We start from the raw sequence: 68,317 nt of genomic DNA, 5'->3' as shown, positions 1-68,317 counted from the left end.
TAAGTTGAGATTGAGAATTTAGCCTCTTCTTTCTCCTTTTCTTTCTCCATCTTCCCTCCTTGAATTAGTCTTGTCAACCTGTTGTCCAAATCCCTATAAAAGTGTGAAGGAATGAATCTCTGGCCCATCAACTCTTCATCTCGAACTTGATGCCTATTGGAATTAAGAGTTCTTTGAGGCATTCTTATTGTAGTGGAAGCTTGTGAGACATTCAAACTCTCCATAGTTTCAGTCAACCTCTCAAGAGTCTTAGAAATCCTTGTAAACTCACCACAAACTGACTTTTTGAAGAGCTTATAATCACTAGCCATGTCCCATTCACTTTCATCATCACTATCCACCATATTTTTGTGTTAGAAAAGAAAGCACTCGAGTGTTTGCACTCTTACCACTCTTTTACTGATTCTTCAATTACACTTCAAAAACTAAGGTCAACCAACCAACCACAAGGTGCGTTTAATGAAACAAAGAAGAAAACCTAAAGAAAGAAGGAAGCACGCAAAACTAGAAAGAAGACGCTAACAATTTGGAAAGTAACACAAGAACTAGGTTTTGTGCTACTTGAAAAATATCACTTAGAGTATAGACGCAAGCAAACAATACTCCAGCAATGTCAAGGAAGCAAAACCAAGCTTAAACCAAAAAAGTAAACTTAGAATTCATATAAAAACGAACCTGGACAAAAGTTTGAATTTAATTCACTTCTAAGTAAATTAAATATGGACCTATTTAAATCTACCCAAAAAGGCAAGTATCAAGACCTACAAAAAGAAACAGAAAAAAAAAAAATTCAATAGGCAGATTTCTTTTGTCTCCTATTCTGGATTCAACCCAATTCAAAATTCAAAACTCAAAATTGATTTCCATAATCTACAGCAATCAATTGAGATATGTAAGGCAATATTGATGTAAAAGGAAGCATATCACAATTTCTGCCAGATCAAGATAAGTAATGCAAAGGCGATTTTTTTTTGGATTTTTTTATGGATTTCTATTTTTTTTTTGTGATGATTAATAATCAAGAAGGTGCAGCCATGGACACAAAAGCTTTCACCAAAATCAATAACGAAGAAAAGAAAACTAAAAAAAAACTCTAGATCCTGAGATAAATAAGAATTTAACTCACTTTGGCTCTGATACCAACTGATGCGGAACCCTATGGCATAAGTCTCAAATCCACACGCACAAGTAGATATGGAATCCAAAGATTTGATAATCCCACCTCCTATAGCACCCCATACTTAGAGAAGCTGAAACACCAATGATCGAAGGATTTCGATGAGAATCTGACAAACGCCACAATGAATAGTTGATAAGTAAGCCAAGATTCCTAGTGCAATTGATGAAAGCAAATCCTCACTCTCACTCAAAGCATTACACGCCAAAGGCATGAAAAGAATTCTGAAATTTTGATTAAAAGCTGCCTCTTTTAATTGTTTCTTATCCTGATATAGTAAGGAGAAAAACAAATAAAACCTTAAGAGACTCTTCTTAGGCCTGACATAAACACATAAGGCCCAAGCCCAATCACACACTAAAATAGCACATAAGTATTAAAACATAAGCCCAAAACATGGCCCAACGCTCTAAAACTTAAAAGATAAAATATGGCCAGAATACAAGCCCAAACAAAACTAAAATAAAACAAGTGTTTAAATAATAAAAGTATAGCAAGCCCATCATAACAATGCTGAATAAATTAGACAGCGCTATCTCCATTACACACCTTAAGCAAGGTGAGTAGCTTAGGTGTGTCTTCAAGCTTCACGAGACATTTGACAAAGGCAAGCTCAGTAAATTCTTGTCTTACTTGTTCTTGAATGTGTAAGTTCATAGCTGCTTCAAGCTTCTTAGCTTTGCTCCTTGTCACTGGTCCACTAGGGAGCACCAATAGATCCTTGCTTTCTTGATTCTCATGTGATTGTGCTTGCTGGTTCGTATCATTCCCTCCTTCCTCGAAATGATTTGTCCTCAAATCTGGAACATGGTCAAAAGGAGACAAGTCAGACATATTAAAGGTAGCACTAACCCTATACTCACTTGGCAAGTCTATTTTATAAGCATTGTCATTGATTCGCTCTAAGACTTGAAATGGACCATCACCACGAGCATCCAGCTTATTTTTCCTCTGATTTGCAAACCGTCGCCTATTTGCCCTGTCAGCATACTCCTTGTTCCTCTTCTCTATGTTAGACCGAGCTTTCTGCCTTTTTAGCACCATCTAAACTAGCAAGCTCATGTAAAGGTAAAGGAACAAGATCAAGTACAGTTAGTAGGTTAAAACCATAAACAAGCTCAAATGGAGAAAACCCCGTAGAAGAATGTATGCTACGGTTATATGTAAACTCAATGAAAGGCAAGCAATCTTCCCAAGTGTTCAAATTCTTACCCACTATAGCTCTGAGTAAGGTACCAAGAGTTATATTCACCACCTCTGTTTGGCCATCTGTCTGTGGATGACAAGTAGTAGAATATAAGAGTTTAGTACCCAACTTACCCCACAATACTTTCCAAAAATGCGAAAGGTACTTTGCATCTCTATCTGACACAATTGTCCTTGGCACTCCATGAAGTCGAACCACTTCCCTGAAGAATAAGTCAGCTATATTGATGGCGTCATCAGTTTTATGGCAAGGAATGAAGTGAGCCATCTTGCTAAACCTGTCGACAACAACAAATATGCTATCTCTACTACGCCTAGTGATACGGATAAGGAAATAATACGATACTTCAAAGATTTAAAAAGGGAAACTCCAAATCATGACAAATCAAGTTACTATCGCTTAATTCAAGGCTTACGAGATGAGAACTATATTTGGGAAGCATGGGAGAATAAGGAAACAAATCAGACTCTCTTCAACACATGTGGACGCACAACACAATTTCAAATCGCGTAATGCATGTATGGCCAAATTGCATTTAGGCCTGTTTTATTGTTTTGGTATTTTAGTATTTTGTGGGATTTGTTTTAAATTAATTTGGTCTATATTAGAAGCCAAATTCGTGCAGCCCATTTAGGAAGGAGATTTCTCCAAGATAATTTAGGAAAATGATCTTTAATTGAATCCAGATTTGACTATTTGACTAGATACCCTTCCTATATTGTAATTACACCTTCCTACAATAGAATTAGGGTTTGAAGGCTATAAAAACACCCTTAAGGTGGCAGGCAGTGAATAAAAATGATTTTTTGAACAATATTTGGTTCTTCTCCATTATTTGGTAACTTATCAAGGTTTAACCTTGTGGCGTTCTGATATGGATTTCCTCCATGCTTAGTTAACTTATCAAGAATTTCTTGTGGCGTTCTCGAAGCTGGAATCGCTTGATTATCTATGTTTCTAATCACATGGTTGGTTAGGGGTGTGGTAGAGCAACCTTCGCTTGATTATCCATGTTTCTAATCACATTCGTTGGTTAGGGGTGTGGTAGAGCAACCTTCTGGAAGATATCTTTGTCTTGTTCTTTATCAAGTTGTGTGACGGGGTTTTTGATCACAAGTTGGTCCTGGGTTCCGCATTACCTAGTCCTAGGTAAGCCAAGCACAAAGTCCATAGAAATCTCCATCCAAGGTGAGCTAGGAACAGGTAAAGGCATATAAAGACCATGAGGCATAGACTTAGACTTTGCCTGTCTACATGCAATACAAGAAACACACACTTTCTCAACGTCTTTGCGTATAGAAGGCCAATAAAAATGCTCAAATAAGGTGTCATAAGTCTTATGTACTCGAAAATACCCTATCAAACCCCTGCAATGAGATTCAAGTACAATCAAATCACGCATAGAGCATCTAGGCACACACAATTTCTTACCCTTAAACAAGTAACCATCATGCCTATAAAAAGAGTTAAAAGCTCCATGCTCACAAGCCACAAACACATTGCCGAAATCAACATCATTAATGTACAAATCATCTGCAACCACATTGTCTTTCCCATGCTTATACTTAATCACATATGGAAATTGTTCAATAAACTCAACCCACTTACCATGCCTCTTATTCAACTTACCTTGTCCCTTCAAGTGTTTTAAGGACTCATGATTTGTATGTATCACAAACTCTTTGGGCAAGAGATAGTGTTGCCACACGTGCAGTGCTCTCACCAAGGCATACAACTCCTTTTCATAGGTTGAATAATCGAGATGTGCTCCGTTCAACTTCTCGCTGAAATAGGCGTTTCTTCTCTTGCATCAACACAGCCCCAATACCTACACCAGAAGCATCACACTCAATTTCAAAAGTTTTATCAAAGTTAGGTAAAGATAATATAGGAGCGGATGTTAACTTCCCTTTTAAGCAGTCAAAAGCTTTCTGTTGCTCCTCTCCCCACTTGAACTGATGCGGAACCCCAGCCTATTAGATACTGAAACGACACATACCCTAGTAAAAAGAACTTAATTCAGAAAATAATTCCCCAATCTAAAGCACCCTTAATTAACATGCAATTAAGAACACTTATAATGGATTGATTTTAAGAGCAGCAAGAATAAGAAACATACAAGTTAGTATCAAACCTTATTCGTGATGCAATGTCAAGAACCAAGATCTCTTTTAAGCTCTCAAAGAAGAATCGCATAAAGCAATTGTATTGAATAATTGATAATCTGTGTCTACAATAGAAAAAGAGATGCTTTATATAGCCTAAATTAAGACCCATGATCTTTGCCACTTTCCACTACTATACATGGACCCATGATCTTTGCCACTTCCCACAACTATGCATGGACCCATGATCTATGCCCCTATCCACTATAAATACAAAATTTGAATTGTCAATAAGGACACATTTGGCCTAATTGACTTGGAATGGCCAGATTGTTCTTCAACTTCAAAATGAACTTGCAAAGCTTCAACATATTCCTTCATGAATCCTTGAAGTGCTTCCTTCAACCTCTTGGATCTCAGCCTTGTAATTGGTCCTTGAGGCAATACTAGCTCATCATTTTTGGTGTTGTTGGTCGTGCTTACATCATGAACCCAACTTCCTTCTTAATGATTCATGTGAGTGGTGCTGCAATCGTAGAGAAATCACGCACAAACCTCCTGTAAAAGCTTGCAAGGCCATGAAAGCTCCTCACATCTGAAATAGATGTAGGAATAGACCACTCCTTTAGAGCTTTCACCTTCTCTTCATCTACCTCAATTCCCTGTGTACTCACAACAAAACCAAGGAAAACAAGTCTATCTATAGAAAATGTGCACTTCTTAAGTTAAGCATACAAGCTCTCTTGCCTCAAAACCTGCAGAACCAACCTAACATGCTCAATATGTTCGTCGAGAGACCTGCTATAGATCAAGATATCATCAAAGCAAACAACTACACATTTTCCTAAGTATGCACGCAACACATGATTCATTAGCCTCATAAATGTACTAGGTGCATTTGACAAACCAAAAGGCATAACTAACCATTCATACAAACCATACTTTGTCCTAAATGCAGTTTTCCATTCATCACTGGGTTTCATCCTAATCTGGTGATATCCACTCATAAGATCAATTTTTGTAAAGTACCTAGCACCATGAAGCTCATCCAACATGTCATCTAGCCGAGGTATAGGATGCCTGTACTTCACTGTGATCTTGTTAACTGCTCTCTCTCACCAATCCCTTCTCCATAAGCTTGTCAATTTGCCTTTGCATTTCCTTTGTTTCCGTTGGATTGCTTCGGTAAGCTGGTCTATTTGGAATGCTAGAATAAGGTATGAAATCTATCTGATGCTCAATCCCCCTCATCGGTGGCAATCCACCAGGTAAAGACATCAGTGAATTCCTGTATCATAGACTTAAAACTAGAAGGCAAAGAAGAAAGGTTAATATCGGTGTCAGCAAATAAAATCTCCTTATATCTTATAAGCAACACGGGCTGCCCTAAAGAGATAGCACTCTTAACCTCTCTCGCTCTCACCAATGGACCATTTATTGGTCTTGATCCTTTTCCAGCCTCTTTACCCTCAGACTCACTCTTTTCTCTCATTTTTCCCGCAGAACTCAAACTCTCACTCCCGTTTGTAGCCAAGGCCAAAGCCTCCCTCTCCCTCTCCAGTATCTTTATTTGATCAACATATACCTCTTGAGGTGATAAAGGAGCGAGTATAACCTTCTGTTCTTTAATTGCACTTCAGAAACTAAGGTCAACCAACCAACCACAAGGTGCGTTTAATGAAAACAAAGAAGAAAACCTAAAGAAAGAAGGAAGCACAAAAAACTACAAAGAAGACGCTGACAATTTGGAAAGTAACACAAGAACTAGGTTTTGTGCTACTAGAAAAATATCACCTTGAGTATAGACGGAAGCAAACAATACTCCAGCAATGTCAAGGAAGTAAAAGCAAGCTTAAACCAAAAAGAAAACTTAGAATTCAAATAAAAAAGAACCAGGACAAAAGTTTGAATTTAATTCACTTCAAAGTAAATTAAATATGGATCTATTTAAATCTACCCAAAAAGGCAAGTATCAAGACTCACAAGTAGAAACGGAAAAGAAAAAAAAAAATCAATAGGCAGATTTCTTTTGTCTCCTAATCTGGAATCAACCCAATTCGAAATTTAAAATTCAAAATTGATTCCCATAAACTATAGCAATCAATTGAGATAGGTAAGGTAATATAGACGTAAAAGGAAGCATATCACAATTTCTTCCAGATGAAGATAAGTAAGGCAAAGGCGATTTTTTTTTATGGATTTCTATTTTTTTTTTGTGATGATTAATGATCAAGAAGGCGCAGCCATGGGCACAAAAGCTTTCACCGAAATCAATAACGAAGAAAAGAAAACTAAAAAAAAACTCTAGATCCTGAGATAAATAAGAATTTACCTCACTTTGGCTCTGATACTGACGCGGAACCCTATGGCACAAGCCTCAAACCACACGCACAAGTAGATATGGAATCTAAAGATTTGATAAACCCACCTCCTATTGCACCCCAAACTTAGAAAAGCTGAAACACCAATGATCGAAGGATTTAGATGAGAATCTGACAAACGCCACAACGAATAGTTGATAAGTAAGCCAAGATTCCTGGTGCAATTGATGAAAGCAAATCCTCACTCTCACTCAAATCAATACACGCCAAAGGCATGAGAAGAATTCTGAAATATTTGATTAAAAGCTACCTCTTACAATTGTTTCTTATCCTTATATAGTAAGGAGAAAAACAAATAAAACCCTAAACACTCTTCTTGGACCTGACTTAAACAAATAAGGCCCAAGCCCAATCACACAATAAAATAATACATAAGTATTAAAACATAAGCCCAAAACATGGCCCAACACTCTAAAACTTAAAAGATAAAGTATGGCCAGAATACAAGCCCAAACAAAACTAAAATAAAACAAGTATTAAATAATAAAATATAGCAAGCCCATCATAACAAAACTGAATCTTCACGAAAGCCTTACTTGATCTTCACTTTAGGCTTCCCTTTGTGTAGTTTTAGCCCATAGGTTTGATTAGGCTCCCTAAGCCTATGATTGCAAGTGTTGCACCAAATCTGTCCCATATGAGTTGAAGCACGCCCCAAATATATATGGATCATATGAATATGATTTTGAACTCCTTTTAGATCCATTTGAATGACATAAGTTTGCTCCATACCATTGTTAGAAATTTGCCCGATTGGATCCGTATCATTCTCTCCTTCTTTAGAAAAGATTCGTCCTCGAATCTTGCTGATATTTATGTCAAAAAGGGAAGCTTTAGGAACCCATGTATCTTCAAAGACCTCCTTTTGAATAGGTGGAAATAGGATAAAACTTTCGTCATGAATGTTTTCATCAACAACCTGCACATCAAGAACAAATGAACTAGGTATAAAAATATTAGTCATAGAAAGATCCTGTGGATGTGACCCATTCTCCTCTACAACTTTCAAAATAGTCTCATTCACCTCCTCCACCTCATCAATCACGTGCTCCCCATGTCCCTCATCATTCACAACCTCTTCTATAAGTTCATTGATGGAATTCTCAACAACAACTACATTAGATTCATGTATTACAACTTCCTCTTTAATTTCAATCTCTATGGAAGTTGAGATTGGAACTTTAGCCTCTTCTTTCTCCTTTTCTTTCTCCACCTTCCCTCCTTGAACTAGTCTTGATTCTTTTCTAGCCTATTTACCCTCAAACTCACTCTTTTCTCTCATCTTTTCCGCAGAATTCAAGCTCTCACTCCCCTTTGTGGCCAAGGCTGAAGCCTCACTCTCCCTCTCCTGCATAGGTACCACATCACACAATATCTCATCCTAGTACCTACCAATAGAAAATGGTATAACCACCTGGCGTGTAAACCTAACCTCACCACAATCATTCAACCATTGCAATCTGCATGGCTTAGGGTGTTCAATAGAAGCCAAGCCCAATTTCTCCACCATATACACACTAGCCACATTTGTGCAACTACCTCCATCAATAATGAGAGTACACACTTTTCCATTAACCAAACACCTAGTGTGAAATATGTTTTCCCGTTGTTCTAGGCTTTCTTTCTTAACCTGCATATTCAGAGCACGCCTAGCAACAAGCATCTTACAATGTGCAGCAAGCAACACATTATTAACCAACACATCCGAATCATCACAGTCATTATTGCAATTAAGAGTCCTTTGAGGTATTCTTGTAGAAGTGGAAGCTCTTGAGACATTCAAACTCTCCATAGTTTCAGTTAACCTCTCAAGAGTCTTATTGAGCCTTTGTAACTCACCACTGACTGACTTCTTAAAGAGCTTATAATCGTTACCCATATTCGATTCACTTCCATGAGTACGATCCACCACATTCTTGTCTTTACTCATCCTACCTTAAATCAACAAAGAACAAAAAGAACTAGCAAATATTGTGTTAAAAAAGAAAGTACTCAAGTGTTTGCACTCTTACCATTCTTTTGCTGATTCTTCAATTGCACTTCAGAAACTAAGGTCAACCAACTAACCACAAGGTGTGTTTAATGAAACAAAGAAGAAATCCTAAAGAAAGAAGGAAGCGCGCAAAAACTAGAAAGAAGACACATGAACTAGGTTTTGTGCTACTTGAAAAATATCACCTAGAGTATAGACACAAGCAAACAATACTCCAGCAATGTCAAGGAAGCAAAAGCAAGCTTAAACCAAAAAAAGAAACTTAGAAATCAAATAAAAACGAACCTGGACAAAAAATATTGCATTTAATTCACTTCAACGCAGATTAAATATGGATGTATTAAATCTACCCAAAAAGGAAAGTATCAAAACCCCACAAATAGAATCAGAAAAGAAAAATGTAAATTTCTCTCAGATCAGAAACATGGACGAAAATTCTATTGTAAAAAGAAGGATTTGACATCAAATCCTAGGTAAGCCAAGCACAAAGTCCATAGAAATATCCATCCAGGGTGAACTAGGAACAGGTAAAGGCATATAAAGACCATGAGGCATAGACTTAGACTTTGCCTGTCTACATGCAATACAAGAAGCACACACTTTCTCAACGTCTTTGCGCATAGAAGGCCAATAAAAATGCTCAAATAAGGTGTCATAAGTCTTATGCACTCCAAAATGCCCCATCAAACCCCCGCAATGAGATTCAAGCACAAGCAAATCACGCAAAGAGCATCTAGGCACACACAATTTCTTACCCTTAAACAAATAACCATCATGCCTATAAAAAGAGTTAAAAGCTCCATGCTCACAAGCCACAAACACATTTCCGAAATCAGTATCATTAATGTACAAGTTCTTAACATGCTCAAAACCAAGCAATTTAGAACTCACAGCATTAATTAAAGCATACCTCCTAGACAAAGCATCTGCAACCACATTGTCTTTCCCATGCTTATACTTAATCACATATGGAAATTGTTCAATAAACTCAACCCACTTACCATGCCTCTTATTCAACTTGCCTTGTCCCTTCAAGTGTTTTAAGGACTCATGATCCGTATGTATCACAAACTCCTTGGGCAGGAGATAGTGTTGCCACACGTCCAGTGCTCTCACCAAGGCATACAACTCCTATTCATAGGTTGAATAATTGAGATGTGCTCCGTTCAACTTCTCGCTGAAATAGGCTATTGGTTTCTTCTCTTGCATCAACACAGCCCCAATACCTACGCCAGAAGCATCACACTCAATTTCAAAAGTTTTATCAAAGTTAGGTAAAGATAATATAGGAGCGGATGTTAACTTCCCTTTTAAGCAGTCAAAAGCTTTCTGTTGCTCCTCTCCCCACTTGAACCCAACTTCCTTCTTAATAATTCCTGTGAGTGGTGCTGCAATCGTAGAGAAATCGCGCACAAACCTCCTGTAAAAGCTTGCAAGGCCATGAAAGCTCCTCACATCTGAAATAGATTTAGGAATAGGCCACTCCTTTATAGCTTTCACCTTCTCTTCAACTACCTCAATTCCCTGTGCACTCACAACAAAACCAAGGAAAACAAGTCTATCTATACAAAATGTGCACTTTTTAAGTTTAGCATACAAGCTCTCTTGCCTCAAAACCTGCAGAACCAACCTAACATGCTCAATATGTTCGTCGAGAGACCTGCTATAGATCAAGATATCATCAAAGTAAACAACTACAAATTTTCCTAAGTATGCATGCAACACATGATTCATTAGCCTCATAAACGTACTAGGTGCATTTGACAAACCAAAAGGCATAACTAACCATTCATACAAACCATACTTTGTCTTAAATGCAGTTTTCCATTCATCACCAGGTTTCATCCTAATCTGATGATATCCACTCATAAGATCAATTTTTGTAAAATACCTGGGACCATGAAGCTAATCCAACATGTCATCTAGCCGAGGTATAGGATGCCTGTACTTCACTGTGATCTTGTTAACTGCTCTACAATCAACACACATTCGCCAAGTGCCGTCCTTCTTTGGAACAAGCAGCACAGGATCAGCACATGGACTTAAACTCTCTCTCACCAATCCCTTCTCCATAAGCTCGTCAATTTGCCTTTGCATTTCCTTTGTTTCCATTGGATTGCTTCGGTAAGCTGGTCGATTTGGAATGCTAGAACCAGGTATGAAATCTATCTGATGCCCAATTCCCCTCAACGGTGGCAATCCATTAGGTAGCTCATCTGGAAAGACATCAGTGAATTCCTGCATCATAGATTTAAAACTAGAAGGCAAAGAAGAAAGGTTAATATCAGTGTCAGCAAATAAAATCTCCTTGTATCTTAGAAGCAACACGGGCTGCCCTAAAGAAATAGCACTCTTAATCTCTCTTGCTCTCACATAAAATGTTTGTTTTGCCCTCCCCTCTTGCATCTTTTCTCTCACCAATGGGCCATTTATTGGTCTTGATTCTTTTCCAGCCTCTTTACCCTCAGACTCACACTTTTCTCTCATTGTTTCCGCAGAACTCAAGCTCTCACTTCCCTTTACATCCAAGGCCGAAGCCTCCCTCTTCCTCTCCAGCATCTTTATTTGATCTGCATATACCTCTTGAGGTGATAAAGGAGCGAGTATGACCTTCTGTCCTTCATAAGTGAAGGAGTACTTGTTATTGAACCCATCATGTTGCACCTTTCTATCATATTGCCACGGCCTACCCAACAACATATGGCTTGCTTGCATAGGTACCACATCACACAAGATCTCATCCTTGTACCTACCAATAGAAAATGGTATAACTACTTGGCGTGTGACCCTAACCTCACCACAATCATTCAACCATTGCAATCTGTATGGCTTAGGGTGTTTAATAGAAGTCAAGCCCAATTTCTCCACCATATACACACTAGCTACATTTGTGCAACTACCTCCATCAATAATGAGTGCACACACTTTTCCATTAACCAAACACCTAGTGTGAAATATGTTTTCCCGTTGTTCTAGACTTTCTTCCTTAACCTGGATATTCAAAGCACGCCTAGCAACAAGCATCTCACCACGTTCAGCAAGAAACACATTATCAACAAACACATCCGAATCATCACAGTCATTATGAGCATCAATCAATTCAGTCATATTAGCATGTATCTCATCATCACTATGATCGGAATCAGACACTACACCCCCATCAGCAGTTGCTATCATAACTCTTTTATTAGGACATTGAGATGCAATATGTCCTTTTCCCAAACATTTAAAACATTTTATCTCTCTACTAGGGTTAGAAGAGTTAGAAGTACCTGACTGTTCCTTGCTATTCCTTTGGGAAGGTCCTTTGTTAGTGGGGACCGAATCCTTGCCCCCCTGGATTGGGCTTTTGTAATCTTTCTTTTCTCCACTTCTATAGCCTGGAAATCCACCACCACTAGTTGAGGACTTGTATGTGAGTTTAAGATTATTTCTGCCCTTGTGTCGCCTTTCTATTTTCATTGCTTTATCAACCATATCCTCCATGGTATTGTATTGGTACATGTCAAGTTCTTCAGCAATGTAGTGGTTAAGACCACCTAGAAACCTGGACATCAACATTTGCTCATCCTCCTCAATATGAGCCCTAGCCATCATCATCTCCATCTCCTTGCACCAGTCTTGCCAACCTATTGTACAAATCCCTATAATAGTGCGAAGGAATAAATTGTTGGCGCATCAACTCTTTCAAGTAGTCCCATGGTGGAACTGCCCTTAAACCCTTATTCCTCCTAGTGGATTTCAATTGATCCCACCAGAAAGAGGCATAACCTGTGAACTCAACGGCGGCGATATGAGACTTCTTCTCCTCGGTATAGTTATGACACTCAAAGATTTGCTCAGTTTTTCTCTCCCATTCAATATATTCTTCAGCATTGTTATTCCCTTTAAATTCAGGAACTTTCATCTTTATGGAGCGCAAGTCACCGTCAATTGTGTTGGTCTGGTATGTCTCGGTGTCATCGTCATTTCTGCCAAGTCTACCATCTCCACCTCCATTCCACCCTACGCCTGTTCTATTACCTCCATGAACTTCTCCTCTCCCCCTCCCTTGTCCGACATTATCTTCTGTATCATCAACTTCACCTCGAACTTGAGGTTCTCGGACTTGTGGTCTATCGGGGTTAAGAATTCGATGAGCCATTCTTGTAGAAGTAGAAGCCTGTGAGACTTTCAAACTCTCCATACTTACCGTCATCCTCTCAAGAGCCCTACTGAGCCTTTCTAACTCCCCACTGACTGACTTCTTAAAGATCTCATAATCGTTACCCATGTCCGATTCACTTTCACCAGTACTATCCACCACATTTTTGTCTTTACTCATCCTACCTTAAATCAACAAAGAACAAAGAGAACTAGCAAATATTGTGTTAGAAAAGAAAGCACTCAAGTGTCTGCACACTTACCACTCCTTTGCTGATTCTTCAATTGCACTTCAGAAACTAAGGCCAACCAACTAACCACAAGGTGCGTTTAATGAAACAAAGAAGAAAACCTAAAGAAAGAAGGAAGCGCGCAAAAACTCAAAAGAAGACACTGACAATTTGGAAAGTAACACAAGAACTAGGTGTTGTGCTACTTGAAAATATCACCTAGAGTATAGACACAAGCAAATAATACTCCAGCAATGTCAAGGAAATAAAAACAAGCTTAAACCAAAAAAGGAAACTTAAAATTCAAATAAAAACGAATCTGGAAAAAAATTGAATTTAATTCACCTCAAAGTAAATTAAATATGGATCTATTTAAATTTACCTAAAATTAAATATGGATCTATTCTCTCAGATCAGAGACATGGACGAAAATTTTGGTGTTAAAAGAAGGGATTGACATCAAATCAATGTAGATGCAATTGCCTTAAATGTGCACTTTAGGCAATAGGCAGAATTTCTTTTATCTCATAATCTGGATTCAACCCAATTCAAAATTCGAAATTCAAAATTAATTCCTATAATTTACTGCAATCAATTGAAATAGGTAAGGCAATATGGACGAAAAAAGAAGTATATCACAATTTCGGCCAGATCAAGATAAATAAGGCAAAGGCAATTTTTTTTTTTTTTTGGATTTCAATTTTTTTTTTTTAGATTAATAATCAAGAAGGTGCAGCCATGGATACAAAAGCTTTCACCGAAATCAACAAGAAAGACAAAGGAAAACTCAAAAAAATAACTCTAGATCCTGAGATAAATAAGAATTTACCTCATTTTGGCTCTGATACCAACTGATGCGGAACCCAGGACCAACTTGTGATCAAAAACCCCGTCACACAACTTGATAGAGAACAAGACAAAGATATCTTCCAGAAGGTTGCTCTACCACACCCCTAACCAACGAATGTGATTAGAAACATGGATAATCAACCGAAGGTTGCTCTACCACACCCTAACCAACCATGTGATTAGAAACATAGATAATCAAGCGATTCCAGCTTCGAGAACGCCACAAGAAATTCTTGATAAGTTAACTAAGCATGGAGGAAATCCATATCAGAACGCCACAAGGTTAAACCTTGATAAGTTACCAAATAATGGAGAAGAACCAAATATTGTTCAAAAAATCATTTTTATTCACTGTCTTCTCGTGGCTGCCACCTTAAGGGTGTTTTTATAGCCTTCAAACCCTAATTCTATTGTAGGATGGTGTAATTACAATATAGGAAGGGTATCTAGTCAAATAGTCAAATCTGGATTACATTAAAGATCATTTTCCTAAATTATCTTGGAGAAATCTCCTTCCTAAATGGGCTGTACGAATTTGGCTTCTAATATAGGCCAAATTAATTTAAAACAAATCCCACAAAATAATAAAACTGGCCTAAATGCAATTTGGCCATACATGCATTACGCGATCTGAAATTGTGTTGTGCGTCCACATGTGTTGAAGAGAGTCTGATTTGTTTCCTTATTCTCCCATGCTTCCCAAATATAGTTCTCATCTCGTAAGCCTTGAATTAAGCGATGGTAACTTGATTTGTCATGATTTGGAGTTTCCCTTTTTAAATCTTTGAAGTATCGTAATATTTCCTTATCCGTATCACATACAATGAGTGTGAAAGATGTTTTCACGCTGTTCAAGTCCCTCTTCTTTAATAGAAACATTTAAAGTACGCAATATCACTAAGGACTCTCCTTGAACAGGATACTCTTCTATCTCTACATCAGAACAATCTTCTAAAGGTGGTACTTCATCAGAATCAGAATCACTTTCGGAGACTATCTCATCTCCCCTCACTATCATAGCACGTTTATTAGCACACTCATTGGCATAATGCCCACGCCCTTTACATTTAAAGCACTGAATATCTCTAGTTCTATTTGATTTAGGGGCTGATTCATTTTTACCATGAGAGTTGGATGTTTCTTTGGAAGGTAAGATGCCTTTTTGAGTTGAAGACTTATCAAACCTTTTAGGATCAGGCTTGGTGTTCCATTTGGAACCCCATTTGCTGTTGGAGTTTTGAGCAGCCCTGTTGCTCCCCCATCTATTTCGACCTCTTTGTCTTTCTACTTTAATTGCAATGTTCACCAAGTCTTCCAAATCAACATATGGTTGCAAATCAACCACATCAGCAATCTCCTTGTTAAGACCACCAAAGAAACGAGCCATAGTCTGGTCTTCCTCCTCCACTATGTTTGCTTTGATCAGGAGCAACTCCATCTCCTTATAATACTCATCAACAGATTTTGATCCTTGGATTAGTCTTTGCAACTGATGATGGAGATCTCTATGGTAATAAATTGGCACATATTTCTTCCTCATTATTCGCTTCATCTCATCCCAACTAGCAATGGGTAACTCTCCATTCCTTCTCCTAGATTTCACAAGCTCATCCCACCATATTTGATACGGATAAGGAAATAATACGATACTTCAAAGATCTAAAAAGGGAAACTCCAAATCATGACAAATCAAGTTACCGTCGCTTAATTCAAGACTTACGAGATGAGAACTATATTTGGGAAGCATGGGAGAATAAGGAAACAAATCAGACTCTCTTCAACACATGTGGACGCACAACACAATTTCAGATCGCGTAATGCATGTATGGCCAAATTGCATTTAGGCCAGTTTTATTATTTTGGTATTTTAGTATTTTGTGGGATTTGTTTTAAATTAATTTGGCCTATATTAGAAGCCAAATTCGTGCAGCCCATTTAGGAAGGAGATTTCTCCAAGATAATTTAGGAAAATGATCTTTAACGTAATCCAGATTTAACTATTTCACTGGATACCCTTCCTATATGATGTGAACCAGCATGGGAAGCAAGGCAAGGATCCCTTGGAGCTACAACAAGGACCATTGACAAGGAATAAAGCAAGGAAGTACGGCGTTACTCTTGGATTGCATATTCAAGAATTTATTACAAGAGAGATGACTGAAATTGCTAGGGATAAGTGCGAGAAGGAACTTGAAGGTCATTCGAAGCTGATTACGTTGCTGGGTGTATGCATGGATGAAGCAGAAGCAAATTGAAGATTTGTAGCGCTCGCTACCATTATCAAAGTCGCGCTCGCGACATTCAGTTAGCCGAAGATACTTTTGTGTTTTGTGGAAGTTAATTTTGGAGCACATCATGGAGGAAGATAGTGGAGAATCAGCCCGAACCATAAGCAGGTTGTGGTTTCGTCCCTGAGGTTGTGGTTTCTGCTGGAACTATTGAGGCATACGAGAATGTGGTTGGTTTTTAAAGACTTGGCAGTTATTTTTGTTATTTTAGCTTGTTTCCCTGTTGGGATAGGAATTCTGACTTAGTATTTGTTTTCCTTTTCCAACTAGGTTTAGGTTTTTGCCTTACACTATAAATAAGGCCTTAAATTCTTATATCAGACACTTTTTTTGTTTTTTTGACAAATTTAATTCAGATTTGCTTTATGCAAATTTCGGCTTCTTTGAGAGAGTGAGAGTTTGCTTCTTTCATTGATTGCATCACGAATCAGACCAACTTATCAATTTCGATTGTGGCGTTCTTCTGATCCGTTCTACAAAATCCTTCCGTTATTAGTGTTCTAGCTTCGCTAAGCTTAGGGTGCTATAGAGGGTGGTTTATCCACGTTCTTGGAATCTATATCAGAGGTGCGACGGGGTTTGAGGATTAAGTGCCATAGGGTTCCGCGTCATTTGGTATCAGAGCCAACAACAGGTAAATCTTTATCTATCTGTCTTTCTAGGGCTGTGTTATATTTTCGTTTTTTTGGTATCTTAGTTTCGAATTTCGTTAGGGTTCATTGTCTTCAATTCGTTTCTGTTCAATTCGATTCCAATTGTTAGGTCCTGGATTGTCCATCCAAAATCATTGTGTTGCTTGCTATTTTGTTATTTGGCAATTCGGTTTCTTTTAGCAGCCATTATTTCCCTTCGAACTGAATCTGTTAGTGAATTTTTTTTGATACACACTCAAGAATTTCGTGTGGTGTTGTTTGAGACCCAAGCAAGGGGATAGTGAGAGCAAAAAAAAAAAAAAAAAAAAAAAAAAAAAAATTGCTCCAACAAAAAAAATTTCTTTTTAGTCTTGCTATTTAAGTATTAAGGATCAGTTCTAGGTGGGTTACAATTAAGTGAAAATTTTGCTTCAGATATTTTTTCCACCATTGAGGGGCTGCTGTTCTTTTATTTCAAATTGCATAGTATAGTAGCATTCTTGGGGTGTCTTCAAACCAGCGTTTGGGGTAGAAGATTTAGGTCCATAAATCAGCTTACCAAGAGCGAGTTGGTTTTGATACATTCTGACCAGAATTGTCTATTTTATTGCCCTCTTGTTTCTATTTTGTTTTTGAGCTAGCGTTGAAATTCCATTACATTGCTGAGTATCATTTGTTTGTTTCGATACTTAGTTTTCAATCGTGTAGTGCAAACGTTCTTGTGCTGCCTCCGGATACTTGTCAAGTTGTCTTCTAGGTGTCTAGGGATTAGGATCCTACCTTTTTGAACGTACTTGGCAGATTGGTGAGTGAACCTTGGTTCTGAAGTGCAATCGAAGAATCAGCAATAGTGAGGTAAGAGCGAAACACTTGTGAATTCTTTCTTTCAGTTACTAATTGTTTCTTGTGAGTTTCTCTGTTGTGGTCATGACTAGTGGGAATGGTAAAGATGTTGCTTCAATTTCTAGCAATTTTGAGACATATATGCAGCAAAGTAATGAGAAGATGGAAGAGATGGCAAGAATGATGGCCACCCTACAAGAGAACATGAATCTAATGATGAGGGAGAGGGTACAACAGCCCGCACCTCCAGTGAGATTACCACAACGAATCTTACCAAGGGGAGGCGAAGAGGAGGTCATTAGGAGAGCAGCAAGAGGAGGTCGAGGTGATCAGGAAGAGGTGGCTGAAAACTACCAAATTGTGACTGACAATGACCTTAGTTCCATCAAGATGAAGGTACCCGAATTTAAAGGGAATAACAATGCGGAAGAATACATTGAATGGGAGCGAAAGGTGGAACAAATTTTTGAGTGTCATAATTACTCAGAAGAAAAGAAGTCCCATATCGCAGCCGTGGAATTTAGGGGATATGCTACATTCTGGTGGGATCAACTCAAGTCTAGTAGAAGAGGAAAAGGATTGCGACCCGTGCCGGAGTGGGAGGCCTTGAAAGACTTAATGAGAATAAGGTTTGTTCCTTCTCATTACTATAGGGATTTGTATAATAGGTTGGCAAGACTGGTCCAAGGTGGTAAGAGTGTTGAAGAATACCACAAGGAGATGGAGATGACCATGGCCAGGGCTGACATTGAGGAGGATGAACACAGGCTAATGTCCAGATTTCTGGGAGGTCTAAATTCCAACATTGCAAGTGAGCTGGAAATGTATGATTACAATTCCATGGAAGAGTTAGTTGAGAAGGCCATGAAGATTGAAAGGAAAATCAAGAACAAGAGCTCCACCAAATATGGGAAGTTCCAGAATATGGGAGGAAGTAGTTCAACCTTTAAGGGGTCTTCAAATGATTTGCCCTCAAAAGGTGGAGATTTCAAGAATTCCTTCCAAAGGAGCAATCCTCCACCTACAAGTGGAAAAGGGATGAATGGAGGTTCAAATAAGCAGCAGTCAGGTATTCCTAATACTACTCCTAGTAGAAATATTAAGTGTTTCAAATGTTTAGGAAATGGGCATATTGCATCTCAATGTCCAAATAGGAGAGTTATGATTGCTACTGATGATGGGGGTTTAGTTTCTGATTCTGACCATAGTGATGGTGATAATAATGATATGAATGATATGCTTGATGATGTTGATGAGTGTGAAGAAGAAGTTGAGAATGCGTTGGTTGCTGAACGTGGTGATATGTTAGTTGCTAGGCGTGCTTTGAATATGCAAGTGAAAGAAGAAGGTCTAGAGCAACGAGATAACATATTTTATACTAGATGTTTAGTTGAGGGTAAAGTTTGTATGCTCATCATTGACAGTGGTAGTTGCACCAATGCTGCAAGTGAGACAATGGTGGAGAAGCTGAAATTGACTTGTTTAAAACATCCACATCCATATAGACTACAATGGTTTAATGATAGTGGAGAGGTGAAGGTTACTAAACAAGTGAAGATACCATTCTCTATAGGCTGGTATAAAGATGGAGTGTTGTGTGATGTAGTTCCTATGCAAGCTGGCCATATGTTGTTAGGAAGACCATGGCAATTTGATAGGAAGGCACAGCATGATGGGTATTCAAATAGGTACACATTTACCTATGAAGGAAAGCTGGTTACTCTTGTACCATTATCACCGTTGGAGGTGTATGAAGATCATCAGAAGATGCATGAAAAAGCAAAGCAAGATTCGACCAAAAGGGGTGCTACTTTAAAAATTAAGGGAAGTGCGAGAGAACATGATAAGGAGAGTGAATGTGAGAAGAAATTGGGAAAGGAGGCCAGAAAAGAAAATAATCAAATAAATGGCCCATTGGTGAGAGAAAACCAAGGAAAGGTGAAACAAACTTTTTATGCGAAACCAAGAGAGCTTAAATTTGCAATATCTAACGAGCAGCCGTTATTGCTCATTAGATATAAAGAAACTTTGTTTACTAATGTTGATGTTTCACTTGACCATTTGCCTTCTAGTTTTGTGTCTATGTTGCAGGGTTTTCAAGATGTGTTTCCAGAGGAGCTGCCTAGTGGTTTACCGCCATTAAGGGGAGTTGAACACCAAATCGACTTCATACCTGGTTCGACGATTCCAAATAGACCAGCATATCGAAGTAACCCAATGGAGACCAAGGAGATGCAACGACAAGTGGAGGAGCTGTTGGAGAAAGGCTTGATTAGAGAGAGCTTAAGCCCTTGTGCCGTTCCTGTTTTGCTGGTACCAAAGAAAGATGGCACGTGGAGGATGTGTGTCGATTGTAGGGCTGTAAATAAGATCACGGTGAAGTATCGACATCCCATTCCACGACTTGACGACATGTTGGACGAGTTACATGGTGCAAGGTATTTTACTAAAATTGATCTTATGAGTGGATATCATCAAATTCGTAAGAAACCTGGGGATGAGTGGAAAACAGCTTTTAAAACAAAATATGGCCTATATGAGTGGTTAGTAATGCCTTTTGGGTTGTCTAATGCACCGAGTACATTTATGAGATTAATGAACCATGTTTTGAGAGCTTATTTGGGCAGATTTGTTGTTGTTTATTTTGATGACATTCTGATCTATAGTAAGACATTAGATGAGCATTTAGAGCATGTTAGGATAGTGTTGGAAGCTTTGAGAACAGAAAACTTATATGCCAAGCTTAAGAAATGCACATTTTGCATGGATAGGCTTGTTTTTCTTGGCTTTGTTGTGAGTGCACAGGGATTAGTAGTTGATGAAGAGAAAGTGAAAGCTATAAAGGAATGGCCTGTTCCTAAGAATGTGACTGAAGTGAGGAGCTTCCATGGGCTAGCAAGTTTCTATAGAAGATTCGTGAAGGATTTTTCTACCATTGCAGCACCACTCACTAGCATTATCAAAAAGGAGGTTGGATTTCAGTGGGGAGAAGAGCAGCAAAAGGCGTTTGAGAATTTGAAAGGGAAGTTGACATCTGCACCTGTCTTAGCTTTGCCTAATTTTGATTCAATTTTTGAGATTGAATGTGATGCTTCTGGTGTAGGTATTGGGGCTGTGCTGATGCAAGAGAAGAAGCCAATAGCATATTTTAGTGAAAAACTCAATGGTGCACAACTGAGTTATTCTACATATGACAAGGAGTTACATGCTTTGGTGAGGGCGTTGGACGTGTGGGAGCATTACTTGCTGCCAAAGGAGTTCGTGATTTATACTGACCATGAATCCCTCAAGCATTTGAAGGGCCAAGGTAAGTTGAACAAACGGCATGGTAAGTGGATCGAACGAATTGAGAGATTTCCATATGTGATTAAGTACAAGCAAGGTAAAGATAACGTTGTTGCTGATGCGTTGTCTAGGAGATATACATTACTTTCTGTTTTGAGTTCTAAGTTGCTTGGATTTGAGTATATTAAGAACTTGTATGTTGGTGATGTTGATTTTGGCAATGTTTATGTTGCATGTGAACAAGGAGCTTTTAATTCATTTTATAGGCATGAGGGATATTTATTTAAGGGAAATAAATTATGTGTGCCCAGATGTTCCATGCGTGAATTGCTTGTTTTGGAATCTCATTGTGGTGGTTTAATGGGGCATTTTGGTGTGTCTAAGACTTATGATATTCTGTTTGAGCATTTTTATTGGCCATCTATGCGTAAGGATGTTGGGAAGTTATGTTCTGCTTGTATTGCATGTAGACAGGCGAAATCTAAGTCTATGCCTCATGGTCTTTATATGCCATTGCCTGTACCTAGTTCTCCTTGGATTGATATTAGCATGGATTTTGTGCTTGGTTTGCCTAGAACTAAGAGAGGTAGAGATAGTATTTTTGTGGTGGTTGATAGGTTTAGTAAGATGGCACATTTCATTGCATGTCATAAAGCTGATGATGCGAAAGTTGTTGCTGATTTGTTCTTTCGCAATGTTGTGCGCTTACATGGAGTGCCTCGGACTATTGTTTCTGATAGGGATACAAAGTTCTTGTCCCATTTTTGGCGTGTTTTGTGGAGTAGACTAGGAACTAAGCTTTTATTCTCTACTACTTGTCATCCACAAACAGATGGGCAAACTGAAGTTGTGAATCGTACTCTTGGTACGTTATTGCGATCTATAGTGGGTAAGAATTTGGCTACTTGGGAAGATTGTTTACCTTTTATTGAATTTGCTTATAATCGTTCTATTCATTCTTCTACAGGTTATTCGCCATTTGAGCTAGTTTATGGCTTTAATCCACTAACTGTTCTTGATCTTTTGCCATTACCTTCTAATGAACTTGTAAGTTTAGATGGAGAGAAGAAAGCTGACTTGGTGAAAGCTTTGCATGAGAAAGCACGAGCTAACATGGAGAAAAAGAACAAGACGTATGCTGATATTGCGAATAGGGGTCGCAAGAAGATGGTGTTTGCTCCTGGAGAGTGGGTTTGGGTGCATTTTCGCAAGGAGAGGTTCCCAAATCAAAGGAAGAATAAGCTGGATGCGCGTGATTTGAGGACAAATCTTTTTAAAGAAGGGGAGAATGATGTGAACCAGCATGGGAAGCAAGGCAAGGATCCCTTGGAGCTACAACAAGGACCATTGACAAGGAATAAAGCAAGGAAGTACGGCGTTACTCTTGGATTGCATATTCAAGAATTTATTACAAGAGAGATGACTGAAATTGCTAGGGATAAGTGCGAGAAGGAACTTGAAGGTCATTCGAAGCTGATTACGTTGCTGGGTGTATGCATGGATGAAGCAGAAGCAAATTGAAGATTTGTAGCGCTCGCTACCATTATCAAAGTCGCGCTCGCGACATTCAGTTAGCCGAAGATACTTTTGTGTTTTGTGGAAGTTAATTTTGGAGCACATCATGGAGGAAGATAGTGGAGAATCAGCCCGAACCATAAGCAGGTTGTGGTTTCGTCCCTGAGGTTGTGGTTTCTGCTGGAACTATTGAGGCATACGAGAATGTGGTTGGTTTTTAAAGACTTGGCAGTTATTTTTGTTATTTTAGCTTGTTTCCCTGTTGGGATAGGAATTCTGACTTAGTATTTGTTTTCCTTTTCCAACTAGGTTTAGGTTTTTGCCTTACACTATAAATAAGGCCTTAAATTCTTATATCAGACACTTTTTTTGTTTTTTTGACAAATTTAATTCAGATTTGCTTTATGCAAATTTCGGCCTTCTTTGAGAGAGTGAGAGTTTGCTTCTTTCATTGATTGCATCACGAATCAGACCAACTTATCAATTTCGATTGTGGCGTTCTTCTGATCCGTTCTACAAAATCCTTCCGTTATTAGTGTTCTAGCTTCGCTAAGCTTAGGGTGCTATAGAGGGTGGTTTATCCACGTTCTTGGAATCTATATCAGAGGTGCGACGGGGTTTGAGGATTAAGTGCCATAGGGTTCCGCGTCACTATATTGTAATTACACCTTCCTACAATAGAATTAGGGTTTAAAGGCTATAAAAACACCCTTAAGGTGGCAGCCACGGGAAGACAGTGAATAAAAAATGATTTTTTGAACAATATTTGGTTCTTCTCCATTATTTGGTAACTTATCAAGGTTTAACCTTGTGGCGTTCTGATATGGATTTCCTCCATGCTTAGTTAACTTATCAAGAATTTCTTGTGGCGTTCTCGAAGCTGGAATCGCTTGATTATCTATGTTTCTAATCACATGGTTGGTTAGGGGTGTGGTAGAGCAACCTTCGCTTGATTATCCATGTTTCTAATCACATTCGTTGGTTAGGGGTGTGGTAGAGCAACCTTCTGGAAGATATCTTTGTCTTGTTCTTTATCAAGTTCTGTGACGGGGTTTTTGATCACATGTTGATCCTGGGTTCCGCATCAGTTGGTATCAGAGCACGGTGATAGATAAATTCCTATTTATCTATATTTATTCATTTCGTAAGTTTTTTTTTATTTTTTCTCTATTTTTTTTTATTTCAGTTTATCTTATAATTTCTCTCAACAAAAAGAAAAAAAAAAATAGAGAATTTATTTTTATTTTAGTGTGAGATTTTTTCTTTAAAAAAAAAAGTGAGAGATAAGAAAAAAAAAAGAAGAAGAGTAAAGAAAAAAAAAATTATTTCAATTGTTTGATTTCAAAAAGAAAAAAAAAAGAAAAAAAGAGGAGAGATGTCAAAATTTAGTGTTTTATTCGTGAAATATCATACTGAATTCAAGGAGGATCCAATATCGATCGATTCTTTTCTTATCATTATGGTTGAAGATTCGAGGACGAATCTTTTTGAAGAAGCAGAGAATGATACGGATAAGGAAATAATACGATACTTCAAAGATCTAAAAAGGGAAACTCCAAATCATGACAAATCAAGTTACCGTCGCTTAATTCAAGGCTTACGAGATGAGAACTATATTTGGGAAGCATGGGAGAATAAGGAAACAAATCAGACTCTCTTCAACACATGTGGACGCACAACACAATTTCAGATCGCGTAATGCATGTATGGCCAAATTGCATTTAGGCCAGTTTTATTATTTTGGTATTTTAGTATTTTGTGGGATTTGTTTTAAATTAATTTGGCCTATATTAGAAGCCAAATTCGTGCAGCCCATTTAGGAAGGAGATTTCTCCAAGATAATTTAGGAAAATGATCTTTAACGTAATCCAGATTTAACTATTTCACTGGATACCCTTCCTATATTGTAATTACACCTTCCTACAATAAAATTAGGGTTTGAAGGCTATAAAAACACCCTTAAGGTGGCAGCCACGGGAAGACAGTGAATAAAAAATGATTTTTTGAACAATATTTGGTTCTTCTCCATTATTTGGTAACTTATCAAGGTTTAACCTTGTGGCGTTCTGATATGGATTTCCTCCATGCTTAGTTAACTTATCAAGAATTTCTTGTGGCGTTCTCGAAGCTGGAATCGCTTGATTATCTATGTTTCTAATCACATGGTTGGTTAGAGGTGTGGTAGAGCAACCTTCGCTTGATTATCCATGTTTCTAATCACATTCGTTGGTTAGGGGTGTGGTAGAGCAACCTTCTGGAAGATATCTTTGTCTTGTTCTTTATCAAGTTGTGTGACGGGGTTTTTGATCACAAGTTGGTCCTGGGTTCTGCATCAATATTAGTGCATAATCTGAAAACTCAAGGGCAGCAAGTTTTACCTTTTTATCGTCGGAATAGTTTTGACAGTTAAAAACCATCTCCACTTTACGCTCCCACTCTAAATAGGCATCAACATCAGCCTTACCATTGAAGCTTGGAATCTTCATTTTTATGGAGTTCATACTGTTATCTACATATGGTACACGATCATTGAACCTTCTGGCTCAGACAGGGGCTGATTGTGCCTCATTTTCCTCTTCATAGGATGGATCGTGTGTATCATCATCCCTCTGAATGGACTTGCCCTTTGAAGATCTAAGGTTGTCCTCAAGTTTATCCATTCTCGAATTTAGCTTCTGAAAGCTATCCATGAAAGCTTTATATATATCTTTAAGATCAAATGTAGGGTCAGAAGTATCACCAGTATTATGCCCAGACATTATAGAAAAAAATTCACAATTCTCTCAACTCACGTGTTTAATTTTCAAGCACTCACTTGGTATCTCAAAAGTGCACTTCAGAATAAAGACTCAATAAGCCAAGCTTGTATGATTCAAATAATAAGGAAAGCAAGGAAAGACCTAAGAAGAAAATATAGGAAACAACACTAGATGCAAACTGACCAAAATGAACAAATAGATTGATTTAGCACACAAAAGTTAAATTTCGTGTACTAAGTGTAATTAGATGTTCAACAATGTGCAATTTGTCAAACTAAATGTAAGGAACCAACAAACAGAAAGACACCAAATTGACCAACTAAGAATCAAAAATTGACAAGACAAATGTGCTTAACACGAAGTTTTCCCTAAGCATGCAATCCTAGGTTAACTGATATTAATATTGACTCAACAAAAACAATTCAAAGCAAGCAAACAAAATAGACACTTAAAACAGTAAGTATTAAGTACAACTGTTTTGTGAAAATATTACCCAAATTTGCCATAAACCTACCCCAAATATGTATTTCGAATTCCAAGCCCAGAAATATGTTCAAGGTATATGAAATATGATTTATATCAGTAGATATCAATCAGAATGAAGTTTGAACAAATGACCCAAAGTGGCAGAAATTTTTTTTTTTCTTCTTGTTTTGGTTTTTTTTTTTTTTTTTTTTTTTTATATGGACAGAAGTAAAACACTGGAAATAGTATTCTAAGAGTATTAGAATAGCAGCATATGAATTAGGGCAGAAAGCATAAACCAAATCACTAAAGATAGTAATTCCTCCTAAACAACAATTTAGGGTAAAATTTGATTTGAACAGCAACCAAACAATGTATTTGACTCTAATAGGTATCCCAAACCAGATTTCCAAAGTGATATATTCAGCCAATAATGGACAAAATTGAATGCAAAGACGCAAAGGATAGTTAAGTAATTGTTACTAAGCCTAGCTCTGATACCAATTGATGCGGAACCCCAGCCTATTAGAGACTGAAACGACACATACCCTAGTAAAAAGAACTTAATTCAGAAAATAATTCCCCAATCTAAAGCACCCTTAATTAACACGCAATTAAGAACACTTATAATGGATTGATTTTAAGAGCAGCAAGAATAAGAAACATACAAGTTAGTATCAAACCTTATTCGTGATGCAATGTCAAGAACCAAGATCTCTCTTAAGCTCTCAAAGAAGAATCGCATAAAGCAATTGTATTGAATAATTGATAATCTGTGTCTACAATAGAAAAAGAGATGCTTTATATAGCCTAAATTAAGACCCATGATCTTTGCCACTTCCCACAACTATGCATGGACCCATGATCTATGCCACTATCCAGTATAAATACAAAATTTGAATTGTCAATAAGGACACATTTGGCTTAATTGACTTGGAATGGCCAGATTGTTCTTCAACTACAAAATGAACTTGCAAAGCTTCAACATATTCCTTCATGAATCCTTGAAGTGCTTCCTTCAACCTGTTGGATCTCAGCCTTGTAATTGGTCCTTGAGGCAATGCTAGCTCATCATTTTTGGTGCTGTTGGTCGTGCTTACATCACTACCAACTACTAAATAACTACCTACTATAAATACAAAATTTAGATTGTCAATAAGGATACATTCGGTCTAATTGACTTGGAATGGCCAGATTGTTCTTCAACTTCAAAATGAACTTGCAAAGCTTTAACATATTGCTTCATGAATCCTTGAAGTGCTTCCTTCATCCTCTTGGATCTCAACCTTGTAATTGGTCCTTGAGGCAATGCTAGCTCATCATTTTTGGTGTTGTTGGTCGTGCTTACATCATCCCCTCCCTCTTGAAAACGATTCGTCCTCGAATCTGTACCAAAATCAAAAGGAGACAAATCAGAAACATTAAGGGTAGCACTTACACCAAACTCACCTGGCTGATCAATTATGTATGCATTGTTATTGATCCGTTCCAGCACTTGATATGGTCCATCCCCTCGTGCATCGAGTTTTGATTTCGCTTGAAGTGGAAACCTTTCCTTTCGCATATGCATCCAAACCCAATCACCTGGTCTGAATACAACTTTCTTGCGACCCTTATTGGCCTGTTTCTCATACATTTTGTTACGCTTCTCAACATGCTCACGCGCTTTGACGCGGAACCCTATGGCACAAGCCTCAAACCCACACGCACAAGTAGATATGGAATCCAAAGATTTGATAAACCCACCTCCTATGGCACCCCAAACTTAGAGAAGCTGAAACACCAATGATTGAAGGATTTACATGAGAATCTGACAAACGCCACAACAAATGGTTGATAAGTTAGCCAAGATTCCTGGTGCAATTGATGAAAGCAAAACCTCACTCTCACTCAAAGCAATACACGCCAAATGCATGAAAATAATTCTGAAAAGTTTGATTAAAAGCTCCCTCTTACAATTGTTTCTTATCCTTATATAGTAAGGAGAAAAACAAATAAAACCCTAAAACGCTCTTCTTGGGCCTGACTTAAACACATAAGGCCCAAGCCCAATCACACACTAAAATAACACAAGTATTAAAACATAAGCCCAAAATATAGCCCAACACTCTAGAACTTAAAAGATAAAATATGGCCAGAATACAAGCCCAAACAAAGCTAAAATAAAACAAGTGTTCAAATAATAAAAATATAGCAAGCCCATCATAACAAAGCTGAATCTTCACAAAAGCCTTGATCTTCACTTTAGGCTTCCCTCTGTGTAGTTTTAGCCCATGGGTTTGATTAGGCCCCCTAAGCCTATGATTGCAAGTGTTGCACCAAATCTGTCCCATATGAGTTGAAGCATGCCCCAAATATATATGGATCATATGAATATGATTTTGAACTCCTTTTAGATCCATTTGAATGACATAAGTTTGCTCCACACCATTGTTAGAAACTTGCCCTATTGGATCCGTATCACGCTTTCATGTGTATTGATTTAACCATTTCAGCCTTCGCTTTTCCATCTAAATTAGACAGCTCGTTCAAAGGTAAAGGCATTAAATCTAATACAGTTAATGGATTAAAACCATACACAACTTCAGTTTGGCCATCTGTTTGTGGATGACAAGTAGTTGAAAATAAAAGTTTAGTACCCAATTTCCCCCACAAAACATGCCAAAAATGACTAAGGAACTTAGAATCTCTATCAGAAACAATAGTCCTAGGTATACCATGCAAACGGACTACTTCCTTGAAAAACAAATCAGCTATGTTCGTTGCATCATCAGTTTTATGACATGGAATAAAATGTGCCATCTTACTAAAGCGATCTACAACAACAAACACTAAATCTCTACCTCTTTTTGTCCTAGGTAAACCTGATACGGATCCAATAGGACAAATTTCTAACAATGGTGTGGAGCAAACTTATATCATTCCAATGGATCCAAGAGTAGTTCAAAATCATATTCATATAATCCATATATATTTGGGGCGTGCTTCAATTCATATGGGACAGATTTGGTGCAACACCTGCAATCATAGGCTGAGGGAGCCTAATCAAACCTATGGGCTAAAACTACATAAAGGAAAGCCTAAAGTGAAGATCAAGTAAGGCTTTTGTGAAGATTCAACTTTGTTATGATGGGCTTGCTAGTTTTATTATTTAAACACTTGTTTTATTTTAGTTTTGTTTGGGCTTGTATTCTGGCCATATTTTATTTTTTAAGTTTTAGAGTGTTGGCCCATGTTGTGGGCTTATATTTTAATACCTATGTGTTATTTTAGTGTGTGATTAGGCTTGGGTCTTATGTGTTTAAGTCAGGCCCAAGAAGAGTGTCTTAGGGTTTTATTTGTTTTTCTCCTTACTATATAAGGATAATAAACAATTGTAAGAGGAGCTTTTAATCAAACTTTTCAGAATTTCTTTCATGCCTTTGGCGTGTATTGCTTTGAGTGAGAGTGAGGATTTGCTTTCATCAATTGCACCAGGAATCTTGGCTAACTTATCAACTATTCGTTGTGGCGTTTGTCGGATTCTCATCAAAATCCTTCGATCATTGGTGTTTCAGCTTCTCTAAGTTTGGGGTGCCATAGGAGGTGAGTTTATCAGATCTTTGGATTCCGTTATCTACTTGTGCGTGTGGGTTTGAGGCTTGTGCCATAGGGTTCCGCGTCAGTTGGTATTTGTGCGTGTGCGTTTTTTTTCTGAGTTTTCCTTTTCTTCGTGCATCACAAAAAAAAAAAATCGCAATACAAAAAAAAAAATTAAAAAAAAAAAAAAAATTCCCTTTGCCTTATCTTGTTCTGGCAGAAATTGTGATTGTATCTATATTTCCGTACCTATCTCAATTGATTGCTGTAGTTTGAGGCTTGTGCCATAGAGTTCCGCGTCAAAACCTATCACAAAATCCATAGATATATCAGTCCAAGGTTCAGTAGGTACAGGCAAAGGGGTATACAACCCATGTGGCAAGAACTTAGATTTAGCCTGTTTACATGCAAAGCATTGAGCACAAACTTTCTCTACATATTTTTGCATATTAGGCCAATAAAAGTGTTCATTCAACATGTCTGAAGTCTTTTGCACACCAAAATCTCTCATTAACCCTCCTGAATGCGATTCTCTAACAAACAACTCACGCACTGAACACTTGGGTATGCATATTTGTTTCCCCCTAAAAAGAAACCCATCATGCAAATAAAACTTGTTAAACGCCCCATGTTCACATGCCTTAAATACATCAGAAAAATCAGTATCATTCTCATACATATCTTTCAAATGCTCAAACCCTAACAACTTAGAACTAAGCATGGAAGTCAATGCATAACGTCTAGATAATGCATCAGCAACCACGTTCTCTTTACCTTGCTTGTATTTAATCACATAAGGAAAGATTTCGAGATATTCAACCCACTTACCATGCTGCTTGTTCAACTTCCCTTGTCCCTTCAAGTGTTTGAGAGACTGATGGTCGGTATAAATCACAAACTCATTAGGCAGCAAGTAGAGTTCCCAAACTTCAAGAGCCCTAATCAGTGCGTAGAACTCTTTATCATAAGTGGAACAGTTCAAATGTGCGCCACCTAGCTTCTCACTGAAATATGCTATGGGTCGGCCTTCCTGCATAAGAACAACACCAATACCAATCCCAGAAGCATCACATTCAATTTCAAAGGTTTTAGAAAAATCAGGTAACCTTAAAACAGGAGCAGTAATAAGTTTTTCCTTTAATGTGTTAAATGCAAGTTCCTGTTCTTTATCCCATTTAAATCCTACAGCCTTTTTAATGATCTCATTTAGAGGTGCACCAATAGTGCTGAAATCTCTAACAAACCTCCTATAGAAGCTTGCTAATCCATGAAAGGATCTCACCTCATTAGCATTCTTAGGTGTAGGCCATTCTTGGATAGCCTTAACCTTTTCAGTATCTACCTCAACTCCACGTGAACTAATAGTAAATCCTAGGAATATGACACTATCAGTACAAAATGTGCATTTCTTAATATTAGCATACAATTCATGTTCACGCAACTTCAGTAAAACAAGTTCAACATTCCTTATGTGGTCATCCATGTTTCGGCTATAAATCAATATATCATCAAAATACACAACCACAAACTTACCTAGGTAATCACGCAAAACATGGTTCATCAATCTCATAAATGTGCTAGGTGCATTAGTTAAGCCAAAAGGCATCACTAACCATTCATATAAACCATATTTTGTCTTAAAGGCAGTTTTCCACTCATCACCTAACTTCATCCTAATTTGATGATAACCGCTTTTCAAATCAATTTTTGTAAAGAAAACAACACCACATAATTCTTCAAGCATATCATCTAATCTAGGAATAGGATGGCGATACTTTACAGTGATTTTGTTGATCGCACGATAATCAACACACATGCGCATTGTTCAATTTTTCTTCCAAAAGAGATTGTGTGATAATTTATCAAGAAGGTGCAGCCATGAATACACAAGCTTTCAATGAAATCAACAAGAAAGAAAAGGAAAACTAAAAAAAACTCTAGATCCTGAGATAAATCAGAATTTACCTCACTTTGGCTCTGATACCAACTGACGCGGAACCCTATGGCACAAGCCTCAAATCCACACGCACAAGTAGATATGGAATCCAAAGATTTGATAAACCCACCTCCTATTGCACCCCACACTTAGAGAAGCTGAAACACCAATGATCGAAGGATTTACTATCGCTTAATTCAAGGGTTACGAGATGAGAACTATATTTGGGAAGCATGGGAGAATAAGGAAACAAATCAGACTCTCTTCAACACATGTGGACGCACAACACAATTTCAGATCGCGTAATGCATGTATGGCCAAATTGCATTTAGGCCAGTTTTATTATTTTGGTATTTTAGTATTTTGTGGGATTTATTTTAAATTAATTTGGCCTATATTAGAAGCCAAATTCGTGCAGCCCATTTAGGAAGGAGATTTCTCCAAGATAATTTAGGAAAATGATCTTTAATGTAATCCAGATTTGACTATTTGACTAGATACCCTTCCTATATTGTAATTACACCTTCCTACAATAGAATTAGGGTTTGAAGGCTATAAAAACACCCTTAAGGTGGCAGCCATGAGGAGGCAGTGAATAAAAATGATTTTTTGAACAATATTTGGTTCTTCTCCATTATTTGGTAACTTATCAAGGTTTAACCTTGTGGCGTTCTGATATGGATTTCCTCCATGCTTAGTTAACTTATCAAGAATTTCTTGTGGCGTTCTCGAAGCTGGAATCGCTTGATTATCTATGTTTCTAATCACATGGTTGGTTAGGGGTGTGCTAGAGCAACCTTTGCTTGATTATCCATGTTTCTAATCACATTCGTTGGTTAGGGGTGTGGTAGAGCAACCTTCTGGAAGATATCTTTGTCTTGTTCTCTATCAAGTTGTGTGACGGGGTTTTTGATCACAAGTTGGTCCTGGGTTCCGCATCAGCACCCCACACTTAGAGAAGCTGAAACACCAATGATCGAAGGATTTAGATGAGAATCCGACAAACGCCACAACGGATAGTTGATAAGTTAGCCAAGATTCCTGGTGCAATTGATGAAAGCAAATCCTCACTCTCACTCAAAGCAATACACGCCAAAGGCATGAAAGAAATTCTAAAAGGTTTGATTAAAAGCTGCCTCTTACAATTGTTTCTTATCCTTATGTAGTAAGGAGAAAAACAAATGAAACCCTAAGACACTTCTTGGACCTGACTTAAACACATAAGGTCCAAGCCCAATCACACACTAAAATAACACATAATATTAAAACATAAGCCCAAAATATGGCCCAACACTCTAAAACTTAAAAGATAAAGTATGGCCAGAATACAAGCCCAAACAAAGCTAAAATAAAACAAGTGTTAAATAATAAAAATATAGCAAGCCCATCATAACAGAGCTGAATCTTCACAAATGTCTTAGTTGATCTTCACTTTAGGCTTCCCTTTGTGTAGTTTCAAGCCATAGGTTTGATTAGGCTCCCTAAACCTATGATTGCAAGTGTTGCACCAAATCTGTCCCATATGAGTTGAAGTACGTCCCAAATATATATGGATCATATGAATATGATTTTGAACTCCTTTTAGATACATTTGAATGACATAAGTTTGCTCCACACCATTGTAAGAAATTTGCCCTATTGGATCCGTATCATTCTCTCCTTCTTTAGAAAAGAATCGTCCTCGAATCTTGCGGATATTTATGTAAAAAAAGGAAGCTTTAGGAACCAATGTATCTTCAAAGACCTCCTTTTGAATAGGTGGAAATAGGATAAAACTTTCGTCATGAATGTTTTCATCAACAACCTGCACATCAAGAATAAATGAACTAGGCATAAAAATTTTAGTCATAGAAAGATCTTGTGGATGTGACCCATTCTCCTCTACAACTTCCAAAACAGTCTCATTCGTCTCCTCCACCTCATCAATCACGTGCTCCCCATGTCCCTCATCAATCACAACCTCTTCTATAAGTTTATTGATGGAATTCTCAACAACAACTACATTAGATTCATGCATTACAACTTCCTCTTTAATTTCAATCTCTATGGAAGTTGAGATGGGAACTTTAGCCTCTTCTTTCTCCTTTTCTTTCTCCACCTTCCCTCCTTGAACTAGTCTTGACTCTTTTGCAGCCTCTTTACCCTCAAACTCACTCTTTTCTCTCATCTTTTCCGCAGAATTCAAGCTCTCACTCCCCTTTGTGGCCAAGGCCGAAGCCTCCCTCTCCCTCTCCAGCATCTTTATTTGATCAACATATACCTCTTGAGGTGATAAAGGAGCGAGTATAACCTTCTGTCCTTCATGAGTGAAGGAGTACTTGTTATTGAACCCATCATGTTGCACCTTTTTATCATGTTGCCACGGCCTACCCAACAACATATGGCTTGCCTGCATAGGTACCACATCACACAATATCTCATACTTGTACCTACCAATAGAAAATGGTATAACCACCTGGCGTGTAACCCTAACCTCACCACAATCATTCAACCTTTGCAATCTGTATGGCTTAGGGTGTTCAATAGAAGCCAACCCCAATTTCTCCACCATATACACACTAGCCACATTTGTGCAACTACCTCCATCAATAATGAGAGTACACAATTTTCCATTAACCAAACACCTAGTGTGAAATATGTTTTCCCGTTGTTCTAGGCTTTCTTTCTTAACCTGCATATTCAGAGCACGCCTAGCAACAAGCATCTCACAATGTGCAGCAAGCAACACATTATTAATCAACACATCCGAATCATCACAGTCATTATTGCAATTAAGAGTTCTTTGAGATATCCTTGTAGAAGTGGAAGCTTGTGAGACATAGTTTCAGTTAACAATGTGAGATATCCATAGTTTCAGTTAACCTCTCAAGAGTCTTATTGAGCCTTTGTAACTCACCCCTGACTGACTTGTTAAAGAGCTTATAATCGTTACCCATATTCGATTCACTTGCATCGGTACGATCCACCACATTCTTGTGTTTACTCATGCTACCTTAAATCAACAAAGAACAAAAAGGACTAGCAAATATTGTGTTAAAAAAGAAAGTACTCAAGTGTTTGTACTCTTACCATTCTTTTGTTGATTCTTCAATTGCACTTCAGAAACTAAGGTCAACCAACTAACCACAATGTGCGTTTCATGAAACAAATAAGAAATCCTAAAGAAAGAAGGAAACGCGCAAATACTAGAAAGAAGACACTGACAATTTGGAAAGTAACAAATGAACTAGGTTTTGTGCTACTTGAAAAATATCACCTAGAGTATAGACACAAGCAAATAATACTCCAGCAATGTAAAGGAAGCAAAAGCAAGCTTAAACCAAAAAAGAAACTTAGGAATCAAATAAAAACGAACCTGGACAAAAAAATATTGCATTTAATTCACTTCAACGCAAATTAAGTATGGATCTACTTAAATCTACCCAAAAAGGAAAGTATCAAAACCCCACAAATAGAATCAGAAAAGAAAAATGTAAATTTCTCTCAGATCAGAAACATGGACGAAAATTCTGTTGTTAAAAGAAGGATTTGACATCAAATCAATTTAGATGCAATTGCCCTAAATGTGCACTTTATGAAATAGGCAGAATTTCTTTTATCTCCTAATCCGGATTCGACCTGATTCAAAATTCAAAATTCAAATTGATTCCCATAAATTACTGCAATTAATTGAGATAGTTATGGCAATATAGATGAAAAAGGAAGCATATCACAATTTCGGCCAGATCAAGGTAAAAATAAGGCAAAGGCGATTTTTTTTTTTTTTTGGATTTCGAATTCTTTTTTTATGATTAATAATTAAGAAGGTGCAGTCATGGACACACAAGCTTTCACCGAAAACAACTAGGAAGAAAATGAAAACTCAAAAACCCTAGATCCTAAGATAAATCAGAATTTACCTCACTTCGGCTCTGATACCAACTGACGCGGAACCCTATGGCACAAGCCTCAAACCCACACGCACAAGTAGATACGGAATCCAAAGATTTGATAAACACCTAAGGCCCAAGCCCAATCACACACTAAAATAACGCATAAGTATTAAAACATAAGCCCAAAACATGGCCCAACACTCTAAAACTTAAAAGATAAAATATGGCCAGAATACAAGCCCAAACAAAGCTAAAATAAAACAAGTGTTAAATCATAAAAATATAGCAAGCCCATCATATCAATGCTGAATAAATTAGACAGTGCTATCTCCATTACACACCTTAAGCAAGGTGAGTAGCTTAGGTGTGTCTTCAAGCTTCACGAGACATTTGCCAAAGGCAAGCTCAATCAATTCTTGTGTTACTTGTTCTTGAATGTGTAAGTTCATAGCTGCTTCAAGCTTCTTAGCTTTGCTCCTTGTCACTGGTCCACTAGGAAGCACCAATGGATCCTTGCTTCCTTGATTCTCATGTGATTGGGTTTGCTGGTTCGTATCATTCCCTCCTTCCTCGAAAAGATTTGTCCTTAAATCTGGAACATAGTCAAAAGGAGACAAGTCAGACACATTAAAGGTAGCACTAACCCCATACTCACCTGGCAAGTCTATTTTATAAGCATTGTCATTGATTCGCTCTAAGACTTGAAATGGACCATCACCACGAGCATCCAGCTTATTCTTCCTCTGATTTGGAAATCGTTCCTTTCGGAAGTGCACCCAAACCCAATCACCAGGAACAAACACTACTTTCTTCCGTCTCCTATTTGCCCTGTCAGCATACACCTTGTTCCTCTTTTCTATGTTAGACCTAGCCTTCTCATGTAAGGACTTCACCAATTCTGCCTTTTTAGCACCATCTAAACTAGCAAGCTCATGTAAAGGTAAAGGAACAAGATCAAGTACAGTTAGTGGGTTAAAACCATAAACAAGCTCAAATGGAGAAAACCCCGTAGAAGAATGTATGCTACGGTTATATGCAAACTCAATGAAAGGCAAGCAATCTTCCCAAGGGTTCAAATTCTTACCCACTATAGCTCTGAGTAAGGTACCAAGAGTTCTATTCACCACCTCTGTTTGGCCATCTGTCTGTGGATGACAAGTAGTAGAATATAAGAGTTTAGTACCCAACTTACCCCACAATACTTTCCAAAAATGCGAAAGGTACTTTGTATCTCTATCTGACACAATTGTCCTTGGCACTCCATGAAGTCGAACCACTTCCCGGAAGAACAAGTCAGCGACATTGATGGCGTCATCAGTTTTATGGCAAGGAATGAAGTGAGCCATCTTGCTAAACCTGTCGACAACAACAAATATGCTATCTCTACCACGCCTAGTCCTAGGTAAGCCAAGCACAAAGTCCATAGAAATATCCATCCAAGGTGAACTAGGAACAGGTAAAGGCATATAAAGACCATGAGGCATAGACTTACACTTTGCCTGTCTACATGCAATACAAGAAGCACACACTTTCTCAACGTCTTTGCGCATTGAAGGCCAATAAAAATGCTCAAATAAGGTGTCATAAGTCTTATGTACTCCAAAATGCCCCATCAAACCACCGCAATGAGATTCAAGCACAAGCAGATCACGCATAGAGCATCTAGGTACACACAATTTCTTACCCTTAAACAAGTAACCATCATGCCTATAAAAAGAGTTAAAAGCTCCATGCTCACAAGCCACAAACACATTGCCGAAATCAACATCATTAATGTACAAGTCTTTAACATGCGCAAAACCAAGCAATTTAGAACTCACAGCATTAATTAAAGCATACCTCCTAGACAAAGCATCTGCAACCACATTGTTTTTCCCATGCTTATACTTAATCACATATGGGAATTGTTCAATAAACTCAACCCACTTACCATGCCTCTTATTCAACTTGCCTTGTCCCTTCAAGTGTTTTAAGGACTCATGATCCGTATGTATCACGAACTCCTTGGGCAGGAGATAGTGTTGCCACACGTCCAGTGCTCTCACCAAGGCATACAACTCCTTTTCATAGGTTGAATAATTAAGATGTGCTCCGTTCAACTTCTCGCTGAAATAGGCTATTGGTTTCTTCTCTTGCATCAACACAGCCCCAATACCTACACCAGAAGCATCACACTCAATTTCAAAAGTTTTATCAAAGTTAGGTAAAGATAATATAGGAGCAGATATTAACTTCCCTTTTAAGCAGTCAAAAGCTTTCTGTTGCTCCTCTCCCCATTTGAACCCAACTTCCTTCTTAATGATTCCTATGAGTGGTGCTGCAATCGTAGAGAAATCGCGCACAAACCTCCTGTAAAAGCTTGCAAGGCCATGAAAGCTCCTCACATCTGAAATAGATTTAGGAATAGGCCACTCCTTTATAGCTTTCACCTTCTCTTCATCTACCTCAATGCCCTGTGCAATCACAACAAAACCAAGGAAAACAAGTCTATCTATACAAAATGTGCACTTCTTAAGTTTAGCATATAAGCTCTCTTGCCTCAAAACCTGCAGAACCAACCTAACATGCTCAATATGTTCGTCGAGAGACCTGCTATAGATCAAGATGTCATCAAAGTAAACAACTACAAATTTTCCTAAGTATGCACGCAACACATGATTCATTAGCCTCATAAACGTACTAGGTGCATTTGACAAACCAAAAGGCATAACTAACCATTCATACAAACCATACTTTGTCTTAAATGCAGTTTTCCATTCATCACCAGGTTTCATCCTAATCTGATGATATCCACTCATAAGATCAATTTTTGTAAAGTACCTGGCACCGTGAAGCTCATCCAACATGTCATCTAGCCGAGGTATAGGATGCCTATACTTCACTGTGATCTTGTTAACTGCTCTACAATCAACACACATTCGCCAAGTGCCATCCTTCTTTGGAACAAGCAGCACAGGAACAGCACATGGACTTAAACTTTCTCTCACCAATCCCTTCTCCATAAGCTCGTCAATTTGCCTTTGCATTTCCTTTGTTTCCATTGGATTGCTTCGGTAAGCTGGTCTATTTGGAATGCTAGAACCAGGTATGAAATCTATTTGATGCTCAATCCCCCTCAACGGTGGCAATCCACTAGGTAGCTCATCCGGAAAGACATCAGTGAATTCCTGCATCATAGACTTAAAACTAGAAGGCAAAGAAGAAAGGTTAATATCAGTGTCAGCAAATAAAATCTCCTTATATCTTATAAGCAAAATGGGCTGCCCTAAAGATATAGCATTCTTAGCCTCTCTCGCTCTCACATAAAATGTCTGTTTTGCCTTCCCCTCTTGCATCTTTTCTCTCACCAATGGGCCATTTATTGGTCTTGATTCTTTTCCAGCCTCTTTACCCTTAGACTCACACTTTTCTCTCATTTTTACCGCAGAACTCAAGCTCTCACTCCCCTTTGTAGCCAAGGCCGAAGCCTCCCTCTCCCTCTCTAGCATCTTTATTTGATCAGCATATACCTCTTGAGGTGATAAAGGAGCGAGTATAACCTTCTGTCCTTCATAAGTAAAGGAGTACTTGTTATTGAACCCATCATGTTGGACTTTTCTATCATATTGCCACGGCCTACCCAACAACATATGACTTGCCTGCATAGGTACCACATCACACAAGATCTCATCCTTGTACCTACCAATAGAAAATGGTATAAGCACTTGGCGTGTAACCCTAACCTCACCACAGTCATTCAACCATTGCAATCTGTATGGCTTAGGGTGTTTAATAGAAGCCAAACCCAATTTCTCCACCATATACACACTAGCCACATTTGTGCAACTACCCCCATCAATAATGAGAGTACACACTTTTCCATTAACCAAACACCTAGTGTGAAATATGTTTTCCCGTTGTTCTAGGCTTTCTTCCTTAACCTGGATATTCAAAGCACGCCTAGCAACAAGCATCTCACCACGTTCAGCAAGCAACACATTATCAACAAACACATCCAAATCATCACAGTCATTATGAGCATCAATCAATTCAGTCATATTAGCATATATCTCATCATCACTATGGTCAGAATCAGACACTACACCCCCATCAGCAGTTGCTATCATAACTCTTTTATTAGGACATTCAGATGCAATATGTCCTTTTCCCAAACATTTAAAACATTTTATCTCTCTATTAGGGTTAGAAGAGTTAGAAGTACCTGACTGTTCCTTGTTATTCCCTTGAGAAGGTCCTTTGTTAGTGGGGACCGAATCTTTGCCCCCTTGGATTGGGCTTTTGTAATCTTTCTTTTCTCCACTTCTATAGCTTGGAAATCCACCACCACTATTTGAGGACTTGTATGTGAGTTTAAGATTATTTCTACCCTTGTGTCGCCTTTCTATTTTCATTGCTTTATCTACCATATCCTCCATGGTATTGTATTGGTACATGTCAAGTTCTTCAGCAATGTAGTGGTTAAGACCACCTAGAAATCTAGACATCAACATTTGCTCATCCTCCTCAATATGAGCCCTAGCCATCATCATCTCCATCTCCTTGTGGTATTCTTCCACACTCTTTCCTCCTTGCACCAGTCTTGCCAACCTGTTGTACAAATCCCTATAATAGTGCGAAGGAATAAATCTTTGGCGCATCAACTCTTTCAAGTAGTCCCATGGTGGAACTGCCCTTAAGCCCTTATTCCTCCTAGTGGATTTCAATTGATCCCACCAGAAAGAGGCATAACCCGTGAACTCAACAGCGGCAATATGAGACTTCTTCTCCTCGGTATAGTTATGACACTCAAATATTTGCTCAGTTTTTCTCTCCCATTCAATGTATTCTTCAGCATTGTTATTCCCTTTAAATTCAGGAACTTTCATCTTTATGGAGCTCAAGTCACCATCAATTGTGTTGGTTTGGTATGTCTCGGTGTCATCATCATTTCTGCCAAGTCTAGCATCTCCACCTCTATTCCACCCTATGCCAGCTCTAGTACCTCCATGAACTTCTCCTCTCCCCCTTCCTTGTCCGACATTATCTTCTGTATCATCAACTTCACCTCGAACTTGAGGTTCTCGGACTTGTGGTCTATCGGGGTTAAGAATTCGATGGGCCATTCTTGTAGAAGTGGAAGCCTGTGAGACTTTCAAACTCTCCATACTTACGGTCATCCTCTCAAGAGCCCTGCTGAGCCTTTGTAACTCACCACTGACTGATTTCTTAAAGATCTCATAATCGTTACCCATGTCCGATTCACTTTCACCAGTACTATCCACCACATTCTTGTCTTTACTCATCCTACCTTAAATCAACAAAGAACAAAGAGAACTAGCAAATATTGTGTTAGAAAGGAAAGCACTCAAGTGTCTGCACACTTACCACTCTTTTGCTGATTCTTCAATTGCACTTCAGAAAATAAGGTCAACCAACTAACCACAAGGTGCGTTTAGTGAAACAAAGAAGAAAACCTAAAGAAAGAAGGAAGCGCGCAAAAACTAGAAAGAAGACACTGACAATTTGGAAAGTAACACACAAACTAGGTGTTGTGCTACTTGAAAAAATCACCTAGAGTATAGACACAAGCAAACAATACTCCAGTAATGTCAAGGAAGTAAAAGCAAGCTTAAACCAAAACGAAACTTTGAATTCAAATAAAAACGAATCTGGACAAAAGTTTGAATTTAATTCGCTTCAACGCAAATTAAATACGGATCTATTTAAATCTACCCAAAAAGGCAAGTATCAAAACCCCACAAATAGGCTAAAAAAAAAAAATATCTCACTCAGTGCAGCACCATGGACGAAAATGGGCATTAAAAGATGGATTTGACACCAAATCGATTTAGATGCAGTTGCCTTAAATGTGCACCTTAAGAAATAGGCAGGTTTGTTTTGTCTCTTAATCCGGATTCAACGCAATTAAAAATTCAAAATTGATTTCCATAAACTACAGCAATCAATTGAGATAGGCAAGGAAATATGGATGAAAAAGGAAGCATATCACAATTTCGGCCAGATCAAGATAAATATGGCAAAGGCGAATTTTTTTTTTTTCGATTTTTTTTGGATTTTGAATTTTTTTTTTTCCCAAAAGAGATTATGGATACTGAAGCTTTCAATGAAATCAACAAGAAAGACAAGGAAAACTCAAAAAGAAAAAACTCTAGATCCTGAGATAAATAAGAATTTACCTCACTTTGGCTCTGATACCAACTGACGCGGAACCCTATGGCACAAGCCTCAAACTCACACGCACAAGTAGATACGGAATCCAAAGATCTGATAAACCCACCTCCTATGGCACCCCAAACTTAGAGAAGCTGAAACACCAATGATCGAAGGATTTAGATGAGAATCCGACAAACGCCACAACGAATAGTTGATAAGTTAGCCAAGATTCCTGGTGCAATTGATGAAAGCAAATCCTCACTCTCACTCAAAGCAATACACGCCAAAGGCATGAAAGAAATTCTGAGAAGTTTGATTAAAAGCTGCCTCTTACAATTGTTTCTTATCCTTATATAGTAAGGAGAAAAACAAATAAAACCCTAAACACTCTTCTTGGGTCTGACTTAAACACCTAAGGCCCAAGCCCAATCACACACTAAAATAACGCATAAGTATTAAAACATAAGCCCAAAACATGGCCCAACACTCTAAAACTTAAAAGATAAAATATGGCCATAATACAAGCCCAAACAAAGCTAAAATAAAACAAGTGTTAAATCATAAAAATATAGCACGCCCATCATATCAATGCTGAATAAATTAGACAGCGCTATCTCCATTACACACCTTAAGCAAGGTGAGTAGCTTAGGTGTGTCTTCAAGCTTCACGAGACATTTGCCAAAGGCAAGCTCAGTCAATCTTGTGTTACTTGTTCTTGAATGTGTAAGTTCATAGCTGCTTCAAGCTTCTTAGCTTTGCTCCTTGTCACTGGTCCACTAGGGAGCACCAATGGATCCTTGCTTCCTTGATTCTCATGTGATTGGGTTTGCTGGTTCGTATCAGTTGATACGGATCCAATAGGGCAACATTCTAACAATGGTGTGGAGCAAACTTATGTCATTGAAATGGATCTAAAAGGAGTTCAAAATCATATTCATATGATCCATATATATTTGGGGCGTCCTTCAACTCATATGGGACAGATTTGGTGCAACACTTGCAATCATAGGCTTGGGGAGCCTAATCAAACCTATGGGCTAAAACTACACAAAGGGAAGCCTAAAGTGAAGATCAAGTAAGGCTTTTGTGAAGATTCAGCTTTGTTATGATGGGCTTGCTATATTTTTATTATTTAACACTTATTTTATTTTAGTTTTGTTTGGGCTTGTATTCTGGCCATACTTTATCTTTTATGTTTTAGAGTGTTGGGCCATGTTTTGGGCTTATGTTTTAATACTTATATGTTATTTTAGTGTGTGATTGGGCTTGGGCCTTATGTGTTTAAATCAGGTCCAAGAATAGTGTCTTAGGGTTTTATTTGTTTTTCTCCTTACTATATAAGGATAAGAAACAATTGTAAGAGGCAGCTTTTAATCAAACTTTTCAGAATTTCTTTCATGCCTTTGGCGTGTATTGCTTTGAGTGAGAGTGAGGATTTGCTTTCATCAATTGGACCAGGAATCTTGGCTAACTTATCAACTATTCGTTGTGGCGTTTGTCGGATTCTCATCTAAATCCTTCGATCATTGGTGTTTCAGCTTCTCTAACTTTGGGGTGCCATAGGAGGTGGGTTTATCAGATCTTTGGATTCCGTATCTACTTCTGCGTGTGAGTTTGAGGCTTGTGCCATAGGGTTCCGCGTCAGTAGTTGGTAGTCAACCAGTAGTGGGTAGTTATTTGGTAGTGGATAGTTAACCAATGGTGGGTAGTTATCCAGTAGTGGATAGTGGCATAGATCATGGATCCATGCAGAGTAGTGGGTAGTGGCATAGATCATGGGTCCATGCCTAGTAGTGGGAAGTGGCAAAGATCATGGGTCTTTATTTATGTTATATAAAGCACTCTTTTTCCATATTGTAGACAGATTATCAATTATTCAATACAATTGCTTTATGCGATTCTTCTTTGAGAGCTTAAGAGAGATCTTGGTTCTTGACACTACATCACGAATAAGGTTCGATACTAACTTGTGTGTTTCTTATTCTTGCTGTTTTTAAAATCAATCAGTTATAAGTGTTCTTAATTGCATGTTAATTAAGGGTGCTTTAGATTGGGGAATTGTTTTCTGAACTAAGTTCTTTTTACTAGGGTATGTGTCGTTTCAATCTCTAATAGGCTGGGGTTCCGCGTCAATTGGTATCAGAGCTAGGCTTAGTAATAATTTCTTAACTATCCTTTGTGTCTTTTCTTCAATTTCTCATGATCTTTCCGTTTGGGATACCTACCAGAGTCGAATACATTGTTTAGTTGCTGTACAAATTGTATTTTACCCTAAATTCTTGTTTAGGCGGAATTACTATCTTAAGTGATTTGGTTTGTGCTTTCTGCCCTAGTTATATACTCCTATTCTTATACTCTTATAATAGTATTTCTAGTGTTTTACTCCTGTGCGTATAAAAAAAAATCAAAAAGAAGAAAAAAAAAAGAAAAAAGAATTTCTGCAACTTTGGTTCAATTGTTCACACTTCATTCTGATATTGATACCTACTGGTATAAATCATATTTCATATACCTTGAACATATTTCTGGACTTGGGATTCGAAATACATGTTTGGGGTAGGTTTAGGGCAAATTTGGATAGTACTTTCACAAAAATAGTTTTACTTAATACTTGCTGTTTTAAGTGTCTTTTTTGTTTGCTTGCTTTGAATTGTTTTTATTGAGTCAATATTAAGATCAGTTAACCTAGGATTGCATGCTTAGGGATAATTTCGTGTTAAGCACATCCGTCTTGTTAATTTTTGATTCTTAGTTTGTTAATTTGGTGTCTTTCTGTTTGTTGGTTCCTTACACTTAGTTTGACAAATTGCACATTGTTGAACATCTAATTACACTTAGTACATGAAATTTCACTTTTGTGTGCTAAATCAATCCGTTTGTTCATTTTGGTCAGTTTGCATCTAGTGTTGTTTCCTATCTTTTCTTGTTAGGTCTTTCCTTGCTTTCCTTATTATTTGAATCATACAAGCTTGGCTTATTGAGTCTTTATTCTGAAGTGCACTTTTGAGATACCAAGTGAGTGCTTGAAAGTTAAACACGTGGGTTGAGAGAATTGTGAATTTTTCTATAATGTCTGGGCATAATACTGGTGATACTTCTGACCCTACGTTTGATCTTAGAGATATGTATAAAGCTTTCATGGATAGCTTTCAGAAGCTAAATTTGAGAATGGATAACCTTGAGGACAACCTTAGATCTTCAAAGGGCAAGTCCAATCAGGGGGATGATGATACACACGATCCATCCTATGAAGAGGAAAATGTGGCACAATCAGCCCCTTTCCGAGCCAGAAGGTTCAATGATCGTGTACCCTATGTAGATAACAATATGAACTCCATAAAGATGAAGATTCCAAGCTTCAATGGTAAGGCTGATGTTGATGCCTATTTAGAGTGGGAGCGTAAATTGGAGATGGTTTTTAACTGTCAAAGCTATTCTGATGATAAAAATGTAAAACTTGCTGCTCTTGAGTTTTCAGATTATGCACTAATATGGTGGGATGAGCTTGTGAAATGGAGGAGAAGGAATGGAGAGTTACCCATTGCTAGTTGGGACGAGATGAAGCGAATCATGAGAAGACATATGTGCCTACTTATTACCATAGAGATCTCCATCATCAGTTGCAAAGATTAACTCAGGGATCAAAGTCTGTTGATGAGTATCATAAGGAGATGGAGTTGCTCCTGATCAAAGCAAACATAGTGGAGGAGGAAGACCAGACTATGGGTCGTTTCTTTGGTGGTCTTAATAAGGAGATTGCTGATGTGGTTGATTTTCAACCATATGTTGATTTGGAAGACTTGGTGAACATTGCAATTAAGGTGGAAAGAAAAAGAGGCCGAAATAGATGGGGGAGCTACAGGGCTGCTCAAAACTCCAACAGCAAATGGGGTTCCAAATGGAACACCAAGCCTGATCCTAAAAGGTTTGATAAGTCTTCAACTCAAAAAGGCATGTTACCTTCCAAAGAAACATCCAACTCTCATGGTAAAAATAAATCAGCCCCTAAATCAAATAGAACTAGAGATATTCAGTGCTTTAAATGTAAAGGGCGTGGGCATTACGCCAATGAGTGTGTTAATAAACGTGCCATGATAGTGAGGGGAGATGAGATAGTCTCCGAAACTGATTCTGATTCTGATGAAATACCACCTTTAAAAGATTGTTCCGATGTAGAGATAGAAGAGTATCTTGTTCAAGGAGAGTCTTTAGTGATATTGCGCACTTTAAATGTTTCTATTAAAGAAGAAGGACTTGAACAGAATGAAAATGTCTTTCACACTCGTTGTTTGGTAGGTGGTAAAGTCTGTAGCATGATAATAGATTCGGGTAGTCAAGTTAATTGTGCCAGTACTATTTTAGTTTATAAATTAGGACTAAAAACTATTAAACACCCCAATCCTTACAGACTTCAATGGTTGAATGATAGTGGCGAGGCAAAGGTAACCAAGCAATGTAAAGTGCCATTTTCTATTGGCAAGTATGTAGATGAGGTTACTTGTGATATTGTACCCATGCAGGCTGGACATATTTTGTTAGATAGACCATGGCAATTTGATAGGCGTGTCATTTATGATGGGTATAGTAATAGGTTTTCTTTTACATTCCTTAGTGTAAAACATATACTTGTACCCTTATCTCCTAAAGATGTATATGCAGATCAAGTGAAATTACAACAATATGCTAAATTGAGTAAGGGAGGTGAGACAAGTAAAAAGAATAAGGGAAAAGAGGCCAGCAGTAAAAAGAAAGTTTCGAATGGCCCAAAGGAGAGTGACTGCACAGGAAAGGATAAAAATGAGAGATGTGCCTGAGAGAAAACGTTAGTGAGTGTGGAGGTAAAAGGAGAGCTGATTGAGAAGAGTGAAGAATTCAGCAAGTCTTCCTTTTATTGTAAAGAGAGAGAGTTGAAGAAAGCATACCTGAAGAGAGTTTTAATTATATTGCGTTTTAGTTCCAATTTTATGATTGAGACTAACCCTACTAATGAATTGCCAAGTTTTTTTTCCAAGTTATTGCAGGACTTTGCGGATGTATTTCCTAAGGAGGTGCCATCTGGGTTACCACCCATTAGGGGAATAGAACATCAAATCGATTTTGTTCCTGGAGCTCAGATTCCAAACCGTCCAGCTTACCGGAGTAATCCTGAGGAGACGAAGGAATTGCAAAAGCAAGTTGATGAGTTGCTAGCTAAGGGACATATTAGGGAGAGCCTCAGTCCATGCGCAGTACCTGTTTTGTTGGTTCCAAAGAAAGATGGAATAATGCGCATGTGTGTTGATTGTCATGCGATCAACAAAATCACTGTAAAGTATCGCCATCCTATTCCTAGATTAGATGATATGCTTGAGGAATTATGTGGTTCTGTTTTCTTTACAAAAATTGATTTGAAAAGCGGTTATCATCAAATTAGGATGAAGTTAGGTGATGAGTGGAAAACTGCCTTTAAGACAAAATATGGTTTATATAAATGGTTAGTGATGCCTTTTGGCTTAACTAATGCACCTAGCACATTTATGAGATTGATGAACCATGTTTTGCGTGATTACCTAGGTAAGTTTGTGGTTGTGTATTTTGATGATATATTGATTTATAGCCGAAACATGGATGACCACATTAGGCATGTTGAACTTGTTTTACAGAAGTTGCGTGAACATGAATTGTTTGCTAATATTAAGAAATGCACATTTTGTACTGATAGTGTCATATTCCTAGGATTTATTATTAGTTCACGTGGAGTTGAGGCAGATACTGAAAAGGTTAAGGCTATCCAAGAATGGCCTACACTTAAGAATGCTAATGAGGTGAGATCCTTTCATGGATTAGCAAGCTTCTATAGGAGGTTTGTTAGAGATTTCAGCACTATTGCTGCACCTCTAAATGTGATTATTAAAAAGGCTGTAGGATTTAAATAGGGTAAAGAACAGGAACTTGCATTTAACACATTAAAGGAAAAACTTACTACTGCTCCTGTTTTAATGTTACCTGATTTTTCTAAAACCTTTGAAATTGAATGTGATGCTTCTGGGATTGGTATTGGTGTTGTTCTTATGCAGGAAGGCTGACCCATAGCATATTTCAGTGAGAAGCTAGGTGGCGCACATTTGAACTGTTCCACCTATGACAAAGAGTTCTACGCACTGATTAGGGCTCTTGAAGTTTGGGAACACTACTTGCTGCCTAATGAGTTTGTGATTCATACCGACCATCAGTCTCTCAAACACTTGAAGGGACAAGGGAAGTTGAACAAGCGGCATAGTAAGTGGGTTGAATATCTCGAAATCTTTCCTTATGTGATTAAATACAAGCAAGGTAAAGAGAACGTGGTTGCTGATGCATTATCTAGACGTTATGCATTGACTTCCAAACATCCTCTCCTGCAGCAAATCAACAACAATGCTCGCCGGAGACTGGGGAGTAATCTCGTCCGCATTCAGCACGCCGTCACCTGGGACAGAGGTCAGAAGCCACAATGGCGCCTTTCCTTTTTCTAAAGATGGAAGTGCAGGGGTAGCTGGACAAGGTGGACGAGCTCTCTTTGAGGCCGGAGCAACAGGAGGGATCTCCACAGGCAGAGCTCACTTACCAGCGGTCTTAGCGTGAGCAGCAGCAAGAATAGACTTGGGCTTGGCTCCATCCTTAGAGGCACCCCTGCCCACAGAGACGACTTCAACCCCAGCCTCCAGGACGCCTTCACCTGCCAAGACAAATTCACCTGCGCCCTCAGAAGCCCCTCCCTCGGCGGAAATAACCTCGGTACTGCTCTGAGGGACAACACCAGTAGCAGGGACGTCCTCGAAGGTCTCACTAGCAGCACCCTCAGAAGTGGAGACGACCTCGATCCACAGAGGCTGCACATCCTTGGCCAACTCCTTAATTATGGGCTCCTTGGAAGCTGGAGCTGAGTCCAGCCTGGACTTAGAGACCACAGGAGGTCGGGGAGAAGAGCTAGACCGACCACGACTAGAAGACTTGGAAACCCCAGAGCGGGAACCCTTGGAGCTCGACCTAGGGGCACGGGAAGAAGCCGGGACAGGATGCATGGATCGGCCCACCGACATGGGGGAGATGAGCTCAGCAACTTCCCGAGTCGTGTCAGCCATCGATCGCCCAGCTCGGAAGGTGTCCAAAGCAGCTCTCATGCTCTCCCGAGACAGGACGAAGTTCTTGGGAGGCTTGACCTTATCCTTCCATGGGGAATCTGGAAGCTGCAAACGAACAGAAACCAAAAACAGATAAGAGAGACACTCAATTAAGATTAAAAGGAAGGATAAGGTCACAACTGAGCAAAATACCCGCGTCGCTACAGTCTTGAAGACTAGACACAATCATACACTTCTCGACATCATACTTCTTTTCCACAGAAGTCAGTCTGAGAAAGCCAATATGCTCAGAAAGGATTAGCTGAGGGAGATTGTTGCAGCCCGGAGGCACTTCTCTCCAAGGGAGGTCCATTTGCCAGGACAACCCAGGGCCTCCTTTTAGCTCCACCACACCGAACCCCTCAGCCTAGCCTTTGATGGAGTCCTTATGACCCGAGAATATTGACAACCCTCCTCGGGGGGCAAAGTAGTAAAAACCTAGCTAGCCCTGACCAGGCGGAAAAAGGTAGAAAATAGGCGAGCTGTAGGGGTGAAACCCCAACTCAAGCTGATAGACTCAAAGGAACACATAAAAGGAATGGAGTTGGAGACCAACATCTGGGGAGTTATTCCAAAGTACCGGAAAACCTCGATGAAGAAAGGGGAAAAGGGAAAAGTTAAGCCGTACTCGCGCTGTTTGACAAAGAAAACCAAACTACGGTCTTTTTGAGGGTCAATCAAACCAAAGGGAGGAGGATCGGGAAGAACGATCCTCTCGTTCCGAAGAGAACAGGTGTCACTGTAGCAGAAAAGCCGTTAAGCGTCACTAGCAAGCCAGGGGAGAAGGGATAAAAGGGAGGAGGGATCCTCCTGAGCGAAGGAGCTGACTCAACTATTGTAAACCCTATTTTCTCTGGATCTCATATTATCAAGAGCCAACCTGTGCTCTTCGTTTAAGTCGAATATGCCATGTTTAATGTGTTATATATGATATAAGTTTGCTAGAATGGCATGGTAATTAAACCGTATAGTTCATTTTACATATGATGTCAAAAACGATAGATTTATATGTGATATGAATCCTTGATATCTATAGGCTTTATGTGAAAATCGTTTTCACAAAGTATACACATACATATGCGTTAATGTTGTTTGTTAACATGATTAATAAACGATAGTATCGTTTTCTGTATAGTCAAGATTGTTTGATATGATCAAACAAATACTGATAAGATCAGTAAAATCAATCTGACTGATTTTAAGATATCGTTCCCGCAACAAAATAAATTTTAAGATAATAAGTTTATAACATGTTTGTATGAAATATGTTGTGATTATGTGTGTCTTGGCATGGTGCATAACATGGCCTTATTAACCTATAAGATTGGTTTTTGTGGGATGTAATTTTTAAATATGGCCTGCATGTCGTTTATTTTAATGTTATAGTATAGATTTTCTTTTATATTTTGTAAATGGAGATCCACAAGATGGAGGAGTCAAGACTCGTGCTTCCATGGTGATGGTGGAGTTGCTTCCAATGACGAGTAGATTCCATGGTGTGGACAAGCAAGCTCAAGATATAAAGACATGTTCCATTGCAACTGATGTAATAGGATTACACCTAGGTTGCCCCTTATGATCTTCATATTGGCTTGTGAATATCATTTTAGATTTTGGCCATGCTATGTCACGTTTACATATTCTGTCATATATTAGTATGTGATACTATGCATGATAATTTATATATATGTATGCATGTAGGATGCTATGACATATAAATGCAAGACAACATAGTTAAAATTGAAAGTTGAACCCACACTATAAAATTTTAAGTTTTAATGCCATCCATGTATTAAATACCTATCAAGACTAAGATCACCAAAATGTAGGTTTTGCCAAAGCAAAGTGCTTAGGTTATCTTAGTAAGATAGGATGAGTAATAGTTACTCATTTATTTAATTTTGGTTGGGCTTAACTTGGCTGTCAAAACGGTTTTGGGCCTAAGGCATTAGATGGGGTATAACATGCATTTGACATATGATGTCAACGCCTCATAATCTAATAGTTACATTAGATGTAATTGGTAAGGAGTTACCTACCTAAATAACTTAATTCTAAGCGTCATGTCAAAGCTGACTTGGAATTAGGTGAAATATGGATCTTAACCCATTAAAATAGTATTATTGTAATAATTCTTTTTGAGGGTTGTATTTTAGTGGGAGATTATTATCACCTCAATATTAATTTACCAAATTGATTATATTTGCATATTTTGTAGATCATTATGGCTGCTAATAATAATTCCACTTTATCACTGCGATCCATCCTTGAGAAGGATAAACTGAAAGAAAATGAGACTAATTTTGTTTACTGGTTTAGAAACTTGATAATTGTTCTCAAGCAAGGGAAAAACTCCTATGTGCTTGATGAAGCTGTCCCTAAACCACATCCTGCTGATGCTACTAATGTTGTTAATACCAAGCATAAGAAACATATGGATGATTCTAATGACATTGGATGTCTTATGTTGGCAACTATGTGTCCTGAACTTCAGAAGGATCTAGAGCACTTTGAGGCTTATAAGATGAGTGTTCATCTCAAACAGGCTTTCCAACAGTAAGCAAGGCGGGATAGGTATGAAACTACCATTGCATTGCATGATTGCAAAATGGCTGAAGGTGAATCAGTTAGTGCTCATGTTTTGAAGATAAAAGGCTACATTGATCACCTTGCTAGGCTTGGCTATCCTCTGAGTTTAGATGATGCGGAACCCCAGCCTATTAGAGACTGAAACGACACATACCCTAGTAAAAAGAACTTAATTCAGAAAATAATTCCCCAATCTAAAGCACCCTTAATTAACATGCAATTAAGAACACTTATAATGGATTGATTTCAAGAGCTGCAAGAATAAGAAACATACAAGTTAGTATCAAACCTTATTCGTGATGCAATGTCAAGAACCAAGATCTCTCTTAAGCTCTCAAAGAAGAATCGCATAAAGCAATTGTATTGAATAATTGATAATCTGTGTCTACAATAGAAAAATGGATGCTTTATATAGCCTAAATTAAGACCCATGATCTTTGTCACTTCCCACTACTATACATGGACCCATGATCTTTGCCACTAACCACAACTATGCATGGACCCATGATCTATGCCACTATCCACTACTAGGTAACCACCCACTACTGTTTAACTACCCACTACCAAATAACTACCCACTACTGGTTAACTACCAACTACTAAATGACTACCCACTATAAATACAGAATTTGAATTGTCAATAAGGACACATTTGGCCTAATTGACTTGGAATGGCCATATTGTTCTTCAACTTCAAAATGAACTTGCAAAGCTTCAACATATTCCTTCATGAATCCTTGAAGTGCTTCCTTCAACCTCTTGGATCTCAGCCTTGTAATTGGTCCTTGAGGCAATGCTAGCTCATCATTTTTGGTGTTGTTGGTCGTGCTTACATCATCCCCTCCCTCTTGAAAAGGATTCGTCCTCGAATCTGTACCAAAAACAAAAGGAGACAAATCAGAAACATTAAAGGTAGCACTTACACCAAACTCACCTGGCAGATCAATTATGTATGCATTGTCATTGATCCGTTTCAGCACTTGATATGGTCCATCCCCTCGTGCATCGAGTTTTGATTTCCTTTGAGTTGGAAACCTTTCCTTTCGCATATGGATCCAAACCCAATCACCTGGTTTGATTCAAAGCTGCTTCTTACAAGTGTTTCTAATCCTTATATAGTAAGGAGAAAACAAATAAAACCCTAAGACACTCTTCTTAGGCCTGACTTAAACACATAAGGCCCAAGCCCAATCACGCACTAAAATAACACACAAGTATTAAAACATAAGCCCAACACTCTAAAACTTAAAAGATAAAATAAGGCCAGAATACAAACCCAAACAAAGCTAAAATAAAACAAGTGTTTAAATAATAAAAATATAGCAAGCCCATCATAACAAAGCTGAATCTTCACAAAAGCCTTACTTGATCTTCACTTTAGGCTTTCCTTTATGTAGTTTTAGCCCATAGGTTTGATTAGGCTCCCTCAGCCTATGATTGCAAGTGTTGCACCAAATCTGTCCCATATGAATTAAAGCACGCCCCAAATATATATGGATTATATGAATATGATTTTGAACTACTCTTGGATCCATTGGAATGATATAAGTTTGCTCCACACCATTGTTAGAAATTTGTCCTATTGGATCCGTATCATTCCCTCTTTCTTTAGAAAAGATTCGTCCTCGAATCTTGCTGATATTTATGTCAAGAAGGAAAGCTTTAGGCACCCATGTATCTTCAAAGACCTCCTTTTGAATAGGTGGAAATAGTATAAAACTTTCATCATGGATGTTTTCATCAACAACCTGCACATCAAGAACAAATGAACTAGACATAAAAATATTAGTCATAGAAAGATCATGTGGATGTGACCCATTCTCCTCTACAACTTCCAAAACAGTCTTATTCATCTCCTCCACCTCATCAATCATGTGCTCCCCATGTCCACCATCATTCACAACCTCTTCTATAAGCTCATTAATGGAATCTTCAAGAACAACTACATTAGATGCATGCATTACAACTTCCTCTTCAATTTGAATCTCTATGGAAGTTGACATTGGAACTTTAGCTTCTTCTTTCTCCTTTTCTTTCTCCATCTTCCCTCCTTGAACTAGTCTTGATTCTTTTCCAGCTTCGTTACCCTCAAACTCACTCTTTTCTCTCATTTTTTCCACAGAACTCAAGCTCTCACTCACCTTTGTAGCCAAGGCCGAAGCCTCCCTCTCCCTCTCCAGCATTTTTATGTGATCGGCATATACCTCTTGAGGTGATAAAGGAGCGAGTATAAGCTGCTGTCCTTCATGAGTGAAGGAGTACTTGTTATTGAGCCCATCATGTTGCACCTTTCTATCATATTGCCACGGCCTACCCAACAATATATGGCTTGCCTGCATAGGTACCACATTGCACAAGATCTCATCCTTATACCTACCAATAGAAAATGGTATAACCACCTGGCGTGTAACTCTGACTTCACCACAGTCGTTCAACCATTGCAATCTGTATGGCTTAGGGTGTTTAATAGAAGCCAAGCCCAATTTCTCCACCATATACACACTAGCCACATTTGCACAACTACCTCCATCAATAATGACAGTACACACTTTTCCATTAACCAAACACCTAGTGTGAAATATGTTTTCCCGCTGTTTCAGGCTTTCTTCCTTAACCTGCATATTCAGAGCACGCCTAGCAACAAGCATCTCACAATGTGCAGCAAGCAACACATTATTAACAAACACATCCGAATCATCACAGTCATTATTGCAATTATGAGTTCTTTGAGGTATTCTTGTAGAAGTGGACGCTGGTGAGACATTCTGATCTTTACTCATCCTACCTTTAATCAACAAAGAACAAAGAGAACTAGCAAATATTGTGTTAGAAAAGAAAGAACTCAAGTGTTTGCACACTTACCACTCTTTTGCTGATTCTTCAATTGCACTTCAGAAACTAAGGTCAACCAACTAACCACAAGGTGCGTTTAATGAAACAAAAAAAAAAGAAAACCTAAAGAAAGAACGAAGAGCGCAAAAACTAGAAAGAAGACACTGACAATTTGGAAAGTAACACACGAACTAGGTTTTGTGCTACTTGAAAATATCACCTAGAGTATAGACCCAAGCAAACAATACTCCAGCAATGTCAAGGAAGCAAAAGCAAGTTTAAATCAAAAAAGAAACTTTGAATTCAAATAAAAACGAACCTGGACAAAAGTTTGAAATTAATTCACTTCAAAGCAAATTAAATATGGATCTAATTAAATCTACCCAAAAAGGAAAGTATCAAAACACTGCAAATAGAATCAGAAAAAAAAAATGTAAATTTCTGTCAGATCAGAGACATGGACGAAAATTCTGGTGTTAAAAGAAGGGATTGACATCAAATCAATGTAGATGCAATTGCCTTAAATGTGCACTTTAGGCAATAGGCAGAATTTCTTTTATCTCATAATCTGGATTCAACCCAATTCAAAATTCAAAATTCAAAATTAATTCCTATAATTTACTGCAATCAATTGAAATAGGTAAGGCAATATGGACGAAAAAGGAAGTATATCACAATTTCGGCCAGATCAAGGTAAATAAGGCAAAGGCGATTTTTTTTTTTTTTTTTTGAATTTCAATTTTTTTTTTTTAGATTAATAATCAAGAAGGTGCAGCCATGGATACACAAGCTTTCACCGGAAAGAACAAGGAAGAAAAGGAAAACTCAAAAACCCTAGATCCTAAGATAAATCAGAATTTACCTCACTTTGGCTCTGATACCAACTGACGCGGAACCCTATGGCACAAGCCTCAAACCCACACGCACAAGTAGATATAGAATCCAAAGATCTGATAAACCCACCTCCTATGGCACCCCACACTTAGAGAAGCTGAAACACCAATGATCGAAGGATTTAGATGAGAATCCGACAAACGCCACAACGAATAGTTGATAGGTTAGCCAAGATTCCTGGTGCAATTGATGAAAGCAAATCCTCACTCTCACTCAAAGCAATACACGCCAAAGGCATGAAAATAATTCTGATAATTTTGATTCAAAGCTGCTTCTTACAAGTGTTTCTAATCCTTATATAGTAAGGAGAAAACAAATAAAACCCTAAGACACTCTTCTTAGGCCTGACTTAAACACATAAGGCCCAAGCCCAATCACGCACTAAAATAACACACAAGTATTAAAACATAAGCCCAACACTCTAAAACTTAAAAGATAAAATAAGGCCAGAATACAAACCCAAACAAAGCTAAAATAAAACAAGTGTTTAAATAATAAAAATATAGCAAGCCCATCATAACAAAGCTGAATCTTCACAAAAGCCTTACTTGATCTTCACTTTAGGCTTTCCTTTATGTAGTTTTAGCCCATAGGTTTGATTAGGCTCCCTCAGCCTATGATTGCAAGTGTTGCACCAAATCTGTCCCATATGAATTAAAGCACGCCCCAAATATATATGGATTATATGAATATGATTTTGAACTACTCTTGGATCCATTGGAATGATATAAGTTTGCTCCACACCATTGTTAGAAATTTGTCCTATTGGATCCGTATCAGGATTCGTCCTCGAATCTGTACCAAAATCAAAAGGAGACAAATCAGAAACATTAAAGGTAGCACTTACACCAAACTCACCTGGCAGATCAATTATGTATGCATTGTCATTGATCCGTTTCAGCACTTGATATGGTCCATCCCCTCGTGCATCGAGTTTTGATTTCCTTTGAGTTGGAAACCTTTCCTTTCGCATATGGATCCAAACCCAATCACCTGGTTTGAATACAACTTTCTTGCGACCCTTATTGGCCTGTTTCTCATATATGCTGTTACACTTCTCAATATGCTCACGCGCTTTCACGTGTATTGATTTAACCATTTCAGCCTTCGCTTTTCCATCTAAATTAGACAACTCGTTCAAAGGTAAAGGCATTAAATCTAGTACAGTTAATGGATTAAAACCATACACAACCTCAAAAGGTGAATAACCAGTAGAAGAATGGACTGCTCGATTATAAGCAAATTCAACATATGGCAAACATTCTTCCCAAGTTTTCAAGTTCCTACCCACAATAGCACGAAGCATAGTTCCTAAAGTCCTATTAACAACTTCAGTTTGCCCATCTGTTTGTAGATGACAAGTAGTAGAAAATAAAAGTTTAGTACCCAATTTCCCCCACAAAACACGCCAGAAATGACTAAGGAACTTAGAATCTCTATCAGAAACAATAGTCCTAGGTATACCATGCAAACGGACTACTTCCCTAAAAAACAAATCAGCTATGTTCGTTGCATCATCAGTTTTATGACATGGAATAAAATGTGCCATCTTGCTAAAGCGATCTACAACAACAAACACTGAATCTCTACCTCTTTTTGTCCTAGGTAAACCTATCACAAAATCCATAGATATATCAGTCCAAGGTTCAGTAGGTACAGGCAAAGGAGTATACAACCCATGTGGCAAGGACTTAGATTTAGCCTGTTTACATGCAAAGCATTGAGCACAAATTTTCTCTACATATTTTCGCATGTTAGGCCAATAACAGTGTTCATTCAACATGTCTAAAGTCTTTTGCACACCAAAATGTCCCATTAGTCCTCCTGAATGTGATTCTCTAACAAGCAACTCACGCACTGAACAATTAGGTATGCATATTTGTTTCCCCCTAAAAAGAAACCCATCATGCAAATAAAACGTTTTAAATGCCCCATGTTCACATGCCTTAAATACATCAGAAAAATCAGTATCATTCTCATACATATCTTTCAAATGCTCAAATCCTAACAACTTAGAACTAAGCATGGAAGTCAATGCATAACGTCTAGATAATGCATCGGCAATCACATTCTCTTTACCTTGCTTGTATTTAATCACATAAGGAAAGATTTCGAGATATTCAACCCACTTACCATGCCGCTTGTTCAACTTCCCTTGTCCCTTCAAGTGTTTGAGAGACTGATGGTCGGTATGAATCACAAACTCATTAGGCAGCAAGTAGTGTTCCCAAACTTCAAGAGCCCTAATCAGTGCATAGAACTCTTTGTCATAGGTGGAATAGTTCAATTGTGCGCCACCTAACTTCTCACTAAAATATGCTATGGGTCGGCCTTCCTGCATAAGAACAGCACCAATACCAATCCCAGAAGCATCACATTCAATTTCAAAGGTTTTAGAAAAATCAGGTAACCTTAAAACAGGAGCGGTAGTAAGTTTTTCTTTCAATGTGTTAAATGCAAGTTCCTGTTCTTTACCCCACTTAAACCCAACAGCCTTTTTAATAATCTCATTTAGAGGTGCAGCAATAGTGCTGAAATCTCTAACAAACCTCCTATAGAAGCTTGCCAATCCATGAAAGGATCTCACCTCATTAGCATTCTTAGGTGTAGGCCATTCTTGGATAGCCTTAACCTTTTCAGTATCTACCTCAACTCCACGTGAACTAATAATAAATCCTAGGAATATGACACTATCAGTACAAAATGTGCATTTCTTAAGATTAGCATACAGTTCATGTTCACGCAACTTCTGTAAAACAAGTTCAACATGCCTAATGTGGTCATCCATGTTTCGGCTATAAATCAATATATCATCAAAATACACAACCACAAACTTACCTAGGTAATCACGCAAAACATGGTTCATCAATCTCATAAATGTGCTAGGTGCATTAGTTAAGCCAAAAGGCATGACTAACCATTCATATAAACCATATTTTGTCTTAAAGGCAGTTTTCCACTCATCACCTAACTTCATCCTAATTTGATGATAACCGCTTTTCAAATCAATTTTTGTAAAGAAAACAGCACCACATAATTCTTCAAGCATATCATCTAATCTAGGAATAGGATGGCGATACTTTACAGTGATTTTATTGATCGCACGACAATCAACACACATGCGCATTGTTCCATCTTTCTTTGGAACCAACAAAACAGGTACTGCGCATTGACTAAGGCTCTCCCTGATATGTCCCTTAGCTAGCAACTCATCAACTTGCTTTTGCAATTCCTTCGTCTCCTCAGGATTGCTACGGTAAGCTGGACGGTTTGGAATCTGAGCTCCAGGAACAAAATCGATTTGATGTTCTATTCCCCTAATGGGTGGCAACCCAGATGGCACCTCCTCAGGAAATACATCCGCAAACTCCTGCAATAACTTAGAAAAAGAACTAGGCAATTCAACAGTAGGGTTAGTCTCAATCATAAAATTGGAACTAAAACGCAATATAATTAAAGCTCTCTTCCCTAAGTATGCTTTCTTCAGCTCTCTCTCTTTACAATAAAAGGAAGACTTGCTGAATTCTTCACTCTTTCTCACTCAGCTCTCCTTTTACCTCCACACTCACTAACGTTTTCTCTCCTGCACATCTCTCATTTTTATCCTTTCCCGTGCAGTCACTCTCCTTTGGGCCATTCGAAACTTTCATTTTACTACTGGCCCCTTTTCCCTCATTCTTTTTACTTGTCTCACCTCCCTTACCCAATTTAGCAGATTGTTGTAATTTCACTTGATCTGCATATATATCTTTAGGAGATAATAGTACAAGTATATGTTTTACACCGAGGAACGTAAAAGAAAACCTATTACTATACCCATCATGAATGACACGCCTATCAAATTGCCATGGTCTACCTAACAAAATGTGTCCAGCCTGCATGGGTACAATATCACAATTAACCTCATCTACATATTTGCCAATAGAAAATGACACTTTACATTGCTTGGTTACCTTTGCCTCGCCGCTATCATTCAACCACTGAAGTCTGTAAGTGATGCGGAACCCCAGCCTATTAGAGACTGAAACGACACATACCCTAGTAAAAAGAACTTAATTCAGAATTTGAATTGTCAATAAGGACACATTTGGCCTAATTGACTTGGAATGGCCAGATTGTTCTTCAACTTCAAAATGAACTTGCAAAGCTTCAACATATTCCTTCATGAATCCTTGAAGTGCTTCCTTCAACCTCTTGGATCTCAGCCTTGTAATTGGTCCTTGAGGCAATGCTAGCTCATCATTTTTGGTGTTGTTGGTCGTGCTTACATCATCCCCTCCCTCTTGAAAAGGATTCGTCCTCGAATCTGTACCAAAATCAAAAGGAGACAAATCAGAAACATTAAAGGTAGCACTTACACCAAACTCACCTGGCAGATCAATTATGTATGCATTGTCATTGATCCGTTTCAGCACTTGATATGGTCCATCCCCTCGTGCATCGAGTTTTGATTTCCTTTGAGTTGGAAACCTTTCCTTTCGCATATGGATCCAAACCCAATCACCTGGTTTGAATACAACTTTCTTGCGACCCTTATTGGCCTGTTTCTCATATATGCTGTTACGCTTCTCAATATGCTCACGCGCTTTCACGTGTATTGATTTAACCATTTCAGCCTTCGCTTTTCCATCTAAATTAGACAACTCGTTCAAAGGTAAAGGCATTAAATCTAGTACAGTTAATGGATTAAAACCATACACAACCTCAAAAGGTGAATAACCAGTAGAAGAATGGACTGCTCGATTATAAGCAAATTCAACATATGGCAAACATTCTTCCCAAGTTTTCAAGTTCCTACCCACAATAGCACGAAGCATAGTTCCTAAAGTCCTATTAACAACTTCAGTTTGGCCATCTGTTTGTGGATGACAAGTAGTAGAAAATAAAAGTTTAGTACCCAATTTCCCCCACAAAACACGCCAGAAATGACTAAGGAACTTAGAATCTCTATCAGAAACAATAGTCCTAGGTATACCATGCAAACGGACTACTTCCCTGAAAAACAAATCAGCTATGTTCGTTGCATCATCAGTTTTATGACATGGAATAAAATGTGCCATCTTGCTAAAGCGATCTACAACAACAAACACTGAATCTCTACCTCTTTTTGTCCTAGGTAAACCTATCACAAAATCCATAGATATATCAGTCCAAGGTTCAGTAGGTACAGGCAAAGGAGTATATAACCCATGTGGCAAGGACTTAGATTTAGCCTGTTTACATGCAAAGCATTGAGCACAAATTTTCTCTACATATTTTCGCATGTTAGGCCAATAAAAGTGTTCATTCAACATGTCTAAAGTCTTTTGCACACCAAAATGTCCCATTAATCCTCCTGAATGTGATTCTCTAACAAGCAACTCACGCACTGAACAATTAGGTATGCATATTTGTTTCCCCCTAAAAAGAAACCCATCATGCAAATAAAACGTTTTAAATGCCCCATGTTCACATGCCTTAAATACATCAGAAAAATCAGTATCATTCTCATACATATCTTTCAAATGCTCAAATCCTAACAACTTAGAACTAAGCATGGAAGTCAATGCATAACGTCTAGATAATGCATCGGCAATCACATTCTCTTTACCTTGCTTGTATTTAATCACATAAGGAAAGATTTCGAGATATTCAACCCACTTACCATGCCGCTTGTTCAACTTCCCTTGTCCCTTCAAGTGTTTGAGAGACTGATGGTCGGTATGAATCACAAACTCATTTGGCAGCAAGTAGTGTTCCCAAACTTCAAGAGCCCTAATCAGTGCATAGAACTCTTTGTCATAGGTGGAATAGTTCAATTGTGCGCCACCTAACTTCTCACTAAAATATGCTATGGGTCGGCCTTCCTGCATAAGAACAGCACCAATACCAATCCCAGAAGCATCACATTCAATTTCAAAGGTTTTAGAAAAATCAGGTAACCTTAAAACAGGAGCGGTAGTAAGTTTTTCTTTCAATGTGTTAAATGCAAGTTCCTGTTCTTTACCCCACTTAAACCCAACAGCCTTTTTAATAATCTCATTTAGAGGTGCAGCAATAGTGCTGAAATCTCTAACAAACCTCCTATAGAAGCTTGCCAATCCATGAAAGGATCTCACCTCATTAGCATTCTTAGGTGTAGGCCATTCTTGGATAGCCTTAACCTTTTCAGTATCTACCTCAACTCCACGTGAACTAATAATAAATCCTAGGAATATGACACTATCAGTACAAAATGTGCATTTCTTAAGATTAGCATACAGTTCATGTTCACGCAACTTCTGTAAAACAAGTTCAACATGCCTAATGTGGTCATCCATGTTTCGGCTATAAATCAATATATCATCAAAATACACAACCACAAACTTACCTAGGTAATCACGCAAAACATGGTTCATCAATCTCATAAATGTGCTAGGTGCATTAGTTAAGCCAAAAGGCATGACTAACCATTCATATAAACCATATTTTGTCTTAAAGGCAGTTTTCCACTCATCACCTAACTTCATCCTAATTTGATGATAATCGCTTTTCAAATCAATTTTTGTAAAGAAAACAGCACCACATAATTCTTCAAGCATATCATCTAATCTAGGAATAGGATGGCGATACTTTACAGTGATTTTGTTGATCGCACGACAATCAACACACATGCGCATTGTTCCATCTTTCTTTGGAACCAACAAAACAGGTACTGCGCATTGACTAAGGCTCTCCCTGATATGTCCCTTAGCTAGCAACTCATCAACTTGCTTTTGCAATTCCTTCGTCTCCTCAGAATTGCTACGGTAAGCTGGACGGTTTGGAATCTGAGCTCCAGGAACAAAATCGATTTGATGTTCTATTCCCCTAATGGGTGGCAACCCAGATGGCACCTCCTCAGGAAATACATCCGCAAACTCCTGCAATAACTTAGAAAAAGAACTAGGCAATTCAACAGTAGGGTTAGTCTCAATCATAAAGCTAAAACGCAATATAATCAAAGCTCTCATCCCTAAGTATGCTTTCTTCAGCTCTCTCTCTTTACAATAAAAGGAAGACTTGCTGAATTCTTCACTCTTCTCACTCAGCTCTCCTTTTACCTCCACACTCACTAACGTTTTCTCTCCTGCACATCTCTCATTTTTATCCTTTCCCGTGCAGTCACTCTCCTTTGGGCCATTCGAAACTTTCATTTTACTACTGGCCCCTTTTCCCTCATTCTTTTTACTTGTCTCACCTCCCTTACCCAATTTAGCAGATTGTTGTAATTTCACTTGATCTGCATATACATCTTTAGGAGATAATGGTACAAGTATATGTTTTACACCGAGGAACGTAAAAGAAAACCTATTACTATACCCATCATGAATGACACGCCTATCAAATTGCCATGGTCTACCTAACAAAATGTGTCCAGCCTGCATGGGTACAATATCACAAGTAACCTCATCTACATATTTGCCAATAGAAAATGACACTTTACATTGCTTGGTTACCTTTGCCTCGCCGCTATCATTCAACCACTGAAGTCTGTAAGGATTAGGGTGTTTAATAGTTTCTAGTCCTAATTTATCAAGTAAAATAGTACTAGCACAATTAACTTGACTACCCGAATCTATTATCATGCTACAGACTTTACCACCAACCAAACAACGAGTGTGAAAGATGTTTTCACGCTGTTCAAGTCCCTCTTCTTTAATAGAAACATTTAAAGTACGCAATATCACTAAGGACTCTCCTTGAACAGGATACTCTTCTATCTCTACATCAGAACAATCTTCTAGAGGTGGTACTTCATCAGAATCAGAATCACTTTCGGAGACTATCTCATCTCCCCTCACTACCATAGCACGTTTATTAGCACACTCATTGGCATAATGCCCACGCCCTTTACATTTAAAGCACTGAATATCTCTAGTTCTATTTGATTTAGGGGTTGATTCATTTTTACCATGAGAGTTGGATGTTTCTTTGGAAGGTAACATGCCTTTTTGAGTTGAAGACTTTTCAAACCTTTTAGGATCAGGCTTGGTGTTCCATTTGGAACCCCATTTGCTGTTGGAGTTTTGAGCAGCCCTGTTGCTCCCCCATCTATTTCGGCCTCTTTGTCTTTCCACCTTAATTGCAATGTTCACCAAGTCTTCCAAATCAACATATGGTTGCAAATCAACCACATCAGCAATCTCCTTGTTTAGACCACCAAAGAAACGAGCCATAGTCTGGTCTTCCTCCTCCACTATGTTTGCTTTGATCAGGAGCAACTCCATCTCCTTATGATACTCATCAACAGACTTTGATCCCTGAGTTAATCTTTGCAATTGATGATGGAGATCTCTATGGTAATAAGTAGGCACATATTTCTTCCTCATGATTCGCTTCATCTCATCCCAACTAGCAATGGGTAACTCTCCATTCCTTCTCTAAGATTTCACAAGCTCATCCCACCATATTAGTGCATAATCTGAAAACTCAAGGGCAGCAAGTTTTACCTTTTTATCATCGGAATAGTTTTGACAGTTAAAAACCATCTCCACTTTACGCTCCCACTCTAAATAGGCATCAACATCAGCCTTACCATTGAAGCTTGGAATCTTCATCTTTATGGAGTTCATACTGTTATCTACATATGGTACACGATCATTGAACCTTCTGGCTCGGACAGGGGCTGATTGTGCCTCATTTTCCTCATCATAGGATGGATCGTGTGTATCATCATCCCTCTGAATGGACTTGCCCTTTGAAGATCTAAGGTTGTCCTCAAGGTTATCCATTCTCGAATTTAGCTTCTGAAAGCTATCCATGAAAGCTTTATATATATCTTTAAGATCAAATGTAGGGTCAGAAGTATCACCAGTATTATGCCCGGACATTATAGAAAAAAAAATTCACAATTCTCTCAACTCACGTGTTTAATTTTCAAGCACTCACTTGGTATCTCAAAAGTGCACTTCAGAATAAGGACTCAACAAGCCAAGCTTGTATGATTCAAATAATAAGAAAAGCAAGGAAAGACCTAAGAAGAAAAGATAGGAAACAACACTAGATGCAAACTGACCAAAATGAACAAATAGATTGATTTAGCACACAAAAGTTAAATTTCGTGTACTAAGTGTAATTAGATGTTCAACAATGTGCAAGTTGTCAAACTAAATGTAAGGAACCAACAGACAGGAAGACACCAAATTGACAAACTAAGAATCAAAAATTGACAAGACGGATGTGCTTAACACGAAGTTTTCCCTAAGCATGCAATCCTAGGTTAACTGATATTAATATTGACTCAACAAAATTAATTCAAAGCAAGCAAACAAAATAGACACTTAAAACAGCAAGTATTAAGTACAACTGTTTTGTGAAAATACTACCCAAATTTGTCCTAAACCTACCCCAAACATGTATTTCGAATTCCAAGCCAAGAAATATGTTCAAGGTATATGAAATATGATTTATATCAGTAGATATCAATCAGGATGAAGTTTGAACAAATGAACCAAAGTGGCAGAAATTCTTTTTTTTTTTTCCTTTTTTTTTCTTCTTGTTTTGATTTTTTTTTTTTATGGACAGAAGTAAAACACTGGAAATACTATTCTAAGAGTATTAGAATGACAGCATATGAATTAGGGCAGAAAGCATAAACCAAATCACTAAAGATAGTAATTCAGCCTAAACAAGAATTTAGGGTAAAATTTGATTTGAACAACAACCAAACAATGTATTCGGCTCTAATAGGTATCCCAAACCAGATTTCCAAAGTGATATATTCAGCCAATAATGAACAAAATTGAATGCAAAGACGCAAAGGATAGTTAAGAAATTATTACTAAGCCTAGCTCTGATACCAATTGATGCGGAACCCCAGCCTATTAGAGACTGAAACGACACATACCCTAGTAAAAAGAACTTAATTCAGAATTTGAATTGTCAATAAGGACACATTTGGCCTAATTGACTTGGAATGGCCAGATTGTTCTTCAACTTCAAAATGAACTTGCAAAGCTTCAACATATTCCTTCATGAATCCTTGAAGTGCTTCCTTCAACCTCTTGGATCTCAGCCTTGTAATTGGTCCTTGAGGCAATGCTAGCTCATCATTTTTGGTGTTGTTGGTCGTGCTTACATCAGTAAGGATTAGGGTGTTTAATAGTTTCTAGTCCTAATTTATCAACTAAAATAGTACTAGCACAATTAACTTGACTACCCGAATCTATTATCATGCTACAGACTTTACCACCAACCAAACAACGAGTGTGAAAGATGTTTTCACGCTGTTCAAGTCCCTCTTCTTTAATAGAAACATTTAAAGTACGCAATATCACTAAGGACTCTCCTTGAACAGGATACTCTTCTATCTCTACATCAGAACAATCTTCTAAAGGTGGTACTTCATCAGAATCAGAATCACTTTCGGAGACTATCTCATCTCCCCTCACTACCATAGCACGTTTATTAGCACACTCATTGGCATAATGCCCACGCCCTTTACATTTAAAGCACTGAATATCTCTAGTTCTATTTGATTTAGGGGCTGATTCATTTTTACCATGAGAGTTGGATGTTTCTTGGGAAGGTAACATGCCTTTTTGAGTTGAAGACTTTTCAAACCTTTTAGGATCAGGCTTGGTGTTCCATTTGGAACCCCATTTGCTGTTGGAGTTTTGAGCAGCCCTGTTGCTCCCCCATCTATTTCGGCCTCTTTGTCTTTCCACCTTAATTGCAATGTTCACCAAGTCTTCCAAATCAACATATGGTTGCAAATCAACCACATCAGCAATCTCCTTGTTTAGACCACCAAAGAAACGAGCCATAGTCTGGTCTTCCTCCTCCACTATGTTTGCTTTGATCAGGAGCAACTCCATCTCCTTATGATACTCATCAACAGACTTTGATCCCTGAGTTAATCTTTGCAATTGATGATGGAGATCTCTATGGTAATAAGTAGGCACATATTTCTTCCTCATGATTCGCTTCATCTCATCCCAACTAGCAATGGGTAACTCTCCATTCCTTCTCCTAGATTTCACAAGCTCATCCCACCATATTAGTGCATAATCTGAAAACTCAAGGGCAGCAAGTTTTACCTTTTTATCATCGGAATAGTTTTGACAGTTAAAAACCATCTCCACTTTACGCTCCCACTCTAAATAGGCATCAACATCAGCCTTACCATTGAAGCTTGGAATCTTCATCTTTATGGAGTTCATACTGTTATCTACATATGATACACGATCATTGAACCTTCTGCCTCGGACAGGGGCTGATTGTGCCTCATTTTCCTCATCATAGGATGGATCGTGTGTATCATCATCCCTCTGAATGGACTTGCCCTTTGAAGATCTAAGGTTGTCCTCAAGGTTATCCATTCTCGAATTTAGCTTCTGAAAGCTATCCATGAAAGCTTTATATATATCTTTAAGATCAAATGTAGGGTCAGAAGTATCACCAGTATTATGCCCAGACATTATAGAAAAAAAATTCACAATTCTCTCAACTCACGTGTTTAATTTTCAAGCACTCACTTGGTATCTCAAAAGTGCACTTCAGAATAAGGACTCAATAAGCCAAGCTTGTATGATTCAAATAATAAGGAAAGCAAGGAAAGACCTAAGAAGAAAAGATAGGAAACAACAATAGATGCAAACTGACCAAAATGAACAAATAGATTGATTTAGCACACAAAAGTTAAATTTCGTGTACTAAGTGTAATTAGATGTTCAACAATGTGCAATTTGTCAAACTAAATGTAAGGAACCAACAGACAGGAAGACACCAAATTGACAAACTAAGAATCAAAAATTGACAAGACGGATGTGCTTAACACGAAGTTTTCCCTAAGCATGCAATCCTAGGTTAACTGATATTAATATTGACTCAACAAAATTAATTCAAAGCAAGCAAACAAAATAGACACTTAAAACAGCAAGTATTAAGCACAACTGTTTTGTGAAAATACTACCCAAATTTGTCCTAAACCTACCCCAAATATGTATTTCGAATTCCAAGCCCAGAAATATGTTCAAGGTATATGAAATATGATTTATATCAGTAGATATCAATCAGGATGAAGTTTGAACAAATGAACCAAAGTGGCAGAAATTCTTTTTTTTTTCCTTTTTTTTTCTTCTTATTTTGATTTTTTTTTTTATGGACAGAAGTAAAACACTGGAAATACTATTCTAAGAGTATTAGAATGACAGCATATGAATTAGGGCAGAAAGCATAAACCAAATCACTAAAGATAGTAATTCAGCCTAAACAAGAATTTAGGGTAAAATTTGATTTGAACAACAACCAAACAATGTATTCGGCTCTAATAGGTATCCCAAACCAGATTTCCAAAGTGATATATTCAGCCAATAATGGACAAAATTGAATGCAAAGACGCAAAGGATAGTTAAGAAATTATTACTAAGCCTAGCTCTGATACCAATTGATGCGGAACCCCAGCCTATTAGAGACTGAAACGACACATACCCTAGTAAAAAGAACTTAATTCAGAAAATAATTCCCCAATCTAAAGCACCCTTAATTAACATGCAATTAAGAACACTTATAATGGATTGATTTCAAGAGCAGCAAGAATAAGAAACATACAAGTTAGTATCAAACCTTATTCGTGATGCAATGTCAAGAACCAAGATCTCTCTTAAGCTCTCAAAGAAGAATCGCATAAAGCAATTGTATTGAATAATTGATAATCTGTGTCTACAATAGAAAAATGGATGCTTTATATAGCCTAAATTAAGACCCATGATCTTTGCCACTTCCCACTACTATACCTGGACCCATGATCTTTGCCACTAACCACAACTATACATGGACCCATGATCTATGCCACTATCCACTACTAGGTAACCACCCACTACTGTTTAACTACCCACTACCAAATAACTACCCACTACTGGTTAACTACCAACTACTAAATGACTACCCACTATAAATACAGAATTTGAATTGTCAATAAGGACACATTTGGCCTAATTGACTTGGAATGGCCAGATTGTTCTTCAACTTCAAAATGAACTTGCAAAGCTTCAACATATTCCTTCATGAATCCTTGAAGTGCTTCCTTCAACCTCTTGGATCTCAGCCTTGTAATTGGTCCTTGAGGCAATGCTAGCTCATCATTTTTGGTGTTGTTGGTCGTGCTTACATCATTAGAACTCTCCATGGATTTACCTGGCAGTTTTTCTCAGTTTGTCATGAACAACATGGAGAAATCCATTCCTGAGCTGCATGGGATGCTAAAGACAGCTGAGGTAAATATCAAGAAAAGGCCATGAGTAGTGCCTTCTCCTGAGCTTTGTATTGCTCGAAAGTAACTTGCAATCTTCTGATGTACTGGATTATTTGCTTAATGCTTATATTATTGAGATATACTTTGTTGACCATACACGGTGTGTGATACGGATCCAATAGGGCAAATTTCTAACAATGGTGTGGAGCAAACTTATGTCATTCAAATGGATCTAAAAGAAGTTCAAAATCA

At 38.1% G+C, this 68,317-nt stretch overlaps 2 protein-coding genes and 1 pseudogene across 2 annotated transcripts; all 3 read right to left on the bottom strand.

Moving 5' to 3' along the window:
• Positions 1-10,768: 10,768 nt before the first annotated feature.
• LOC110602059 lies at positions 10,769-39,005 on the bottom strand (the record flags this gene model as incomplete). Its single annotated transcript, XM_043951382.1, has 5 exons — positions 10,769-11,079; positions 36,050-36,282; positions 37,039-37,145; positions 37,689-38,570; positions 38,643-39,005. Coding segments are annotated over 5 exons (1,896 nt in total), but the record flags the coding sequence as incomplete, so codon positions are not given.
• An 8,746-nt stretch (positions 39,006-47,751) lies between these two features.
• On the bottom strand, positions 47,752-58,853 carry LOC122721962 (the record flags this gene model as incomplete). The annotated part of the gene is made up of 4 exons (XM_043951381.1): positions 47,752-47,861; positions 48,000-48,621; positions 57,650-58,410; positions 58,529-58,853. Coding segments are annotated over 4 exons (1,818 nt in total), but the record flags the coding sequence as incomplete, so codon positions are not given.
• A 201-nt stretch (positions 58,854-59,054) lies between these two features.
• LOC122721906 lies at positions 59,055-63,332 on the bottom strand (annotated as a pseudogene).
• Positions 63,333-68,317: the final 4,985 nt, after the last annotated feature.

This window comes from Manihot esculenta, chromosome 15, assembly GCF_001659605.2.
Source record: "Manihot esculenta cultivar AM560-2 chromosome 15, M.esculenta_v8, whole genome shotgun sequence".
Taxonomy (NCBI): domain Eukaryota; kingdom Viridiplantae; phylum Streptophyta; class Magnoliopsida; order Malpighiales; family Euphorbiaceae; genus Manihot; species Manihot esculenta.
Note: the sequence above shows the minus strand (reverse complement) of the source record. Positions and strands in the feature narration are given on the sequence as shown.